A 72,089-nucleotide genomic window follows, 5' to 3' on the forward strand; every position below is an offset into this window, starting at 1 on the left:
ATAAACCAATCAAGTAAATAATAGAATAGGCAATGTTTAAATAATGAAACCTTTGGGAAATTCTTTTAGGCAAATTGGCTCAAATTCCACTTGAAACACAAACACAATCCAATTTACTTTCTCTCCTTTCCCTGAAAGGATCTTTCTAACTTCAAGAGCCTCCTTGCTTCATCTTTTTATGGTCTTTCCTTTCACTTAAAGTTTATGTGAAAATGAAGCAACTCTTTAAAGCTTTCTTAACTGGTAGCAAGATGGCAAATCTTGAAATATGCTACTATTCTCAAATCAATGTCATTGCACTGTTTCATTCTGTTTTCTCATTGCATAAATATTGGCCTTATGATTTTATGTAGGTATTCTGGTAAAAGGCTGCAAAGCATTTTCACCTCATTGCTCTGTGCCCTTCTCTGTCTTTTCTGCGTTTCCCATTTTGCCCTATAATTCCTACATTATGGCACCACTCTCTAAGTGGTGTAAACTCTCTAAGTTTTGGTGTAAACTATATTTTCTTTTGGTCTTCTTGACCCTACTAGTGCATTTACATTTGCTCGTAATTATTTTTCTTCCTCCTTCATTCTTTTCTATTAGTGCATATTAACTATGCAAAATAATGAGTTTAATTATAATACCTTCATAAATGCATATAATAGACACAGTTTTATCATATTTGCCCCTCATTAGCCTCTTGCCCCTCTGTCTCCCTTCCCTGATCCCTTTCATCCTCTCTAAGAGTCTCCTTTCTACATTCATACCATCTTTTCTCCCCCTATATTCCACATATTAGAGAAAGCATGCAATACTTGTCTTTTTGAGTCTGGCTTATTTCCCTTAACACGATGTTCTCCGGTTTCATTCATTTCCCTGCAAATGACATGATTTAATTTTTCTTTATGGATGAATAATAATGCATTGTGTATATATACTACGTTTTCTTCATTTATTCATCTATTGTCAGGCACCTAGTCTGACACCATAACTTAGCAATGTAAATAGTGCTGAGATAAACATTGATATGCAGGTGTTTCTATCACATGCTCACTTTGATTGCTTTGGGTATATAAGCAAGAGTGATATAATCTGGATTAGACAGTGCTTCTATTTTTGTTTTTTTGAGGAACCTCCATAAGACTTCCATAGTAGCTGTAGTAATTTACATTCCTACTACCAGTGTGTAAAGGCTCTTTTTTCAGTATCTTTGTCAGTATTTATTATTTTTGTATTCTTGATGATAGCCATGGAATGATGAAATCTCAACATAATTTGTTTTGCATTTTTCTGATAGGAAACATGTTGGACATTTTTTCATATAACTATTGGCCATTCGTTGATTGAGTTACTTGTTTTTCTGGTGTTCAATTTTTAAATTTTTTACATATTTAGGATATAAATTTTTTGTCAGATGAATAGCTGACAAAAATTTTTCCTACTCTGTAGACTGTCTCCTCACTTTAATGTTGTTTCCTTTGCAATATTGAAGCTTTTTAATTTGATGCTACCCATTTGTCAGTTCTTGCTTTTATTTCTTGGGCTGTTAGAGTTCTACAGAAAGTCATTCCTTATGCTTAGATCTTCAAGTGTTTCCCCTATGTTTTCCTCTAGTCCTTTCAAAATTTCAGGCCTTACCTCAGGGTCTTTGATGGTCCATTTTGCATTGATTTTTGTGCAGCGTGAGAGATAGGGGGTCTAGTTTTAATGTTTCACATGTGAATATCCAGTTTTCCCAGCACCATTTGTTAAAGAAGCTGTCCTTTCTTCATTTCTTGTGTCCTCTGTCTCCATGCTCTGAACTGACTATCTTTAACATTAAGATTTTACCTACCTGTCTTTATTTTCTCATGACTATTTTAAATCCTCTATTTTTTCCATTTTCCATCACTCATAAGCTTTATTATATATATTGTTGTGTTTTTCACTTCCTTATGCACTGCTGCACTTGTTTTGAAATATAGAAGAGAAGCCAATAGGATGTTTGTAAATGTGTTTGCTGATGTAAAAATGAAAAGAGTTAAACGTTGCCAATGTTTCTGAAGTTCTTTTTGAATATGAGTCCTATTTGATTTGTATGACTCACTCCTTCAAGAATATTCATGCACAAAATAATATACAAGACTTCTGATCTAGAATTGATGGATATAAGATTATCTTTAGTTCTCGAATGAGACTCCTGTATTTTCCAGATTACATGTTCCATTTTGAATGGTTGCAATTTCCTGCATAGATAAGCATAGATAAGTTGTTTTAAAAGTTTTTTCAAAACAAAATGACTTTCCCTTGTTTCAACAGATGTGCAAATGAGTTCAAGTTTAGTGTTTCAAATGAACTGAGTTTCACACCTCTTTCAATTTTCATTATGTTATTCTCTTCTTCCAATTGCAGAAAAATGTCCAAACCCTAAATTTACAGTTCTTCTGAAATAGGAATTGCCTCAGATTTTGAGTAAGTAATTTAAGTTTGGGGATTAGAAGTGATAGAATTCCATGATTAATGCTACATTAATAGAAATTTATTTCTTTAAGAAGCATAGAGAAGTATTAGTAAAAGACTAGCAAGAAAATAGAAAAAAACCAAGGCTCTATATTTGCTTATGTTTTTGGAGAGAAAATTACATATGATGACTAAACTAAAAGAATGAAGGGGATTTAGACAAATGAATCTAAGCTTACATTAGGAAAAATCTAATTTTTTAGAGTGACATCAAACTCTATTGGTATGGTGACTGTTTTCCCAAAATGTTAATCTGATGATTCAATTACAACTTATTATCTGGAAAAAATGGCTCTGCTCCTTTTAAGTGACCCAGAATAATACAATTTTTTCTTCAACAAAGCATAATGAGAGTTGAGAAGTTATGCTCAGAAAATGAGAACAAACCCCTGCTTCTCATTATGTTCCACATACAGATTTGAATTTTACAGGGCAGTGATTCATACTTGATGTTGTCTTACAATAGACTGTGATTTGGTACAATGAACTAAGTATTAACACATTCCTTTCCTAGATGTGGTGATTAAAAGTAGAAATGTGACAAAATCCAATATTAACTGGTTTAATCCAATAAGAAATTTAATATATTTGCATCTGATAATGCACTCTGAAGTGCTTAATATAATTTTAAAATAATGCTACACTATTCAAGAAGAGTTTTATTTAACCAAAGGGAAATTTTATATCCCAAACCACCAGGAGATAGTTAAAAGTAGATGTTGAGATGACTAGACTTGGCTTATTTTTTTATTTATCTAGCTCATTCTCCACATTTGTGAACTTTGAATCCATTTGAAAAGGAGAGGAGAGAATGTAATGGCTAAAACACTGCCGGGGTTCAAATTTCTTCTCAGTAAGAAGTGTGATAGCCTGGGTAGACACATCCCTTAAACGGGTATCATAGTCATTCCTACTGGAGATGGCTTAGTGGAGACCAGTGATCAGTAAACATAGCGTCATTTATTAAAATGACAGTGACAAAAGAGCCAAAAAGTTAATGTGGAGAAACCTGTCGTTTTTTTTTTTTTTCCCCCAAAGTAACTAAGCTCTAAGGTTAACAAGTTACTGGTGACGGAAATCAGTTGAGTCAAAGGCATAAATATGTAATCATATACCTACTTTTTATAAGCTGCACATATGAAGATTTTTTTAAATTGTATTCACCCCCCTACCCATACCACTTTTCATAGATAAGCCAATCTGTTGAATGTCTTTAGGAAAGGATTCATACTATGTCAATAACAGAGTTTAAATGGTTTCCAAATAAAAGAGAAGATTCAAGCAGCTAAATCAGTTTGGGTTATCCTACTGCCCTTTTATTTAATCTTCCAGACTTGTGACCTGAGAACTTTGTGGCTAGAATTGATGAATAGGTACACTTTATGGAAACAGTAGATTTGCTCTTATAGGGTGCCAACAAGTAGCCACCAAATCAAATTCTGTGGAGAAATCCCTTTTTGAAAATGCCCATTAACAGCATGACAGCATCAAGAGGAGAAAAATGAATGTATGAAAATAGTTGACAGAGGGGCTCTAAGCAGTACCTTAGGTGAGTCTGAGTTGATAAAGAGAACAGGCTTTAGAGTTAAATAGAATGAGACTCAGACCCTGGCCCACTTAAGGTCCCAAAGTCTCAGTTTCCTCCTCTGTAAGATGTAGGTGTTTTTTTTTGTTTTTTCACTTGATGTCTGAGGAATAAAGTAGATCAAATTTATAAAAAGAAGAATATTAGATATTTGGCACACTTTGTTGAACCTGACATTGATAATTTGGATGATGCTAGTGAACATGGTCTGAATGACTGCATTTTATTTTTTCCTTTATACATGGTTTTCTGCTTAGGTCAAAGGAAATGTTTTGGGCATCTGTACATGAAGGAAATTGAATCCCAGGAATAAGAATTGGCAATTATTTAGTGCTAATTATGCATCAGGTGATTTGCATACTCAGAATAGTTTAATTCTGACAATAATCTTATCAGGAAATTTTATTATCCCCATTTTTTCAGATGAAACAGAACCTCAGAAAGAGTAAATAACTTTAAGTTCACACAGCCTTAAAATTATTAAGTAGCAGTGTAGGAAACTGTACCCAAGACTTCTGGCTTAGAAGCCTGTGTTCTTTCCACTACATCTGAGTCCATTCAGATTCACAGCACTTAAAAAATAACCAGGCTTTGTGTCTGTGTGGCCTTCAGGCGGTATGATATCACTGGCAAGTAACTACTGCAAACTTGGGCCAAATTGCTCACATGAAAGACTTTTCTTCTTTAGCTGTGCCTAAACAAGCCATGAGACGTAGAAAATAAGGCAATCATTAAGTGAATCCAAATTACAGGAACATATTTATCACACAATCCCAAATTCCAGCTTATATCTGAAAACACATCTCTGCCCTGGTTTCTTCCAGCCCTCTTTATACTCTAAACTGCCCCAATATTTGTGTGTACACATAGCTTCAGTACCCTCCCAATGCTGCTGCTAGCTTAGGCTTGCACGGTCTGTCATTGCTGCGTCATTGATATAGTGCACAATATTGCAAACAGCAATCCATGCTGACTTGGTCAACCAGCCTGTGCCAGAGAATAGTGGTGGGATACCACAGGCTTAGGTTCAATGACATGGATTCTAGAACATAGGAGGCTCACAGGAAATGTGGTCTAAATTGACATTAAAAACACTTGAGTTTTCTACCATGTAATTGATAAAGTATAATACATCAATTAATAAAAATGTTCACAGGAAGTGAGATGAATGGGCAGACATATTCTTTGAAGTGAGGCAAATAGGGATTTTTATGGAAAAGGAACCCATTAGTTGCAGTAGAAAGAATACCTCTTTTACAAACACCAGTGTCCTTCTTAAATGTGGCAAATGGCATTTGCTTTATTGCTTTTTGTATTTAGGTTTTCCGTATTGCCAAGGGGATGAAGCCCAGGCTTCCTTTAACTTGGTGTCTCCAATCTGCAGATACTACATATCAATTTCTTCTTCTGTGAATTCTATCCATCCCAGCCATTCCATCATTCTATGCTCTGCCTCTTAAATGCTCTTCCTGTTCCCTTGGCTGTTATTTGATGTCTGATGTTATGAGCAATGTTTAAAAGCCAGCTAACCTGTCATTGCTGTGCTATATACTCTCTGAGGGCAGGGGCAATGTTTCTTTTTTTAATAATTCATCTTCGGGGTCTGAAAAGTAATAGGCATTCAATAGATTTTGATAAAATCTATGTCTAAAAGGGAAAGAAAGAAAGTATGTTTAATCTCCTACCTGCTGGGTAAGCCCTTTACAATGAGCTACATGCCCAGCCCTAAGTGTTACTTTGTTTAACAATCCTTTCCCAGCGCCCTGCTCCCACCCTTTTCACAGATTTGCACAACAGCCCATTATTCCATATATAGCATGGTAATGACCTAATTCCCACTAGACTGCAGGTTTCTCAAAGCAAGGGCCTCATTTATTCTTTCATACACATCAGTTAGCATAGTGCCTGGCACACAATAGGTGCTCGGTCAATATTTATTATGTGACTTAATGCCCTCAGAAAGAATGAAAGGTGTCTAGGACTTGATGTTTCACTTTTTACACTGGCTATGTATGTAAGAGTCATCAAATTAGAGGTAATCATTAATTTTGAAGGGACTTGAGAGAACTGCGTCATGGATTGTGTAACAATCCCTGCCATGGAGTGTGATAGGGGAGAACCCACAGATAAAGAATGGCCACTGATAGCATGGCTGGGGCTGAGACACAATGGTGTCTAAGCTTCAGGACTTGGATGGTTTCTTCTGTCCTGGTACCCAGATGAGAGATGCCAATGATACATTCTATAGGATTAAGCTTATGTATGGAAGGGTCTGTTTTCATCTGGGCAAATGAGAAATGTATGTAAGTATAACTTAGTGATGATGGCTAATCTGTAGGCAGAATGTTACAATGAGCCTTCGGCAAGCTTTTGAAATATGTTTATGACTGGGCCTTTTCATTTTGCCAGTGGTCCTCAGGACCACTTTATTGTCTCAAAATGACTGAGGACAGCAAGGAGCTTTGGTTTATATGAGCAATTTCTATCAGTATTCAATAAATTATGAATTACATCAGAAATTTTTTAAACAATTTATCAATTAATATCAAAATAACTGCAGTAAACCTACGACATATTAAATAAATAACAGCTTTCTCCAAAAAAAAAATGTTTTTTCCAAAGGAAATAATTTAGTGAGAAAAGTGGCAATGTTTTACATTTCTCTTAAATCTATTTAATGTCTCAATGAATAGAAGACAACTGGATTCTCATATCACTTCTGTATTCAATCTGTTGCAATTTGTTGTTTTGTTTGAGGTAAATGAGGAAATTCCAGTTTCACACAGAGATATAGTTGGAAAATAAAGTATTTTAATAACTTTTTCAAATAGTTCTGAAGGTTATTCTTCTTCAGTGTTACACCAAAACTCAACAAGTGTTAGTTTCTTAAGCCTTATGATTGTAATAGGAAATATGATACCACATCAATTAGCTTTTCATACTGTGTTGCATCAAAATTCACTGGTCTATTTTGTACTTTGAATGGATCTTTAACCCATGCATTATTTTATAACATCATACATTATCAGTCATTTAGAAAAGAATGGTTCAGTGTGTTATGCAAATCTTCCAAATGTTGATATATTTCATTGTACAATGTCTAAAACCACATTAATTGAAATGATTACGGTCTTATTAGAAAAGTCTTTAAGTATTGGAAACTCACTGTGACAGATACAAATTCTCTAAATGCTGTTCAGGTTTTTTTCAATGCAAATAAATATTGCAATAAATATTTGTATTGAGTATAAATATTGTTTACTTTGAAGTGATAGGCTTACTTCATTTGAAAACAAATGCTGAGCAATATAAAGATCCAAATAACCTTAGTTTGTCAGCTGTTCTTCTGAGGAAAGCTATACTTTATGAAAGAAGCAGCTAGTTTAGCATACAGCTCAATTACCTTAGCATTTTAGTTCAGGACAAACACTGGAAGTATTTTTGTATACCACAGAAGGGCTTTATGTGTGTTTCCCATTTTGCCACACAGAATATTAAAAAGACATAGTAATGGCTGAAATGTAATTAAATGAAAGATATTTTTATTGCTTCCCCAAAGACATTCCTAAGTGGAACTGCCATTTGTGTTGGTAAAAAATAAAATAACTCTTAGAACAACTAAGTGTCATTGCCTTGATCACACTAAGGTGCTAGTAGTTATTCACATCATTGTTTTTGTATCATTAGTGCAAATACCATAACAGGAAAAAAAAGTCAAATTAACATCCTAGAATTAATATGAAAATAGCTTTGGCCTTGCAGACCTCCCCTGAAAGCAACATCTCAGGACCCCCAGGGTCTATGGACCACACTTTGACAAGTACTGCCTTAAGACATAGGCTTAAACTAGAAGTTCCCCTCCACAGACCTATATTGCATTCTTAATTTTATAATCAGTGTGGACTTTTCCTAATTAACTGAATATTAAGAATTTTGTAGTTTAAAAGTAAATTTGAGTGTAAGTAAATAAATATTTGTCAAACACTTGATCTACCTGATCCTCACAAAACAATTGTAAGTCAGTTATAAAACATCTGTAAGTCACTCACAATTTGTTCTATTTTTATATTTAAAAAACACTGATGCTCAAAGTTATGCCCTATAGCAAGTAATTGTCAGAGTCTAGAATTAAATATAAGTCTGTCTGACTAAATAATACATTTTCTGTCTAATATGGAACATTGCCCAAGTGTCTCAAAACACAGATTGAAATATAGATCTGCAATGCGACTGGTTTCATCAATGGCATATCTTTTGAGAAAACAAGGTTTATTGACACATAAAAATCCTGATATTCAAAAACATGGATGTTTTTAGGAATTTTCATAAAAGATATCCTTTGCCAAATTCCTACATGAACTTCAGACATTAATGAGCTGAATTAGTGAGAAGTCACTTTAATGCCATTAGAACTCAGTTTCTTCCTAGTGGAAACTTAATGCAATACCCCAGCCTCTGGTTTATTTAAACTCTCAATCAATTCTGTAAAATTTATGGGACATAGACACTGTTGCCCCATTGTACTGAGGAGGGAACTGAGCTCAGAGAACATACTAGATTCCTCTGCTCCATCTTCAGGCAGTTCCCTCTTCACCTGCTTTCCCCTCAGCATCCTGTAATGCAGACCAGGTGACTCACAGAAGAAAAATAAAAAAAACACTACCCCAAAAACACTTTTCTCCCGTTTCTCTCTTTCCCCTCATGGCCAAATGAGCTCGTAGTCCTACCTTCTCTGTGTTGCCTGGATCCATCACATGCCACCATCATTTGGATTAAGATCATTGAGACATTTTGTCAAAACAAAAAATACCAAAAACACTGTCACTTGTCAATCTGGTCATCTTGTCCATCTTGTCCATCTTGTCTACATTCCACTCTGGTCACCCTGATTGCCAGCCTCATCCCCTCTTAACTTTCTGGTTTTCATCTCTTTCTTTCCAAAGCTCGTCTTCCTCTCTCCATGTTTACAATATTGTTGTCCTACAGTGTTCCATCCTGTCCATTCCTAGGCTCCTCTACCTGGCTGCCTTCCTCCTCTCCCTGGCTTTGGAAAACATCTGAATGCTGATGACTCCTGATGTATCCTTCCAGCTCTGCTTCTCCCTCCAGGACTCCCCTTTTGGCTGCCCACACAGCAGCTGCACTCTGATATCACACAGGCATCCCCAACTCAATACAGAAGTCATTACATTTCTCTTAAATCTGCCCTGTCTCTGTGTTGTTTCTCTTGGCTACCAGCACCTTCTCCTGCCTTGTTGCCCCAGCCAGAAAACTGGGAGTCAGTCTAGACTCCTCCTCCTCTCTATTCCCCTCCACATTCCATCAAGCACTAAGTCTTGTCTATTCAATTTCCTAAACAGCTCTGGAAGTGTCTCAGACTCCCAAATGGCACTTCTGCTGCCTTCTTTCCCTAAGACCTAATTTTTTTTTTCTCCAGAAATAATTATGTCTCTCGTCTTCACAGTTATCAAAGAAAACTTTCTAAAACACATATATGATGACACTTAAGAACCTTAAGATCTGTCCTTGCTTGAAACCTTTAAAAGTTTAGGAAAGTTCTGTCTCCCTGGGCCTTGGAGCCTGCTGCAGCCTGGCCTTGCTTACCTCACCAGCAATCCAGCCACACCTATCTTCTCCAGGTTCCCAAGACACACCATGTATTTTGACCCTTTCCTAACCTCTTCTCTTACTTCTTTGTTTGTGGAATGCCCTTCCCCTTTCCCTCCCCAGTCCTTGTCTGCCTGACCTTGGCTTCTTTGTCCTTCAGAGCTCTACAATGAAGTCCTTACCCTGAGCACCTCCTAAAGGGGAATTAGCTGTTGCTTTTGTCAGGTTCCCTCAGGATCAGGTACAGATTTATTACAGTGCTAATCACATTTTCTTTCTTTCTTTTTTTTAATACTAGGGCTTGAATTTAGGGCCTATACTTGGAGCCATTCCTCCAGCTCTTTTCCCCCACTTCCCCCCAGACAGGGCCTTCCTAACTGTTTGCCCCAGCTGGCTTCAAACCCTGATCTTCTTGATGTCTGCCTCCTCAGTAGCTAGGATTACAGGCATGAGCCACCCATGTTGGCTAATCACATTGTCATTTATACCTGCCTCCCATTTATATCTGCCAGGCTGTGAGTTCCTTAAAGGTGGATGCTATGTCTTAGCTTTAAATCTTAGCACCTGAGACATATCTGGCACATAGTACATAGTAAGAGTTTAATAAGTGCTGGTTAATGAATGCCTGCATGACATGCCCTGGGTCATATGTCGCAAGTGCAGAGGTCACATCTCTAAATTTTTTTCCCCACCTCATCTTCTCATATGCAAAAAATCAGCTGCACAGTGATCTCAAATGTCCCTTTTAGCAAAAGTGCTATGGCTTTTACAAAGCAACTTCGTGGCATATAAATGGTTTCATAAATCCACATATGACAACATTCTCATCTAGTGCCACAAAGCTTCATTGGACTGCCATCCAGTGAGGAGGTATTTAAACGTATTTAATGAAAAGATCGCAGTTCTTAACATGATCTCAGTAAGGTTGATTTCCACCTTATTTATCTTCATTTTGGTGATTCAATGAGAAGGCAAGTTGTTTGCATGTGACCAATGTTGACACTGTTATCTTAATAAATAAATACTTTACACTATAGTCTTAGAACTCAGCACTCTAGAAACCAAAGTCTTAAAACCAGGTTTGCTGGAAACCAGGCTCACAACTGAGAAAATGAGATCAGTAAATCACTGGGCACTTTTTTTTTTTTCCTTCCTCATCTTCCTATGCTCTGGCCAGTTTGCTAATTAGGCAGCTTCTTATCATAATTACCTAGTCAGCCCTAATGGCTTCACACACACGGCTCAGTCTCACTGGTCCTGTAGGGCCGCTTTTCAATTGTTAAAACAGCTGCTGAGTTTCAAACCGGAGGAGGCTTGCCTTGCGCCGAGGGGGAAGCGGTCCCGGAGCGAAGTCTGTGGTAGGCAGGCGCTCGGGTGAAAAGTGGGACATGAATGCACAGTTTGCACATTCTGCTTCCCGCCTCCAACCTCCAGCCTTCTGGATTCAACACGTCTCCCTACCCCGCCTCCAAATCAGCCCCGGAATTGTCCTCTATTGTGCACCCCCGTCTCCTGGACACTGTGATGGTCCCGCGTGCGCGTCTCGCCGGGTTTTTGCAGCTTTGCCAAGGTCCCACTAGGCCTCCTTCTTCTTCCCCGCCGGTGGCGGGGAGATAGAGACAGCAATGTGTCCCCGGCGATGCCGCCGGCGAGGGTCCTGTTTGAGGAGCCCCGGGTCTCTGGGCGGTGTGTGTGTGTGTGTGTGTGTGTGTGTGTGTGTGTGTGTGTGTGAAAGAGAGATAGAGAGACAGAGAGAGAGAGCGAGAGAGAGAGAGAGAGAGAGAGAGAGAGAGAGAGAGAGAGAGGAGTGTGTGTGTGTGTGTGTGTGTGTGTGTGTCTGTGTGTCTGTGTGCGCACGCTGGCGCGCAGCGGGAGGGAGAGAAAGAGGGACGGAGGGGGGGGCAGCGGGCAGAGGAGGGAAGGGGCGGGCGGGCAGCGGTGGGGCGGGAGGGGAAGAGGCTCCCGGCTTGAGCAGTGACACTGGGGAGCGAACTCACACTCCCGGCTCAGAGCCGCGAGAGCGCAGACCAAACTGAGCCGCGCACCAGCCGCTGCCGCCGCTGCCGCCCCGTGCGCCTGCTCTGCCCGCGCGGCGCTCCAGCCCGGCCCGTGTCGCTAGCCTAAGCCCGGGGAGCCTGCGCCAGCTCCACTCGGCGCCGAAGCAACCTCCCGCCGCCCGGCGCACGCACGGTCCCCCCTGTTTAAAAGGACCTCCCGCTGCCTCCCCTCTCGGCCCCGGGATCCCCCAGCCCGGCGCTGCCCCCCTCCGCTCCACTTCGCATCAACTTCAGCGGCCGCTAGCCGCCTGCCTTTGAAGTTTGCTGTGCCGACCGCAAAGTTGGGACATTTGGGCGGATTGCATTTTTCTCCTTTATCTGCCTCTGTCTCACCCTTCCCGTCCCCTCGAGTCCTGGATACTGGTGCTCGGCATCTTGGCCCGAGCCAGGGACGTGAACTGCTTCGCACAGCACACCTCGAGGAGAGCTCTTTCCTCTTCCCCCTAGGAAAAACAAACCGATTTTTTTTTAAGGTAAGTAGTCAGAGGAAAGACATCCTCCGACTCCCCGACGCCGCAGCCTGCCAGCCTGGGACTTGGCACAACGGCGTTCCTACCCTAGGGCTCATCCGCGATTTGGGGTGGAGACGCAGGTCCCCAAACTAGGAAGGGGACAGCAAGGTCACCGAGGGCGCTGCATCCAGGGTAGCTGAGAGCATGAGGGGAGTGGAAGTCTCCCTCGGTTTCTCAGGCTGACTCGTGACTGGGTGGCCTCAGTGGTGTTAGGAGGTGGAGGCAGTGCATCGCCCGGGAAATGGGGGAGCCCGGTACCCGGGGGTGCGGCGGAGACCGTGCAGCCTCAGGGCTTTTCTCCTTTACTCCGCTTGGGCGCGTACTTTGCCCTCCTCCAGGGTGGGCTGTTGCCTCCCTCTCGGGATTCATGCCCTCCGGCGGCCGCCAAACAAAGTCTGAGGGACAGGGGTCTTATGCGGGGGCGAGAAACGAGGGATCCACGCAGCGTGCGGGGCTCATGCGCAGTGAAATCCAACGCGGGTTCCCGGCGTAGGGCGCGGAGCGCACAGCGGTGGCCGGGATCTCGCACGGCCTCCCCTGGCGACCCTTCGCCGCCCCCGCTCATTTGTCCTGCGTGTGATAGACGAGAGTCGGTGGAGAAACTTTCTTGAGCAGGGTGGCCAGGGACCGGCTCATACTTTCGCCAGGAGCGTCACCGAGGAGACACCCCTCCTGCCCCAGCCTGGTGACCAGGTGCCGTGACCTCTCCCCGTCTGTGCCTGAGTCGGGGTTCATTTTGGCCTGCGCCACCTTTCTTGTTGAGCTAAGAGACTGTACGTTCCCGACACTCCGGAGGCCCAAGCGTCGTTTCAAGTCCCGGCTGTTCTTTGGGGGCACCTTGCAAACTGCCGAATTTGGGGTGAGGCGGCGTTTCATTGTGCGCCCTTCGTTCCCACTCCTCCCCGCACCCCGCCCCAGGCCGAGGTGTTACAATCACCCGCAGTCCCCAGCACCAGCTCCGCGGGGGTCGCCGAGGCGCTCGGAGTTTGCGGTGGGCATCTCTGTGCGGGTGTTTAGCTGTCCCTCCCGCCAGGTTGCGGTTCCCCTCAGGCCCCCATTCAGGGCGCTGTCCATCCCCTGCTCTGGGAATGCGTAGCTCCCTGAAACCAAGCCCTTGAGCGGGAAATGAACCTGAGCGAACGTCTCTGGTTTTGATTTTTGCAGAGTTCTTTTAGCAACTTAGTTGGGTTGGCAAATTTGTTTACTTCTCATCTCTTCAGTCCGTTAAATCACAAGGAAGAATTTATTTTTTCTTTTAGTTGCTGACCTCCCCAAACACACTACCGCCTCTTTCCCCCTCTACCCCTCCTCCTCCTGCCTCGCTTCCTGAACCCTTTTTCTTTTCCGAAAGAGGGAATCTCCGCACCTCCCCTTCTCCTCCTCCCACCCGGTCCCTGAGCGCCTGTGAGAACCTTGGGAGTCAGCAATGGAAATAAATAGGACTCCGCTCCATTCTCCGCCCCCTTCAAACTAGGAAAATCCTCCCTGGGCTTCGCAGAAATGGAGATAAAACATCCCTCCCTCTGGCCGGGAGCGGTTGTTGAGGATTTGATGGGATTGAATTGTTTTATTATCCTGAAAGAAGTGATGAATGGATGCAACAGGGAATAGTTATATAGATCAGAGTGTACTGAGGGCGATCGTATTTATTATTATTCATTTCTGTTTATTAAGACTGATAATAAGGTCGTAACCCTAGCTAAGGGCTGTGTTTACACTTGGTTTGATTTTATGTCAGTCTTTTATTACAGTGGTTTCAGAAAGTGAAAACATCACAACCGTATTAATTCTTTACACTCTTGCTGCATCTGGGATTAATCAGATGTCAAAAACATACTGTCATTTTACCAAAGTTTCAATCCATGGACTTTTAGAAGGTTGCAGTCTTGAGAGATGTCATTTACTTCACACTTCTTTAAAGTTTAAAAAACGTGGCAACATAATTAATTATGGTCCCAAATCCCATTTTCAATCTAAACCTATATTCATCATTATATTAAAATATCCAATCATTTTTCTCTAAAAGTGACTCTTAGGAGTTTAAACTCTTTGCCAGGGGAGGAGTGAGAGGGGTACAGCTGAAAGTGAGGTGCCCAGAAGTTAAGAAAAATTAGTGCTATTTGCAGTTTCTTCTTCCTGTAAAGAAAGACATTGCAAGTTCCTTCTCTGCACAGTTCTTAACTTTACTGAATGTCCTTAATCTGTAACACACTTAAGCATAACAGCTTGCAGCTTTGTCTGTATTATTGTTTTCATTTTTGTGTCAGGATGTTTTATTCATTAAACCTTTATGTCAAAGACTTAGGCTCAGCATGGCAGTAACACTCTGTTTTAATTAGTAACTATCATAAAAAGAAGCTAGAACTCTGTAATGGGCCTAAATTGCTATGAATTATGTGTGGTTTAAATTACGCATTTATTTGAACAGAAATGAAACCATGAATATAAAACATCTTTTAATCACTTGCAGATACAGCTTTTATCTCTGAAGATGTAGCAAAATATATAATTGAAAACTATCCCCCCAAGTTTATTTATCCAGGCTCTTATTTAACATTCATGTGGTAAAGTATGATTGTTACAGAGAAAAGACTAATGTCATGAGTTTGCCAATACCAGGCGAGGGTCAGGCTTCAGATAACTTAATGTAGAGACTTTTTCAGTTGGCGTCATGGTCTGGCCATTCAGATTTTAGCTTTCTCACTTAGATTTATCCACCAGATTCTACATGCGGTGAGAGAAAAACATATTTTAAAACTTAAATTATTTGCAATGAAAGCAAGAAAGGAAGAAATAAAGAGCATCTGTACTTGTTCTCTTTTGTTGATTTCTATATCCATTTTTATTTAGCCAATCAAGAGGTGATAATTTTGACTCTAAAAACCAAATGTGTTTTTATTAGCATCATTATTAGAACAAAATGTATTTTTATATTGATACGATGGGTAAACAGATACTGGAAATGGAATGATCTTGTCTGAATTATCAGAGAGCATAGGAGCAGTGTGTGAATTTCACATAATTTGCAGTCTAATTATTTTAATCTCCCTTCTTTAGTTCCCAGTGAGAAGGAAGTTGATTCTAGTGACCATGCAGTGTTGTCTTCCACTTTTTATTTTAGTTTTTTTTCTTCTTTTTTACTCCCTGTCTTGTCAGGTCTTGCTTTGGAGAGCCATGCACTCAGGAAACAGCCTGTAAAGGACTGAAATTTGCTAGAGTCATTTGCCATCACTAGGAAGAAAGTGCATTCTATAGTCACTTGTATTGGGTCACAGACAAGCATAACCCACAATCGCTCAACTAACTCAGTAACTTTGAAATAATTTCTAGAACCTCAAAACATTTATTTTGGAATGGTTATTCAGAAGAACATAATTTATTCTCCTGTTGGTTCACTTATTTAGTAGAACCCACAGTGCAGTTCAATAGTTAAAAACTAAACTATACCAAATATTTGCTTTCAAAACTGATTTAAAAATCAGACTCCTCCAGAATTTAAGTATTCTCTTTTTAAAAATACTTGGCATTTCATTACAAATTGAAAATGAAATGACCCTTAGGATGTATGTAGTCATTCTTCCACGTTAATTTCCACCTGGGAAAAAAGTAAATACTTCACTGCTATTGTTAAAAATAATCCCAGAGTATGACATGGAAAAACACAACTCCTAACATTTTATTGTATCATATTTATGTGGACCATAAATTCAGTTAGATTTCTTGAAAGAAAAAAAAAAACACTGTTTCAGTGTGAGTCTCTGTTTTCGATTGATGTATCTCTTGACACTTCCAAGATGACACCTGGCATTTGCTATTCCAAAACCAAAGATGCCCAAGCCAGTGCCAAAAGCAGGTATGTTCTTGGCTGCTCCCTTCCTAAACACAAAATCTAAAGATTCAAGTTCCACATCCTCCCTCTTCTTTTTGGTAATTTACTAAAAACTGCAAACCAACAAAAACCCTGAATTTTAGACTTTTGAAATATTTGGAAAACATGAAATATACATGGCAATATGAATTCTCCTCCCCAAATAAAAAAATGTATTACTTGTTTTGCATTTTAAAAATTAAGGGTAGAGAATTTGATCAGTGTGTAATTAAAGCAAACTATGAGTATGTGTATGCAAATTTTCCCCCTTTGGGATGAAGAAACAGATCTGACCACAGATCAACTGAGTTACAATGTCAGGTTTTTTCAAGGAGCTCACTGAGCTAGATTTGATTTAAACTTCACTTAACAGTTTACAGACCTCAAATTTGTAAGACAAGCATAGAACTTTCCAAGATTATATGTCATTATTCTTTCAATAATTTCCAGATTCTTTGGAAATGAATTTATGCAGTAAGTTGTTAAGTCATACTTGGTTTTCATTTGTGAATTTTTTTTCCTGTAGAAAATTGGAAAATGACAGATAATGAACATTTCATATATTTTTCTGAAATATTTTAGTCTTACTTGTGAAAACTCTGAAGCAAATCTTTTCTTAAAAAATAAAGATAATGGCCCAGTATAGCTAACTGATCAAATGTTTCTTTTAGTTCTTCTGAAATAATTTGTTGCCTTTTAATGGTCATGAGAAAAGAAAAAGATTTTTAGAAAAAAATCAGGTTACATAAGCTTGGAAGGAACTCAAACCATGATTAGAAATCGATTCATTTGAGCAAAAATGCCTCTGTAGAACGGAGACTTACACATCATAACCAAATTACAAAAATCAAGTTAAGCAATGTGCATGCATTCCAGCTTTCTAACTGGAATGATTTCAGCTAATATCACAAATAGTGGTGACTGGCTGAAGTAAATGGAGACTGTACAAGTTTCTGTCAGTGTTTCTTCTCTCTAAGAGGAAATCTAGGTAAACACTCTCTTCTTCCAGCTGTGTGTTCAGAGAACATACATTCTACAATCTAAAGACACAGCCAAAAATATGGACTGTATTCAAATGTGTGTTTAATCAACAACAAAGTCACTATCTCCATATCTTCTTTTCTGAAGCAATGTTCTTATCTACACAGCTGTAGATAAAATGAGACTGATTTTCTTCTAAAATAAGTAGTAAAATCTGAACTTGTAGTGAGAAAGACCCGTAAAATGTAGTATCTTGCTTTTGAATTCACTATGATTATTTTTTTCAATTATTACATAGAAACTAGGAAGATGTTATCATAGGCAAAGACTGACAATACCATATTCAGACATCCAGCAGTGACAATGAAGGGGCAGGATTATAGCATCTACTGACAAAAATTATGTTTAAGAGGGAAAACCTAACGTAAAAGGGCCTGATTTGTTAGGATTGGTTTCTCCAGTTTAGATGTGACAAGTGTTAAGGGCCTACTGGAATGTGGATGGTTACAATGAATAGCACATTGTAGTGAAACATAATCCATAGTGATCCGTATACACCTTGGAGATGGCTTTGATGACTCTCTTGAGTTCAAGCCATATGTACATTAAGCCTATACAAACTGCCAAGTGGAACATTACACATTTTATTCCAGCAATAAAATGCATTCCTTATTGAATCATCAGTCATACCAAAAACCCTGAAACAAATATAAATCTATGTTATCCATTTTGGGTTATCTCCTTTAAAAAACATGTTTAAAATCCAAAATAGTTACATTTTTACTAGTACAGTTATCGTAGCATGTGTGTATGTTTGTACATGCATATTTCATAATGTATATCTAAATTCTGTGTGCATGTTGATAGCACTTCATAAATGTCATTACTTAAATAAGAACATTCACTAAAATTCATTGATAGTGTCAAAAGCTTCAAATTTTGATTGATTCAGAAGTAAATGGATCATATAATTGAAGAGGTATTTGTTGTCACAGTTGTGACCATGATCAGAAACAACAATGCTAGCTAAAATACCTGCACACCTCAGCAAAGTCAGCAATCATTTTTTATCGCTTTGCCTCCTGTGATCTCCAATATATCCATTCTATTGGTGATCATTTGAAGTTTGTGAGAATGTACTATGAATATTTATCACTTTTATGGAAAAACAAAGCTACCTTTTAAAGAGGAGATAAAATTATCTAACATTATTAGCTGATAATGGTAGCTAATAGCAGTTACCTAATAATGTTATTATATAATAGTTTATTTGGTAATTATTTATTAGGTAATTTTTTAAGGGAAATTGATTAAACTTTTCAGTTTTTTAATTATTATTTAAGGAAAAACAGAAACAACTTGATTTGAGGGTAAAAAGTTATCAGTTTGCTTTATTAAGGGAAAACAGAAACAACTTGATTTGAGGGTAAAAAGTTATCAGTTTGCTTTATTAAGTCTTGAAATCACCTCTTGAATGCAGATCTCTTTTCCTTTCTTCAGCCTTTCTCTTAATGATGACCAGCCATTGAAGTCTGAGTGTAAAATGCTGTAGGAGCCATGATTTGTTGACTCTGATCTCTTCTTGGTCTCTGTTGTCTGTCTCTTTCTCTCTCGCTGTCTCACTTTCTGTTTCTTAATAGACAAACCTTGGAAACAAGTTTTTTCAGAAAAGGAACTATAAAGACACATTTTCTTTAGTAAGTTGAACCTACTAAGAAAATTAGGGATTAGGAAAATGTGTTATTAGTTTATTAGAGACACATAAACCATGATGTTGAAATGTGTTCCTACTAGGTACGAAAATCAAAAGTCAATCCCTTCAGAAAGTAATAGTCTTCAGCAGCTGTTATTGCACTATCCCATTAATTATGTGGCATTCTTGAGAATTCAGAACTGAAAATCAGTCAGTTATGGGATTTTTTAATAAATGATTTTTAAAAACTGAATGAAACTACATTTCAATGAAATAATTGAGTTAGTATAGACATATATGAAAGGATATTCTAAATATTCTAAAAGTTAAAGCCCTTTATAATAAAAAAAAAGCTGAGACCGTGAAAGTATTTAGACAGACTCACATAGTAATACTTCAGTCACCAAATTCAATCTATAATTTTTTTAAAATCTCAAACTTAAAGTTTGTTCATGGTGAAAAGACAGTGACAACCACTAGGCAGTTTTGAGATCTCTTTTATTTCTGGCAGTCTGTATCTTGACCCCCAGGCCTTACCAGCTTCAGGCTTTTCCTTAGTGCTTCCTTTGAAAAAAAATATAACAGTAAAAAAAGGGAAAACCCACATCTAACTGTATGCATTACTTCTTTGGGTGGAAAGGGATGACATAACTGTGGGTCTGCTTCCCATATAGGATCAGTATTTGTGGTTTGTCATCTCTCTAGTTGTAGGTTTTTATGCTTGTATTATTGTATCATAATTTGCTATAAACTCTTCATTAAACGTAACAATGGGGTCTGTTTGCATTGTCTGCCTTTTGAAAGTGTCCTTATCTCTAATCATCTCTTAATCCAGAAATAATAATGCAAAACATCCCAGGAGCTGATCCTGATCCTCAGCACTGTAATCTCAACGCGTGTATCTTAAATCCTTTGCTACATATACTGCCCACAAAGCTTGAGCACACCCACTTTAGAGCCGCTTTTATGTATTAAGTAATATTGATGTCCTCAGATACAGTGTATAGGGACTAACAAACAAACAAACAAACAAATCAAGTGTTCTCTACTGTCTATGTGATCATTTTTAAAAATCCAAGACCTTGAACATTTTTTGGCACTTCTACACAGAATCTAATTGGATAGGGACCTACATTTTACCTGACAGTTAAGTAAAGATAGAGTAATCTGATGCTGAAACTCCTTTCATATCTCTGTTTTAAAAGTAAGTCAGGGATGGGAGAGTGATAAAAGTGGTAAAGCACCTGCCTAGCAAGTGTGAGGCCCTGAGTTCAACTCCTACTTGAAAAAAAAAAAAGTAAGTTGAAACATCTGTCTTTTAAGTAAAATTTTGTTAGCTGGGGATATAGCTCAGTGGTAGAGAACTTTCCTAGCACGCACAGGGCTCTGGGCTCTATTCTAATACCTGAAAAAAGTTATTTTTTTTTTTGCAAATAATTTGATTTGAAACTGCCTTATACTATTTGTAAGTGAATAAAATTTGTTTTATTTTAAAAGGTTTTGCATATTCATCATTTCATTTCATCTCACAATAATTTTCAGAATAATGATCTCTCATTGTAGATGAGGAAACCAAGACTGAAAGAGATTAAGAGACTCACTGAAAGTACAAAAACCAATAATGGTTTAATCAGGAATTCTTTGCTCAGATCTTCTAACTCTAAGTCTTTTTTTTTTTTAAATTTCGCTCTGACAGACTTTTGATCCCCCAACTTGAATAAATAAATTAAAATAGGTATCTATAAGGCAGTTCAATCCTGAACTGATAGGAAAACAAAATGTGAGAAGAGATCACCTGAGATATGGAGTCATGCTGGGAGAAAGAGGGGATGGAGAAAGAAGGAAGTCCTTCCTGCTGGGTTCCCGAAATGAATAGTGTCAGGTGTCAGTGTCCTTGGAGAATGCTAGCTCACCTTTCCAAAGATGTTGTTTTGGGGCCCGGGATTTTGTGGAAGGCCTCAAGATGTTTGCTATTAAATTCCGTCTTTTCACAGAGTCCAGACATCCATGTACTTGAGTGCCCCCTTTTTTCTTTTTTTCTAGAAATAAGAATAATTTAGAATTTAGCCATTTTAACTCTTTAAGATCCCTGGTACATCTAGTCATCTATCTATAAATTATATTATCTTTATTGTAGTTATTTTTAAATTATTATAATAGATCTCAATATTTTGGGAGTTTCCAAATAAAATGCATGAGAATCATAGGATTAGAAAAGACAAAGCCACGTATAACCTGGCTACTCAAAATAGTCCACGAACTATCAGCATCTTTGTGTCCTAAGAGCTTATTAGAAATGAATAATCTCAGAACCCATCCCAGACCTATTGCACCACACTTTGCATTTGGATGGGAAGATGAGTTTTTGTGTGCATATTAAGGTTTGAGAAACACTGGTCTATACCATTCCTGTTCTTAGGTCAGAATGCATCTCAGTCAAAACAAAACACATTTTCAGAGGCAAGAGGCGCTACTAGTAAATGCACTCTGCTTATTCTTCCCAGGACATTTTTGTGTTCTTAAGTAGAGAGAAGACGCATCTTTATACTATGCACTGAGCCATCCAACGCATACCATCCACCACGGCAACCATGCCAGTGAAGGTAATAGATGTCCATTCCAAAACTTTAAAGATATACTTCCAAACTTTTTAAGTTTCACACAAGAACTTATTATAAGTTTAGCAGTCATTACATTGTCAAAAAAATCCATACCTTATTTCTTACTTAGTTCTTTGTATTATTACTCAGTGCAACAATTCCATGCTTCAGCAATGTCAATTTTAATATTTTCATTTATTCATTATATACCCACAAAAATATTATGAGCATTTCCTTGATGCTGGGCTCTGTGTAGAGAGAAGTAAGATCACCTTTCTACCCTTAAAGATCCATATGTACAAACAGAATTTAAGATGGTTGCCAGTAGAAATATGAGTATAGAAAAGTACACAACTTTTCTGTTGTTACAGATGCTCAAGTCTTAAAGAACAGTTAGGAGTTTGCCACCTAGAGAAGTGGCCTGTGCCAGGGTACATGCTGAGAATTGGAAGCAGAGTGTGAGGAGGCTGTGGGAATGAACTTGGCAAAGTGAGAAGTTGGAGGGAATAAAACTTCATATTCCATCAACTTCTTCCTCTAGTTAATGTAGAACCATCTGACCTTCCTCACCCTTCCCCCCTCACCTCCACAGAAGATTGGAACATTTTTGTTTATTAAAGATAACAATGTGAGTACTATAGAAAATGAATGAAGGAGATATTGGAAATAAGTGTGAGAGCAAGTAGGTGAGATGCAATAAGTGGATAATTTGAGGCATTGGCAACTTGGATAAAGATGAGAGAACAAATTTGAGAGAGTATGCAGAGGTGGATTGGCAGGATTCAATGAATAATAGGACATGGATGACATTCAGTTCCCTTGTTGGTAACTGGAAGGACTGTGCTGCTGCAGTAAGTGTAGCCCGAAAATCAGTGTAGCTGATTTTCTCCTGGTGTGTCAGTCCTTCAGGTGTCTCATGAGGAACTGCTATTATATTTCAGTCATCAAACATGGAAATTGAGTAGGTCCATACTCTACACACAGTCATAATGGCATGGAAATGTTCTGGCAGAGGAAGGAATGGGTTCAGAGTTAAATTCAAACCTGACTACCAGATCTACTTCTACCAGATCTGGCTGGTAGAGGTCAAAACTATGCCGTTGTATATTGTTGAGGGTAGGTGCTCAGAAATCAGAAAGAATGAACAGTGCAGGTACAAGCAGCCACCCCTAACATCCTTGCACACTTTAGAACTTTTCAGGATTTTTTTGATGGGAGATATTTTATATTGCCTTGCTCTCTGCTATTAGCTTCTCAAAAGCAGTATAATTCAGCAAGTATTTATTCAGTGCCTACTTTGTGCAAGGAAACAAAATAGCCACGTAGGGAATATAAAGATGAGTAAAAAGTAATTTCTGTTCATAAACTTATCTCATGTAAGCCTCATGAACAGACAAGAAAAAATATAAAAAGTACTTATAATTAAGTTAGGAAAGGATCATAAGATCCTTTTGTCACAGGAGAACTGTGATTCTGCCTTATCAGTCTCTAGGGCTCACCAGGACACTTAATAAACACAAGCTGACTTACTGACAGTGCACAGAGAAAGCTCAGAGAAGAAACCATCTAAATAAACACCACCCTGCAGCAATCCTAGGAAGGGTCTCCCCAGAGACTTTATAGCACTGTTTGGTATCTGACTCTGGCAAGTCAGGAGGCTCCTTGCTCTGTTGGAACAGCTCCTACATTTTAAATATTCCTTTCAGTGTAGGCCTTGTCGGGTAAGTTTTCATGTCACTGGGCTCCAACCTCCCCCCACTATTGCCCAGCTGGACTAACTGAGTGAGGGCCTCTAATCCCTCTTCCATCTGACAATGGACCTTAGAGCAGCTGCTATCCACTCTGGCTTTAGCAGCACCCAGTTACTCCTTATCTGACATGTCTACTGAAGCCTCAGTGAGCCAGAGCCTGTCTTCTGGTCCCTGTGACCCTACAGTGAGTCTCTCTTGGGTCCCTTCTAGTTTGAATTGTCTGGGCTCTGCACAACTTACTCTTCATTGAGTTCCTGTTGAGATGTTCTTCCTTCTCTGGCCTTTCAGCCTAGCAGGGCCTCGTTCTTTCTTACCTTTCCCTCAACCCCATGGTTGTCTCACTTTCTGTACGATGCCCACTGCTCTTTAGCCGGGCATATTAATTACATTTCATTCTTGCTTGCTCGTTGTCTCTCTTACCCACCAGTGTGAGCTGGGCAAGCACAAGAGCTTCACTCCTCTCTTTTCCTGCTGCATCCCAGGCCCTCAGTGTTTGTCAAATTGCCCAGTGAACTCTCCAGTTCTAATGTGCCTGCCCCTTTAACACAGTTTCTGCCTTGTGGGTGGGTACCCTTTCTATTACATCACTAGAAACTGGTTTATAAAAGATGTCTTTGATCAAAACATTGTGGAAGATGCAGCCCATGTGTTTAGCAGACAAGCTGGAGAATCACCAAAGCAATATTGAAAGCCAGGTTTGTCATAAGAACAGGACTATTTTTGAACTTAATAATTTAAACACCCTGTTTGGTTAATGTGAGTAGAACTAGAAAAGCCTTTTGAATATTTAAGGCTTCTGAGAAGATGATAAGTATTAACCAAGATAGATGGAAAGGAGATAAAAATTCAAGGTTGTTACTGATGGATGAGTGAAGACTTGGGTAGTTTTTTAAGAATCTTTTTTTCCTGCTATAGTACTCAGTTTTAGTCTTTCAGTTCTTGCTGTTATTAACAAACAAAACCAATAACATCTCAATTCAGAAAGTAGTTACTATTACATTTAGCTCCTCTGTCCATCACACTTTAGTGAGCACTTAACATGTGTATTTCAAAATCTATAAAAAGATGGCTGGTTTTTCCCCTGTAGGATATCACACCTCACAGCACAGTGTCCATCCAGTGATCTGTCCAGTCACTTTACTCTCTCTAGCCAATGTTTGCCTGTAAGACTCTAAATGGAGTTGATTGGAGTACCATCTGCTTTTTCCACGCTCATGCCTGCAACTTGCACCACATTCTCACTTTATCCCATGGCTTGCAGGATGCTACTTTCGTAAAAAGTGCCTAGAGACACAAGTTAAAGGACATCTGGCAGGTGTGGATTTGTGGGAAGACTAATAGGTTTTATTTAGCAGATGTGTTTGGACATAGCTTAGGAATAGGTGCAATCACACACCCCAAATTGTTGGGGGTTTTTTGTCAAATTTTCTCCATAACTTCTGCATCTACCTTTCTTATTCTGCTTCCTGCTCACTTGTCATAAACAATCCCTTACTAGAACTAAAACATAATGTAAACTTCTTCCTTCTTTGGTTACTTTTGACAAATTAGTGCACCTCAAATATTCTGCATCCATTCACTTGAAATGTAAGTTAAAAGAAACAACTTCATGTGTGCACACTAGTGTGTGTACGTGTACTTATTGCCTTCCCCCAGTATGTCTTATCAACCTTCCCATATCTTATTTCCAATCGTGACAATTGAAATCAGAACTTTTATACTTTTAATCCATACATCTTTCTACTTTACACTTTGGCCTTTTCTCCTTTCTGTTTCTCATCACATAGAGAATGCCTTCCTCTTTCCTCCATTTTGATACATTTTTTGATATAAGAATTAGCTTTAAAACCTGCACCTAAGATGGGTAACTATTCATAAATTATTTGATGACAATTCTGCCTAATTTCATTTCTCTGACTTCTTCCCTTTCTTCCTTGCATATTATCATTTTATTGTGTGTATTTTCCTGTAATTATGTGCTAGTCTTGATTCCTTTCCCTCCCACTTCCTATCTCTGCCTCACCTGCCCACTCTGGGATCCAATCTGTCAAACATAACTCAAATCTCTCCATTATTCTTCATCTCTCTTACAAAGTTTAATCGACCTCCTTTTTGCTGCGTTCAACTGCAATAGCCTCCGTGTTATCTTTGACTTTTACAAATATGATGGGTTTTTTTTCCTTCTATAATTATCCTTTCCCTGAAAATCCATCTTCTACACAATAGAATGATTATTAGATCAAGGCCTTGACCTGCTTAGAGGGCTTTCTGTCATACTCAGAATCCAAACCCCTACACATGGTTGCAAAGCTCCATGGGATCTATGTTGCCTCCTACTCTTCCCTAATCCACTTTGTTGCAAACTGATAGCCTTTTCTTCCATCAATATCCTAAAGCTTGGTGCCACCTCAGGACCTTTGCACCATCTTTTTCTCTGTCTGGAATGCTCTTTCCCCTGACATTTGCTTCACCAGCTTCCTCTTTTTATTTAAATTTCAGTGTAAATGTCATTTCCTTCACAAAACTCTCTCTAAATATTCAACCTACAGTTACCATCACCACAAGTTCTTTAACAGAAATCTATTAAAATTTTCATTGCTATTCATTCTGTGTAGCAATGAATACCAGCCAATACTGTCTTCTTATTTATGTATGTGTTTATGTGCTGCCTTTCATTATCCCTAGAACATATACTTCATGATATCATCATTGTCCCTAGAAGAATGCCTGATATGGGTCAAGGATTCTTTACATGAATGTCAAATAAAAAAAAGTAATAAGCAAGTATACTGGCATTATTGGACTCTGTTGCTTGATTATGTAAATTTTACTTTCATAAGTAGATTATAAATTTCTAGGGTATTTCTTTTCTTCATAGATTACCTTTTCCAGTTTGGAATATTGATTTGGCAGTTGGCAAGTTGGTTATTGTCAACTTGGTTATTATCGTGATTTTTACCTCATTTGATTGTATTTAGGTTTTGGTACAGTATGGACTTGATGAGTATCTTACTGAAAAGTTTACTTCTTGGCCAAAGTAAATGTTAAAACAAAAGTTTAGGGTGTTGCATACAGCAGGAACTAAGTATTCAATAATTGTGATGATTCGTGTCTGCCCTTCCAGGCTGATATATGCCATTGGCATACAGCCATGCTCTGTCTGTTAGGTTTCTGGAGAGCATGAGGTGTGCAGGTTGTAATCTGCTTTGGAAAACCTTACCTGGGAAGTCGTTTTCATTTTGCTGTGAATCAACAGGAAATGAGACTTAGTTGCCAAACAAAAGCAAAAAGACCAACCACGCATAGTATCCCTCCCACTTTCAGGGTCTTATATTGTCCAGGAAGCATTAGCTTCCCCTAGGATGGTGGAAATTATTCTAGCCATCTCAATTGCATGTATGGAAGACATTCAGTATTTGAGTCCAGTTTAATTTTGCATCATCTTCCATGTTGTGTTTGAACTGATCATTCATTGAATTTGTTTTAGGAGATCCACTCCTTTTATTGAACTGAGTCTGGTTTCCTGAGTCTTGTATGCTTATCTGTGGTACTTTTATTTTGGCCACTTCTATTGTTCATTATGCTTTTTGTTGGCATGAATGATGGTGAAATACAGGGGTTACTAACTTTAAAACATGATCCTCTTTCAAGGACTTCTTACTCTATGGGCTCAGCCATTTAAAATTAGAATCCCCTGACTCTGTCCCTATTAGGAGCTATGCATGGTGAGGATCAGAGTGGGTGAATGACAGAATGGAAACTTTATTTGAACCCTTGGCATGTTTCAATTTTATGTTGCTTTTTTTATATTAATTCAATTTCCTTTGCGAATGAAAGTTGGCAGTCCTTGAGGGAAGTGCTTGGGGTTGCAATCGTTGTAGTTGAAGTGCATGGAAGGTTTCTAATCCATAGGTTACTGACGTAATGAACTCTAGAGCCCTTTCTAGTCATGCCACTGGGTGGTGGCAGCCTTCGTTGAGAGAGCAGGAGAGCATGGATCCTGTGCACCATGCTGGCTCTACTTTGCTGGGTTCGGTAGGAGCTGGCATATCTCCACTGCTTTTTAAGGTCGTTGAGAATGAGGGGTCATCTCCAAGGGGCTGTAGACCTCACTGAAGGCAGACAGGATCCTGCACTTGCTTCTTCCCACTTTAGTCTCTACTTACCAAATATGGAAACACAAGCTACAGTTGACTATTTTTCCCTCATATCTTCAACCATAGCAGAGGATATTTTTGGATTTTTATAACCAATTTCAGTCAACATTTTCATTCTTTGCAAAAGATAATACAATAAAACAGCTTCCAGAAATTCAATTTTTTTTTTTTTATTGTTGCATTTCTACCTAGAGGGAATCCCTACATCCAAACTAACACATGGTGGGGCTCTAATGTTCCAGTGCACAGCCTCCTCCACTGGCTGCCCAGCAGGTCAGGGCAGACACAGGGCCATTCCTCAGACCAAGACTGCATTTTTTCTTTGCAGCTAGATCAAATGCTTCACATTTACTATCAGAAGTGGCATGAATGTTTCAAACAGAAAAGTGCTTCACATTTACTATCAGAAGTGGCATGAATGTTTCAAACAGAAACAAATGCCCTCAAGTTTAAAAATAGAACTTAAAAAGACTAAATATTTGCATTTAAAGAAGAAAGAAAATACCAGAAATTTCTGTGGCAGACCATTCCTTGAAATTATCCTCACTAAATTATAATCATGCACTTTCTACTCTTTATTAAACATTAAATTTCATTTATTCCAGGGTGCATTTGCTTCAAGTAATTCAGAATACCCATCCTTCTTTTTGGTCACTGTAAATTTATTTCAAGTTTGTGGCCTATACATAATTGGGTGCATTGGGTTATATTTAAGTGACTCTTGATACTATTTTTTTTTTCAATTGTAATATCATATAGCCAATTAATGCTGATGAATTTGATCTTAAGTTTTATAACATTTAATGTCTATACTTGTTTGATGACATTTTTAACAAATGCGCTCGTTTCTGTAAAGAGCTTGCAGACTCTGGTTTTTGGAGGTATGGAGGAATTTTCTCAGATCGTATTACCTCAGGTAGGTAGAGTTGTCTACTGTTTTGAGGAATCTACAGTGACAGGAAAGGTCCCAATGCCATCACTTATATTATAGCATACACTCTATTCAGAGAGCCTTTGATAGTTATATGAAAACCTAAAAGAACTTTATATTTACCAGATTTGCAAATTCCTTCCAGTGGTGAGATAATATAAGTAAACTGCAGTCTGTAACATTAAAAGCAATCTTTCTAGTGGTTTGAAGTAGTTCTATACCTTTAAGATTTTAAATTAGGATTTGTGGTTAAGACCACTGAATATATTTTTTAAAGTAGGAAAAAATTATTTAGATTTATTTACTTATTATCAGTGTTTATACAGTTGCAAATAATAAACCATTGTGTTCACTAAATAAACCAGTGGTTTAAATAAGATTGCTAAATGAACTAGTTGATTTTTGGAAATTGCAGATAAATTTTTCAAACTGGCAGCAGTGGAGCTACTGTAGACACTTGGAGTGAGGTCATTTGTTTCCAGGTAGATTGTGGTTTTTTGTGGTGAGAGAGGTAGCCTGGGTGTTTGCTTGATACAGTGGTAAGTTATGCAAGTGCACTTTTAAGTTTTTACTTTGTTTACCATGTCACCATTTTACAATTCATAAACATTTCTGCAGGTTTGGAGGAAAGCAATATGCCAGGTCAGTTTGGCTTTTTTCTTTCTTTCTTTCTTTTTTGCAAGTACTGGGTTTGAACTCAGGTCCTTACTCTTGCTAGGCAGGTGCTTTAACACTTAAGCCAGTCCTTCATCCTATAACTATTTATTTTAACTACACTAAAGGCTTGAGAGAATAAGAAGTTCAAATTCATGCTAAAAACTTATCTCTCAGATTAATTAGTACATTTTCAGTCACCATTATCTGCTCTACTTCCCATCTTTGTAGAACAATACAAACAATTCATACCTATTCACTGGCATTTTCTTTAAAACTGATCTTCAGGTCATCCTTTGCAGTACAGACTCCTGAGTCCAGCAGAGGAGGTGAAGGAATGGAGAAGAAGAAGCAGCTCCACATCACAGTCCTAAAACATGCTGCAATCCTCTGAACTGTAATGTTTACTTGTTCACCAGAGAGGCAGCAGAAAATATCCCATTTTTATATTGGGATATTAATCTTTACTTCCACGTCATTAATCTTTACTTCCATGTCATTAATCTTTACTTCCACGTCAACTAATTAGACTCATTTGTTTCTAAGTATTTTTATCTGAAAAATATTTGTATGTGCATATTCCATATAATTAAGTATAAAGTTATTTATTTTACAGTACTCAAACTCTTTCTACCTTTCTCAGTGTAGAATGTATGATTCTCCTTTGGGGAAATTATATTTCAAAAAAAATTTGTCCTTTTAACTTGGGGCACATTGGCCTTCCAAAGAATGAAACTATTTCATATCACCAATAATCTGTTTTTCCAAAGATTGAGGCACATCAAATCATTAAGACTTTTTTCTTTCCTCCCTTCAGTTTTGGCAAAATTTGAAGGGATGTGCCAAATATGATGAAGGCCTTGAACAACAAGAGCCATGTCAGAGTTTTAGATGAGCACCTGTGTGCCTGATTTGTCAGACTTCCAATGCAAACAGTGACTAGCATAACACTATGTAGCATTTCTGGGTTGTGAATAAGTATGCAGCCAAGTTGATGATTTGCCTAGCAAAATAACAATATTTGTAATCATTCTAGCTATTCTCTATTTCTGTTTAAACTTCAGCCTCTACCAGAGAAAAATGTCAAGATTTGTTGCTGTTTGGACACATTTCCTACATATCCACTAGATGGCTGTGAAAAATGAAATAGTGCTGAAAGTGATATTCTGATTAATGTTATTTAATTTAAACTTTAAATCTAGATAAGCTCTAGATATGTAGAAGTAACAAAAAAGACATGAGAAGAAAAAAATATATCATTAGAGGGCACTTTTGAAAACTTAGAAGAAAGTCTATTCTCAGAGACTGATAACCAGGGCTAATTCTTAAGAGGAATAAATTGTCAGTTGTTTATTTAAAGTGACTAATTATTAAACTGAATGTCTGAGAGAGGACATTTATTGGTAGGGAAAAAAGTCTGTAAGATCTTAAAACCTCCATTTAAATAATCTCTAAATAAAGTTTGATGTTTTGATCAGTGAATACAAGTTGTAAAAATATACACAGAGTATCTGTGATTTTTCACTAGCTATATTTGGTGCTGCTTTTAAATACATTTTGTTTTAAAAATCCTATATATATCCGATCAAATTAAACAAATGATTAATGTTCTCTAATATGAGTACTTTTTTCCTCAGTTATAGTTGAATGTTATTAGACAACATTTTGAAAACCATAAGATGACAGGATATAAATTCCTGTGTTTGTGGGTCATGCTAATTTTAAACACTTTTCTGAAAAATATACTTTTCCCATAATTGGCATGAGAAATAAGATGTTTAAAATTGTTTCAGAAATAAAAAGTGTGACCTGGAAGAATTTCAGTTGGGGAAATATGATGTTTTTGACAAAGAAAACAAAATGGGGATAAAGGGAAGTTGGATAACAGGTACCAAGTAGATAGAAAGAGTAAGTTGCAATGTACCACAACAGTACGGTGACTAGTTATAATAATTTATCATATATTTTATAAGAACTAGATTAGAAGGTTCAAAGATTCCAACACAAAAAAATAATAAATGTGCAAGAAAATGAAAATGCTAACGACTCTGCTAATTATTTACTGTACCCATATTTATAGTAATTATGTGTTAATTATTTTTTTAATTTAAAAAAGATAAAGTTGTTACTTATTGCTGGTAATCTAAATAAAAATATCTATTGAGCTGATAAAATGAATGAAAGTCAGTAAAATAATTTCATAAGTAGAAGCTTAGTGTGACGAACTGGGTCCCCCTGGCTCACACCTGTAATCCTAGCTACTTGGAAGGCTGAGATCATGAGGATCCAGCTCAAAGTCACCTAGGGCAAGCACTTCATGAGACCCCAGGCAAAATGGGCTGGAGATGCAGCTCAAGTGGTACAGTGCCTATTTTGCTAGCACAAAGCCCTTAGTTCATACCCCAGTTCCACCAAAAAAAAACCAAAACAACAAAAACCTGTGAAGCGTTTAAGATTTTGCTGTATTTACAGCTAATGCTGATGACTAGGCTGCCATGGTTTCATGGGTGCCAAAAGAAGGAACTAGACTCTTGGGTTGGAGACAAAAGATTTTATTACTGAGAGCAGTAACGGTGGGTACAATACCATCATTCTCTCCCACTGGTAACCTGAGCGTAATTCCCACAAAATGATACAAAGAGGTAACAAACAGTGTAGTGGGTCCCATTGCAGGAGAGGAGCCCTGAGCTCAGGGAGCCCAAACCTTTCACAGGGATCCACAGGCCTTATCCTCCAAAGTCACGAGAAAAGATGAGCATCAATAATCCAAAAATAGGAAATTTGAAATGGCCCAAAACCCAAAATTTCCAAGCACCAACATGATTCTACATGTCAAAAATTCCACACCATAAAACTTTGATTCTTGAACTGAATTATTCAAAAACATTATATTAAATTACCTTCAGGCCACGTGCATAAGGTTTATAAGAAATGTAAATGGATTTTCAGTTTAAACTCGAGCTACATACCCAGGATATCTCATTATGTGTGTACAAATACTCCAAAATGAAAAAAAAAATCCCAAATTCAAAACACTTCCAGTCCCAGGCATTCCAAATAAAGACTACTCACCTTACAGATACCCTTGAAAAGATACCTTTGTTCCAAAAAAGCAGTCAGTGTTTCTGTTCCAAGATATAAAAAAACAGACAGAATTGCCTTCCAGTCCTCACTCTGCATAATCCTGTCATCTGAAATTGTTTACTAGCATTAAATTGTTAGGTAACTGATGTGGGAATGTATATGAATCAGATTTGCCATACTTTTAAAGTCACTTTGGATGAATTACTCAAATTTTTCAGATCATGTAGTATTTTCTATGTGACCTTACCTGTCTAAACCTCTTAACTCATTTTTCTTTGGGGGGGCAGTACTAGAGTTTGAACTCAGGGCCTTGTGCTTGCTAGCTGGTGCTCTGTTGCCTGAGATACACCCCTAACCCTTTTTGTGTTGTTTATATTTGACAAAGCATCGTGAGTTTTTTTGCCAGGGCCAGCCTAGACGAAGTTCCTCTTACTTATGCTTCCCTTGTATCTGGGATGACAGGCATACCCTACTATGCCTAACTCTTTTTTTGTTGTTGATGAAAGGAAGCCATGCTCTTTTGCCTGGGCTGGGCTCAAGCCTCAGTCTCCTGATCTCTATCTCTGGATTAGCTGAGATTATAGGTATAAACTACCATGCCCAGCCTGTTGACTTTTCTTTTAAGATGAAAAAAACCAATCATGCCTACAATCACAGGGCTACTAATAGCATTAGATGAGATAATACATGCAATTCATTTAAAAGTGTGCCAAAAAGCTCATGTTGGTACACAACAAAATTTGTTAATATTATTAATTCAGCTAATCAAAGTTCTTCACAGGAGCAGTTAAGGGTGCTGGGGAAATTCCTACCCATCATGACTAGCTATTTATCCAATTGTGGAGCTGGCCTAAATATCCTGGGCTCAGTGGTGCTGCCCTTACGTGGCTCTAGGAAAAATCCGCCCGAGCATCTCACACGCAAGTGCTCCCAGAGCGTGTTTGCTCTGTACCCTAATAAGATCAGAAAACCAAATTCTAACCATTTCTTTCTTTCGGGGGCAGTACTTGCTGGGCAGGTGCTTTCACACTTGAGTCGTGCCTGAGCCCTTTTGGCTTTAGTTTATTTTTCGGATAGCATTTCATGCTTTTGCTCAGCCGACCTCAGCCCATGATCCTCTTACCTCCACCTTCTACCTAGCTGGAATTACAGATGTTCACCACCTCATCCAGCTTGTTTTTGAGATAGGCTCTCTATCATTTGTTTGCCAGGCTTGTCTTGAACTGTGATCCTCCCATCTCCACTTCCTGAGTATCTGGGACTATGAACTGCATCACCACACTCAAATTCTAACCATGTTTAAGAACTTAAAAAATCGTCTCACCTATTCTACTCTCCAGAGGTGAAGTTTTGGAGATGATACTACAAAGAGAAATAAACTAAATATGTTTTGTTGTACTAAAATAATAAATATTTATAAACACGTATTATTAAATGTTTAGGAAATGTCAAATGCTATTCAGATTTTCATCTCTATTAGTTCAGGTAGAAGGGGAGAAGAGAGAGGAAAGCAGGTGGTGAGCTGAGCTCCCATCCAGTTCAGTCCACCTGGCCCTTGTTTGTTTAGAACAAATTAACTGAGTTTTAATTTTGATCCATACAGCCATCTCTTGTTGATATAACCCTTCTCTACTATTAGTAATGTACACCAACTTCCCTTGTATTTCCATTACAATCACCTGAATATCTGAGGGAGAGATTGTTTAAAGAAATTTAAGGAGGCCTAGTCTCCTGTACTGCTTACTGGCTGGGAAGAAGAGTTTCGTGTTCAATCACAGAATCATTGTCCATTTGTAGAGTTAAGGGATCACCTATCTGAACCCCTCAGAAAACTGAAGTCCACAGAGATCATCTGATTTGCCTAAGATCTTACATCTAGTTAGGAGCATAAACTAAATGTCAAATGTCTTAGTTCTCAGTCAAGTTTTCTTTCAATTACAATGCAATTAAGAGGCAGAGATGGGGAAATAATAAATTATTATAGCTTTTTGAGAGACACTACACATGATGAAAGTTTGGGCTCTGCAGTCAGATCCAACTGAATTTGTGTCTTTTTTTTTTTTCCTGTGAGAAAAAAATATACCAAATTATCAGAGGAAGTAAAGACTTTCACTAGCATTGACATATAAGAGACTTTCCTACCTCGGGGCTTCCTAAGGGGAAACTGAGGCCTTGACAATATCGCTACATAAGTGGGCAGTACTGCGTGATCCACAGTTATTTATAAGATCTTTGATGAAAGTCAGTGATAAATGCCAAAGTGTAACTCAATGAAAATACTCTGCGGGAGATTAAGGCCAAAGTTTTAAATAATTTTCCAGACGTTGTCTGGTTTGTTCTGCAAGTGGGAACCCAAACCCAGTTTCTAATGTTGTAGAACTTTATATGTACATGTTGTGTTGAAGAGGCTGGGAGTCCGTAACAATCAGACAACAATAAATAACTCACTTTAAGATTTGGGACAAATTGCTTTACCTATGAGGGAGCCGAACTTTATAATCTCTAAAAAAAATCTCAGATTTATGAAAATATCATCTTGAAATAAACATATAGCATATAAAATTCTTAGTCAAAATTTAAGGAAGAATTTTTTAAACTGTGATGGCAATTTTCTGTCTTTCAAGGGGCCTCTGTGACTTAAGTTGGAAGTAGTAGTGATAATAAGCGATTAGTAAACCGACTGCTGAGCAATAATTCCAAACAGCTAGTGTTATAACATTGAAAGGACCGACCCTCAATGACCAGGTCAAGCTCTGAGACACTGACAGGACATTATCAGTAATGATCATATAGGTGTCTGTCGTATGATGTGGGGATTTTCTCTGTAAATAAATACCAAGGGAAGTTAATGCAACAAAATTCCTTTCATTTCAAAGTCTCTTTAATATCTGAAGTTCTGGCAAATTCATTTTCAACATCATAAAATGTTTGAAGAAAAAAAAACACATACAGAATGCTCAAGATTATGTGCTTACATCCAAGATTTGTACTACATCTCTCAAGTTTCTGTCAAAACCAAAAGTGTTACTTAAACTTTTAAGAAGCTTCCAACCTGCTTAAGTATCTGCCTGCAGAGCTGACTTCAGTCATCATTTCTGTGCCCAGGATGGTGCTACTTCTCTGGTGCCTGCTGTGGCTGCTGTTACCACTCAGCTCCAGGACCCAGAAGCTACCCACTCGAGATGAGGAACTTTTCCAGATACAGATCCGGGACAAGGCATTTTTTCATGATTCATCGGTCATTCCAGATGGAGCTGAAATTAGCAGTTATCTCTTTAGAGATACACCTAAAAGGTACTCTCCATGTTATATGTTACTATCAATAAGCTCAAATAAGGTGACTCTGAAAAAGAAAGTAACCTCTCAAATGTAATTTCAAGAATTTAACAATCATTCTATGAAAAGCACTATGTATTTGCTCTAAGTAAGAAAAAAAACATGGCAATGTAACCTCTAGCCATGAACTGAGGCCATTTAATTCTTACTGTGATCTCCTTTTGGGTGAAGAGGCAATCCTAGCATTGCTTACATTTTGGAATGATTATTTTCATACTTTTAGGACAGTAGGAATTTTGTAAGAAGGATTTGGATTAAAGTGAAATTACATGACTATGTATGATTCTTCAAGGGCTTACATTAAGTTTTATAAGAATAATATTTATCAAATATGATCAGAGTCTGAAAGAATCAAATCAGTGACAAAAACAAACACTGTTTATTTTCTTATTCCAACATTACCCAGTTGGGTTCACAGAACATTTTTTAATGTTTTGGTCTTTAAAAGTTGCATATACATGTCATATAGATAATCTATATTATAAGCTAATTATACTTAAAGTTACTTATTTCATCACACTCTAATCTCTCTCTACCTTGCATAGTTAAACTTTGGATAATTATGTTTCAAAACCAATTTTTTCTTTTAATGCATTCCACTTTCCAACGATTGAGGTGTGGCAGATCCTTAGGTCATCCGTTCCAGTTGATGGGCAGTAGCAATGGAAGGTGGTACTCCAAACCCCTCTGCTTAATGACCCTGTACTGTTTTTGCTCTATTTCCTATTGTGACTGAGGTGAAGTCTTATGTAGATATCATTTCAGTAATGACTGAGTGAAATGATTTGTTTGAATGAATTCAATGGGCTAGGAACTGAGTTTATAAAAAGAATTATGAACTTTTAAATTTTAAATGATACTCATAACAGTGGAAGCACAAAGTGTGGGAATGGTTATGAGGAACTTGCTATCCCAGTCCTTGCTTGCAAAAGCTCAATGTGTGAAAATAGGAAAGGATAACCAGGCAGTAGAACACTCAGTTAATCTTCAATATTAACTGACTTCTCACTGAACCCAGTTTGCTTTTCATATTATTTTGTCCATCAAAATTTTTGAATGACTCAGATCAAATCAAAATTCTCTTTAGGAATTACTTTCATTTCCCAAATGTGCTTTGCATTATTCTTTAAACATACATTCCACATTATATAATCATATCACTTAATCAAATAGTTTATCTTCTTTGGTGTTCCAGTCTCGTAAAAACTAATAAATTTTATTTCTAAGAGTGGTACTAAAAATTACATTATCCGTGCTCTTAGGCAGGCATGGTGCCATATGCCTGGAGTCTCAGCATTCAGGAGGATGAGGCAGCCTAGACTACACAGGGAGACCCTATCTCGACAAACAAAACTTACATTTTTTTTCTTCTTTCTTTCTTTTTTTTGTTTGTTTGTTTTTGTGGTAGTAGGGTTTGAACTCAGGGCTTTGAGCTTGCCAAGCAAGAGCTAATGCTTAAGCCATATCTTCTGAATTTTTGCTCCACTTATTTTGGAGATAGGATCTTGCTCTTTTGTCCTCATTGTACTGGATCACAATCCTCCTATTTTACACTTCCCAACAAACCTGAGATAACAGGACCGCACCACCACACCCAGCTATTTTCCTTTGAGGTGGAGTCTCATGAAGCTTTTTTGCCCAGACTGGCCTAAACCTATGGTCTTCCCTGTCTCAGCCTCCCAACGCAGCTTGGGATGACAGGCACATGCCATGGTGCCCAGTAATTGGTTGAGATGGTGTCTCACTAGATTTTTGCCAGAGCTGACCTCAAACCATGATCTTCCCAATACCAGCTTCCCAAGTTGCTAAGATTATAGGCATGAACCACCAGCACCCAGCTTGTTTCTTTAAGATAGCATGTTTTAAGGTTGGGAATGCGGCTCAAGTGGTAGAGTGCTAAGTTCAAACTACTAAAAACTGAGATAAAATAAAATGCCATTTTGATTATGAGACATCACACAATAGTCAATACTTCCTCCTTCTATCTTTCCCTTGTTATTTCTTTCCTTTGCTCGTTGTTGGCCATCTGTTGTTATCCACAACTGAGTGAAATGTTTACTTACACTAGTTAGATAAAGAGTTGTAGCCATAATAGAACCATAATTTGGGGAGCGGGGATTCGTGATGATAAGCACACATGACCATTGTTGATAGTCCACACAGGATGAAGTTTCAGATAATGTTTGGTAGTAGGAATAAAAAAGAGAAAATTCATTAATTATTCTTTTGCTTATCCACAACTTGAAAGGTTAAATGATTTTTGGACATTCATTTTTCCACCTCACCAAACAGTAACTGTCAGCACACGTGGATCACGTCCTACCAACTCTGATTGCCATTCTCTTCAACATATGCTTCGTGCATGGTAGACAATAAATGCTTGTCAAATTGTTAAATGTATTCAAGTTATCATTTATCCCTAATCCTAAATGCTTCCATATGAAAATGTTGAATAAGAGGCTTCTGACTGCTTTACATGCACAATGATTACCTTGTGGGTGCAGGCATCATTTTACTTTGTTAGTGGCCTACGCCCCACATTTAAGTTACTAAGACCCAGTTGCTTACTTGGGAAAACAAACTACCTACTTGCTTGAAAGGAGAACAGAAGTTAGCAGATGAGCTTGTCCATTGTTTTCTGCTTTGACATTACCTTCCCACTCTATTCACGTAGAACCCTCAAACAGACAAGGCATTTTGAATACTATTTTACTTACATAATTCCAAATAAATTATGTTGTTGCATCTCTTTCTTGTAGCACAGATAGGTTCTGAGTGTTTATGTGGTTAATGTTGCCCCATTCAACCTAGCCAAGGGAAGAAAAGCGTCTGCTCTCCCGAGCAGACTGAATTAAGAGTTAAGACTTTTGACAATTCTCTTTAAGGATGGTTGTGGCACATAAAACTTTCCACGGAGTAAAGAGTTCAGTTATCCAGTTATTTTTTGCAAGTGATTATCGGCTATTATGAAAAGGCTGCTTTTTTGTAGGGTGTTTTATTTTGTCCTCTCATTGTCCTTTCCCCCACCATCTCCAAATTCATTTTTGAATGGTAAAAGGAAAAAATTCTTCATGTTTTCTATTAGATAGAAACAAACTCTAGATGTACATATCTTCAGGCTAGGCTAATACGATGGATATTAGGATTCATTAGTTCAGATCATTAGGAATTCATACATTTGAAAATGTCTATCAAGTGCCTACCATACGAAGAGATCTGTAGTAAGTGCTGGGAATATAATGAAATGGAAAGGAATCCTGGTGTGCCCTTGTGGGGAAAATGACATCAATCAAACACTCATACACATACATAATCACAAATTGCAGTAAGAGAGTCTAAGCCATAATGAGTCAGAAAAGGCTTCTCTGAAGAAGTGACATTTAAATATGAGTAGGGGTGAAGTGGTGAACTACAGACAGAGAAAACCACATGCCAAAACTGAAAGATATGGTGCAGTTTGGGAAACTAGAGAACTCATGTGGCTAAATCACACAAAGCCACAGTGACAGGGACAGAGCCTGGTGAAAGAGGCAGGGCTCCTTATTGAGGAACTTCAGATAATGTGAACTTTTTTTTTTCTTTTATTCATATGTGCATACAATATTTGGGTCATTTCTTCCCCCTTCCCCCCCGCCCCCTACTTCTTCCCCTTACCCCCTCGCTACCAGGCAGAAACTATTTTGCCCTTATCTCTAATTTTGTTGAAGAGAGAGTATAAGCAATAATAAGAAGGACCAGGGTTTTTGCTAGTTGAGATAAGGATAGCTATACAGGGAGTTGACTAGCATTGATTTCCTGTGCATGTGTGTTACCTTCTAGGTTAATCCTTCTTGATCTAACCTTTTCTCTAGTTCCTGGTCCCCTTCACCTAATGGCCTCAGTTGCTTTAAAGAATCTGCTTTAGTTTCTCTGTGTTGAGGGCAACAAATAAATGCTATCTAGTTTTTTAGGTGTCTTACCTATCCTCATACCTCCCTTGTGTGCTCTTGCTTTATCATGTGATCAAAGTCCAATCCCCTTGTTGTGTTTGCCCTTGATCTAATGTCCGCATAGGAGGAAGAACATACAATTTTTTGTCTTTTGGGCCAGGCTAACCTCGCTCAGAATGATGTTCTCCAGTTCCATCCGTTTACTTGTGAATGATAAGATTTCATTCTTCTTCATGGCTGCATAAAATTCCATTGTGTATAAATACCACACTTTCTTGGCTGTTTCCATAATTTGGCTGTTGTGAATAGTGCTGCAATAAACATGGGGGTGCAGGTGCCTCTAGAGTAACCTGTGTCACATTCTTTTAGGTATATCCCCAAGAGTGGTTTGCTGGATCATATGGTAGATCTATGTTTAGATTTTTAAGAAGCCTCCAAATTATTTTCCAGAGTGGTTGTACTAGTTTGCATTCCCACCAGCAGTGTATAAGGGTTCCTTTTTCCCCTGCATCCTCGCCAACACCTGTTGTTAGTGGAGTTGCTAATGATGGCTATTCTAACAGAGGTAAGGTGGAATCTTAGTGTGGTTTTAATTTGCATTTCCTTTATGGTTAGAGATGGTGAGCATTTTTTCATGTGTGTTTTGGCCATGTGAATTTCTCCTTTTGAGAAAGTTCTGTTTAGTTCACTTGCCCATTTCTTTATTGGTTCATTAGTTTTGGGAGAATTTAGTTTTTTGAGTTCCCTATATATTCTGGTTATCAGTCCTTTGTCTGATGTGTAGCTGGCAAATATTTTCTCCCACTCTGTGGGTGGTCTCTTCAGTTTAGAGATCATTTGTTTTGTTGAACAGAAGCATTTTAGTTTTATGAAGTCTCATTTATCTATGCTATCTCTTAGTTGCTGAGCTGCTGGGGTTCCATTGAGAAAGTCCTTGCCTATACCTATTAGTTCCAAAGTATTTCTACTCTTTCCTGTACCAACTTTAGGGTTTGGGGGTTTCATATTAAGATCCTTGATCCCTTTTGAGTTAATACAATGCAAACATTTAAGGGCTTTCCCCCCAAGGCTAAAATCTGAAGGTGTCAAGAAGCCCTATGCTAAGGTAGCATAATCGATTTTCAGTACTTTGGGCAGTATTAGTGCTTGAACTTAGGACCTCATGCTTGGTATGTAGGTATTCTACCACTTAAGCCACAAACCCAGTCTTTTTTTGCTTTGGTTATGGGTCTCTCATCTTAACAGTGGTTATGCTTTTTGAGTAGCTGGAATCATACCACCATGCCCAGCTTGTTTATTGAGATGGGGTCTCACTAACTTTTTGCCTGGACTAGCCTTTAACCATGATCCTCCTCACCTCTGCCTCCTGAATTGGTAGGATTATAAGCACGAGCTACCACACCCAGCCCAGTATAGTAAATCTATACTTCTTAAAGAGCGCAATGTAAAAAGTGACTTGGATGTAGTAAAATGATCTGGGGGTGGATATGTGGGGAAAAGCAATTCATTAGTCACTCAAATGAATTTTATCAAGAATTATTTAGTCTTTAAGTCTACATCAATGACCCAAATGGCTCACCCTCTTGAAATTCTGTCTTAACATCAGCTTACTTAATTCAACAGGAAATCATAGGGATAAATTAAAAATAGAGAAATGTGTCTTTCCAGTGACCGACACAGGGAACTTTACTTTTAAAAAAAATGTTTCTCAAGTGATTATTAGAATCTCTTATCCAAAAAGGCATGGAAGAGCAAAGCTGTAAACAGCAGTCACTAATATGAAAACAAGAAGATGGTGTTATCTTGCCAGACCTGCATGCATGTTAGAACTAGGTTGCTATGCAAATGACCTTTGTCTGATTGCCTTTGGGGGATTGGATAAAGTTATTACCAAACATATGGAAAACACAGCACATATAGAGCTGTTTACCTGGAAATTCTTGACTGTGACTTACATTGTAGTGGCAGGCCTGTCTGTGTTCAATAACAGACATGGGTAAGAGTTGATTTTTAACACAAAATAATTCTGTTTCAATGCCTTTTTGCTATTTCTTACCATATTTGTTGAAGGTAAATCTGTTTGCAGAACTTTGGAACTATGGATTTCCACAGTTGTTTTGTGTCAAACAGTCAGTTTTATTGTATTAAGTGAATAAAAATGAAAAACAAATGATTTTTCCAATAGGTGTTGATTGTCAGTGTTAGAATGATCATAGTCTAAATTGGTTCACCTCCTCCTAGGTATTTCTTTGTGGTTGAAGAAGATAATACTCCATTATCAGTCACAGTGACTCCCTGTGATGCACCTTTGGAGTGGAAACTGAGTCTCCAAGAGCTGCCTGAGGAGACTAGTGCAGAAGGCTCAGGTAAGGAGCAGGATGGGTATGGCCCCAGACTTCTGAAAGATTGAAAGACTTAGGAAACATACAACCTGCAAGTAAGAAAAAAAAAAAAAAAACAGCATGGCTTCACAGGTGAAGTGGAGACTCTGGGACAAAGAGATGGCATGAGGTGACATTTATCTTGGTAAAACAAAAGTTAGAGGAGATAGGAAGGGTATGAAGGTGAGGGATTTGGACCAGCTTCTATGGCTGTCATTTGCAATCTTGTTAACCATTCGTATTACCTGGGGGACTTTAAAAACTTCTGGTACCTGGATTTTGCCCTCCGAGTTTCTGATTTAATGGCTGAGAGGTCTGACCTGGGCACTGGATTTCTAAACGCTCTCCCTAGGTGACGCTAATACTTGGCCACGGGTAACATCTTGATTTCTAGGGAATAAAGGGCAAAGACAAACTAAGGAGCTGAGAGGCATTGAGTAAGAGTCAAAGGCTAAGATGAACAGAAACTTGGTAGGAGGAATGGGCTAGGCACTTAAAGAAGATGCAGAAAATAAAAAGCAGTAACAAGATACAAGTAAATGAGAAGAGTCTGTATGCAGACCATAAAGAGATGCTGTTCCTTTTAAGGGCAACATAGCTTAAGGGTACAACTTTGGCAACTGATGTCACAGCAAAGGATGCTTGTATTCTGTAGTACCAAGAAAATATTGGAAGGGCATATGGAGAGTGATGAGACTTAGAATAGTAAATAAACTCTAATATTTATTTAGCCATTTGATAATTGTGTTCATCCCATGGTTTGGGAACCTGCAGAGATAAGCTGGAGGTGTTTGTTCCCACTTAGATTATCCAGTTCTTCTCTAGGTCCTAGAAATGCATCTATACAAATATTTGTGTGATATGATGTTAACAGTAAGAAAAGATGGGAAAATTTGTTTGCAATACTTCCTCTGTATTATTTCTGTGCACATATTCTAGACATTGAAGCTTAGGTACCCTTACTAGTGCGTTATAGTCTGAATTTTAATCAGATTGGGCAGGACTGGTAACAATTAGTGAAATAGCTGACCAACAGAATACTCAAAAAGTAGAGGCTTATACATATGTACATGAAAATAAAAGTTTAGCTCAGAGAAAAATGAGTGAAAATAGCATCAAATGGACAAAAATGTGTAAGGGAAAAGATTGGTTGGAAAGAAACCAAAGTAGTACTAAAGGACTGCCTCTGCATAGTGAATTCATGGGTGATTTTTTTATCTTGTTATTTTTCCTGTGTCACAGCTTTCTGTAATGAACATGTCTTGTCTTAAAAATGGAGAAAATGTAAACTCAAAAACCCAGTGTAAGGGTGATAAACAACAGTGACGAGCAGCCTGTGCTTCTCTCGTACCTTCCAGGTGACCCCGAACCACTAGAGCAGCAGAAGCAGCAGATCATTAATGAGGAAGGCACAGAGCTCTTCTCCTATAGGGGCAATGACGTTGAGTATTTCGTGTCTTCTAGTTCTCCATCTGGCTTATATCAGTTGGAGCTTCTTTCAACGGAGAAAGACACACATTTCAAAGTATATGCCACCACCACTCCAGAGTCTGATCAGCCATACCCTGAATTACCCTATGACCCCAGAGTAGATGTGACTTCCCTGGGACGCACCACTATTACTTTGGCCTGGAAGCCAAGCCCCACAGCCTCTTTGCTCAAACAACCCATCCAGTACTGCGTGGTCATCAACAAGGAGCACAATTTCAAAAGTCTCTGCGCAGTGGAAGCAAAACTGAGTGCGGACGATGCTTTCATGATGGCACCAAAACCTGGTCTGGATTTCAGCCCCTTTGACTTTGCCCATTTTGGATTTCCTTCAGATAATTTGGGTAAAGAACGCAGCTTCTTAGCAAAGCCTTCTCCAAAACTGGGGCGTCATGTCTACTCGAGGCCCAAGGTTGACATTCAGAAAATCTGCATAGGAAATAAGAATATCTTCACTGTCTCAGATCTGAAACCTGACACACAATACTACTTTGATGTCTTTGTGGTAAACACCAACAGCAACATGAGCACTGCTTATGTAGGCACCTTTGCCAGGACCAAAGAAGAAGCAAAACAGAAGACAGTAGAGCTCAAAGATGGGAAAGTTACAGATGTATTTGTTAAAAGGAAGGGAGTAAAGTTTCTACGGTTTGCTCCAGTCTCTTCTCACCAAAAAGTCACCTTCTTTATTCACTCTTGTTTGGATGCTGTCCAAATTCAAGTGAGAAGAGATGGGAAACTTTTTCTGTCTCACAGTGTGGAAGGCATTCGGCAGTTTCAGGTAAGAGGAAAACCTAAAGCAAAATATCTCATTCGACTGAAAGGAAACAAGAAAGGAGCATCCATGTTGAAAATACTGGCTACCACCAGGCCTAGTAAGCAGTCATTTCCCTCTCTTCCCGAAGACACAAGAATCAAAGCTTTTGACAAACTTCGTACCTGTTCTTCAGCCACAGTGGCTTGGCTAGGTACCCAGGAAAGGAACAAGTTTTGCATCTATAAAAAAGAAGTAGATGATAACTACAACGAAGACCAGAAGAAAAGAGAGCAAAACCAATGCCTAGGCCCAGATACAAGGAAGAAATCAGAAAAGGTTCTTTGTAAATATTTCCACAGTCAAAACCTGCAGAAAGCAGTGACCACAGAAACCATTAAAGGTCTTCAGCCAGGCAAATCTTACCTATTGGATGTTTATGTTATAGGACATGGAGGACACTCTGTGAAGTATCAGAGCAAAGTTGTGAAAACCAGAAAGTTCTGTTAGTTGCCTCATTTAGAAATACATTACATGGAACTCCAGGAAGGATATAAAATCATTTTACCCACAAACTGACTATTCCCACAGCTGAGAGAAGTTGGAACCTGTACTTGTACTATGGAAGGAAAGATATCAACGTGTTATATTGATGTTTATATAAAGTAACTTGGAGGAGACTTGTTCTAGTGTATCCCTGTGATACCTAGCTGCGTCTGTCTGAAGCCAGCTGATGTCAAAGATGGAGGACATCTTAAGGAACTACCATCCCTTGCTTGTACCACTGCATGAACTGCTTCTAAATTATTTTATTATCTAAAAATTTAAAATATGTCATTCATTGCACACACCTATGAATGCAAATCATTCCTCTCTATAGATGCTAGGATATATATATATATATATACACATAAATTATTTTATAAAGTCTTGTTTTAAATGTCAGTGTATCTATGATTGTAAACTATTCAATTCTTTTCCTGTTAAAATACAGATCTAAGTATTATTAAGTGGACCGCTCTCTAGTCAGTTATATCGCTATTGTAAATTCTTATTTGTTGAGTAAGATGTTTAAATACTGTATGTATTTCATGTACAAAGCTGACATATGTTATACTCATGTACATAAAATTAAAGATATTAGATTATATACTGCTCATTTTCCCAAGCAGCTACTTTGGTGTATTCAATTTCTAATCCATTCCTAAAACCGTACCATTCTGTAATTTAGCACCAAAATTCACTCTTTTTAATAGTTATGAGGGAGTGCTTCATCTGTCTACAGTTACTGTGGTATTTGAAACAGTTATTAAAACGTGTACTTGGGCATTGAGCAGGAATCAGCCATTGTGAGAGGTGAGAAAGCTATGAGACTTCTTTCAGAGGAATAGTACACCAAGCACCTTGATCAACAAATCATCCTAATGTATGTCACATTTTAAACATTTATTTTAAGTTGCAAAATTGAGATATTACACATATTTTCCATCCGCTTGAATATTAGCAGAATAGTTATTTTAGATTCTAGCTGAAGCAACTGAACAAACACCAATTAGGACTTTAGTAACAAGGCAACTCTGAATTTTGCTACTTTATAAAATCAACAATCTACTACTTTGAACTTTGCTTTTTTATGGATTTTTTTTTTTAAAAAGTAATTTGCAACATACAATTTAGACAAATAATAACTAAAACCATTCATCAGAATCTGCACAATGGGAAGTTTGGGGTAGCCTCCACAGTTTCTATTCATAAATCATGAAGTGTCATGAGCACACAAGAAAAGTCTGAAATTCGCTGTCACCTAAGACAGTATGACTTCAGGCAAATCTGTCACTTATAATCTCTCTTTCCTAGCTATAAAATTAGGTGGTGTTGCTTTGGATAAAGATAGCATTGTTTGCTACTTTCTATCATCAGAAGCTGTCTTTTGTAGAATTCCATGACTCTCAGTTATAAAGTCTTGTGACTACAAGTGGAGACAGGCATAATTTCTTCACCTGTGTCCTTGCAGGGTGGCACTACCTACAGTATGCTACCCATTCATGAGTAACACTACTATGGAGAATGGAGTTGCTATGGCTGAGGTGAAGCAGTTGATGGTCCTCAGGAAATGTGCTCTTCTCACTGAGGAGAAAATACCCCCCTTAAAAGCATATGATCCAATAACTCTGCATTAAGTTATTCAAGCAAAATTGACCATAACTGTACAAAATAGGAATGACACCTAAAAGAATTTTTTTAAATGTGAAGAATGTGTTTACCCAATGGTCATGTTAGCAACAACCTTGGAGGAAGAGACAATAAATTAACAATATTCCAGAGATACCGTATGCTCAGTTACAAATGTGGGCTTTAGAAAGAGCATTAACTTTCTCACGTTACTTTCATATGTATGATTGCAGAGAAATGTGTTAAGTAGGACTGTAGTCAATCAAAAAGTTATTGCTGCTTTTGAAGGCAACGGGCTTAACCTCAGATATTGCTTGGTGCCTAGGAAACTGGGAGCCAGGCCAAGTCAATTTAACCAAGCTTTTACTTTTCAGCCAGCTGTGATGGTGGTTTCTACAAATTCTGGTAAATACAAGAATTCTCTCATGGTCCCAGTGAAATTTGCCTTTTAAAAATTATCAGAAAATGAAATGCACCTTATGAAACTTTATCATTCATAAAGAAAAGGGGAAAATCTCTCAAAATCAAGCTCTCTAATATATTTAGATTTTAGAACAATTAAGGCAAACTAGGGACAAGAAAGAAAACTTGTTCTTAATTAACAAAAGAACTAGAAACTAGCTAATTTGAAAATACAAACTTATCTACATTAAGCTCCAGGAGAGCTATATTGAGAGCAGGGCATTTACCATCCCAGGTAAGTCAGTTGAGTCTATGAGGGCAATTAGTTCACATTTAGTTCACTATCTTTACTTTTCAAATAAAAAACAAGAAATTAAAGACCAGAGAAATAAGAACAAAGTAAAAAGCTCTCATAGTTAGAACAGCTAAGTAATGGCATTGTCCAGACTCCAAAATCCTAGCCAGAATATAATTTTCCAATTCTTGGTGTAAAAAGAAACACCATTGCACATCACTTTCAATAGAAGCAGCCTATTTGTGTTACTCATGATTTAAAAGCAATTTATTCTTCAAGACCATTTCAGACTTTCTTAAGAACTCTGTGATTATCTATAACTAGCCACTTTAAACTTGTAAGAAAAAAATTATGGTAATTTTGTCAATTTCAGGAACAGAAGATTTCTGATATGTATTTGCACACACAAAGTTGAGGTGTAATTCCATTAGCCTATTTCTTTAATAATAAGCCCTGTTATTTTGGACTATAAAAATAAGGATTATTTTCTTGGTTAAGTTAATTTATAATCAATATCTAGATTAATTTTTAAACATGCATTCGTGTTAGTGCTGAGAAAAAGTATATATTCTGAGTTTTTGTTACTCAGAATACATTTGAAAAAATGATAATTTTGGCATCACGAATAGTCAAATGAAACCTCAATAAAAAAAAAGTCATACAGCTGAATTTTAGAGTATGAAAAAGTTTAGGAATTCTTAATGTTTTCGGGGAAGTGTTTTCACCCCTGATGAACCCACACATAAACACACTTTGGTACACAATTCAAGGTATCTGATGGGCCTAAAACCAATCCAGGATCCCTTCCAATACTTTACCAGCCCCTTTTAGAAATCATCTAGTTCTACTTTCTCACTTTACATAGGAGGAAATTGGGACCCAATTAAGACAAGAACTGGTTCCTTTACTCCCATTTACCATTCACTGGGGGCTCGGTTTTAAGCATGTCTTCACTCTAAAAAGCATGCAACAATTTACCCAGAGGATACTTCTCTATGGGCTGGCTGGCTGAAAAGCAAACAAAGATCTACCATTTAACTTGGAGAATAAGGTCATTTGGAGCATCTCCAGCCATTTCCTTCCCCACTTTGATACGGTGTGACAGAGATAAAGTCAACTAGGAACTTGCCTTTTGCTTCTCTCCCCAGGACCAAGCAGAGTGACCACTGCCAGGCATCAGCTGTCCTCCATTTGTAGCTGTCCGAAGGATCTGTGAGGCATCAGGGCCCACTCATCATTGTGTTTTCCCCAGAGAGTTCAGTGGTACAGTGTCTGGACCTTTGTTGTTGTTTTGAAAGTGGGGCATGAGAAAGAAGAGAGCAGAAAGAGGAAGCAGAGTGCAGAAGGAAATACAGTTTTATCTACTTTCTTTTTTTTAAAAGCCTTAGAGATGAGGAAAAGCTGGGGGATCTAATATAGCTGAATTTATTAAAGGTTTGGATTCTGTCTTACATGCAATTCATACTGGAAATTTTGACCTGAATCACCATCCTCTATTAAAATTGAATTCCATTGACAGACATTTTTCATTTCCTAGGAGTAGTTGATCATGCATATGGACAGGATTTCCTTTACTTCTCTTTACATTCCTCTTTCCCAACCTGGAAGAAGCAATCTTAGTATTCAAAATTTACATGGCTTTTCAGATCCACCCCTATATCTCTTTCAAAGGTATTTATAAATATTCTTTCCAAGTACTAAAGAAATAAGACTATTGATCTCCAGTACAGAAAAATAACTGTTTCAAGATTGAAGAGTTCAACACCTTGGGCATAGTGGCACAGTTATATTGTCATTATTTAGATCCCAATAGATATAAGATGGGACCAGCTATCCCATAGTGTTGGGGGAAGGACCCTGAATCCTAGCAAAAGATCCATTAGAAATGAAAACTAACAGTCAAGTACCAAAATCTATCACTGTACTAAACACAGAGGAGTACTTTCAGGAAAGAGGAAGGTTTTCTTGAACCTTGTCAGAAATGTAATGTAGACTCTGAGTCAAAGATTGACACAATCACCTCCAAGGATAAAGCCATGCCCCAAAACTCTGCAAAACTAGAGCTATTTTTTAATGAAAACGACGGTGCAAAACAGGTCTATGCAGATCAGGTCTGATTATGGATAATGAAATCCAGATGGGGCAGTTTAGAAAACACAACCATCTTACAAATAAGAGATATAATGAATGTGCTGTTTTAATTTTGAGATTGTTATAAAACTGGTATGTTTAAGAGGCAGTTTCAAAATGTTGCCACTCTCTTTTCCCATAAATACCTGCCAAGACTGATATCCAAATTACCCTGATTTGTAAGAAAGCAAATATTCATTTCTTATCTATATTTACCTTTTGGTATTATAGTCCTTCCATCTGTATAAATAGGGTAGCACAGAGTAATACAAACAATTGATTCAAGATATAGTTGACAAACTCCAAAATTTTAAATCTGACAGTGTTTTACTTCTGAGAAAAATGGTTTATAATAAACAGAACCAGGTACATTTGTCCTTAGCTGGCACAGGGGTTTGACTGTTCTGTGTCATCATTTTCTAAAATGTTCTATGACCTGCTTAATAGGACTTAACATAATAGCTATGTTCACAACACAGGCTGGAGAAGTTCCACATTGCCAGATAAACAAGCGGTTTTTCAAAGCAGCATCCTACCCCACGAACCACACGTAAATGTCTCGCAGGCTTCTGTGTTTGTCTGGGCCCATTTGTGTTCCTCTGCAAATCCTTGTAACTGAAATAATTAGATTGTTGCTTAACCTATTTCATAGTTATAACAATAGACACAGATTGCTATAAGAGCAATTTGGTAAGAGTGGCATAGTGAAGAATATAGTCATTTTATACATGAATCCTTAGCAGCATTTAATTCTTCCTTCTTTTTCTAGATGTAATAAGAATTTTAAATAAAAGAGACAAAGAAGTCCACATACATTTATTAAATAACCAAATGAAATTGAACAAGTTTTGTTATGCTGAAATGTCATTTTTAAAAACATGTTTTTAAAGAAATAAGACTCTTTCAGTTGACCATTTGTAAATGGTAGTATTGAATATCTTTTTCCTACTGAATAATGCTTGTCATTCCTCTTCAAATAAAGAGGCCAAGTTGTAAATTACGGCTTGTTGAATTTTGCCTCCTTCCAACAATTTGTGATTACTGATTCTCTTGGGTTATCCCTGGTCGATCTTCAGGTATGGAAAATGATAGCAGAGATATGAAAGCAGGGTAAGAATCACAACACTTACATTCAAAATGTATTTTGTGCAAGTCTCATTGGCTAATGGCAGAGAGTTGTGCTTCAAGTACAGCTGTGTGCTGAGCAAATTTGACTGCTCCAAATACCAAACACCAGTTTCTTTGCCAGCTTCATGGGCAGGCATTCCAGGAGGCCTGAGTTGAAATGTGCAGATAAATGTTCAGTTCTAGAGATTTTGGTGCCAAAGCATACAGAATACTTATGTTCTCCATGGAAATCCTGGAGGAACAGAACTGCTTTTAATATCTCTGAGGACTTATAACAGTTCTTAGACTACTTATTACCTTTCATAAAACTCACTTCTACTCTTAAAGTCTCTTGGTGGCTTACCTATATTAAAAAGAGGAAAAGAATATATTTTGATTCCACTGAGTTTTCTCTTGTCTATTGAAGTTATGCAGGCTTATAAGAGAAAGGACAGCGTGGAAATAGGGTAGAAATGGGACTTCAGATATTATTTTTTAACTTCTGTAGACTTAGGCTTTCTTATTTCTAAAATGAGAAGGGTGATGATCTCTAAATTTCCATTTGGGAAAAGCAAGAAAACTAACAGCTTTAAGCATACACTGAGTGCCAAGCATTTGAAATACCGTCACTTAATCCTCATAACAGCATTCAAATGAAGACATTATTATACTCTCATTGGACAGTTGAGAGAATCAAAGGAAAAAGCAATTACATAATGTGCTCAAGGTCACAAAGTAATAACAAAGTGGAGCTGGAATTTATTCTCACATCTAGCTCCAAGATGCATGCATCTCTCTATGTCCACCTCTACAGTTGTGTGCTTATTAGTGAACCAGAATTGCACTAGAATAGAATACATGAGGAGTACATTGATAAAAATGAAAATTCAAGTACATTCAAGCTTGGCCTGGACATTTAGAAACAAATTATCTTCATGAATAAAGACAAAGAGTTAGAGACAGAAGAAAAATAATTGACAAAGCATTGTTAAGTTCCTCTTAGTGTGTAGAATTTTCCCATCTTATACTATATCTTATATTACCACAGAAACTTTGCTTGGTATTTCCTATCTTAGTATATAGGATTTGCTGTAAGGCTTACATATGATGTAATGTGTCTGTAATATGATGTTAATAAACCTTTATTTAATGCTTTTGTGTGTTAGCATATAAAGAGTTGCACATGGTTGTCTGTTTTTGTTCCAGTCTTGCCTTTGCACATATTTGCCTTCTTTTTTAGAATTTTTATTATTAATTATACTCAGGAGTTCTACTGTGATATGTCCATGCATGCATAGATGTACTTTGATCTAATTTATCCCACCAAACTCTGAATGGAGAGTTACATCCTCAACTGAGGCATTAGATCTTTGATCCACATGACCACCTAATGAGGTAGATACTGTGATTTTCTACATATTAATGAAGGAACAAAGCCTTAGAGAAAGTAAGTAATCTTCCCAATTTCCTATTGCTGGTAAGATGTGCTGCTCTGAGTCAAATCCTATAATTAGTCATAGAGCCAGTGTTGGAAGAGATGATTATCATTCACTGCCTTTGGGAAAGATCCTGGGACTGCTTTCTGTGGAATTCCCTGGCATGAATCTACGTTTAATTTTTGTCAGACTTGTGCTCATTCTATGTAGGACTTGCTGCAATAGCACATCAGATGCCTGCAGTTAATACTCTGATTCGCTTTATTACACATTTTTTCCTTTATAAATTCTTCCTTACATACTCAGCTTTTAAGAAGCTTGCACACTGATTCATCTCTACCAGACCTCTTCACTGCTTCCCACAGTGGCCTCTGCCAGTACATAGTAGCTGTAGTGTTTTTGGTTAAGCTTTCCTAGACAATGCTCAGGATTGATGAGGCCCTGTTACCCTTCTTGCAAATTTAAATATATTTTAGAACTCAAATTTACATATATATTTTTTAGTTGCAATAGTAACTTTTGTTTTATATAAACATGATAACAATACATAACATGGACTTTGAAACTTCACTGTACCTCCTTTTCACAAAGAAATCTACTTTTTAACAATTCTACTTAAATTCTAATACTTTTTCCTCCTCTGTACAAAAAAAATCATTATCTTTCATTTTTATCTATATAGAATCATACTAAATTCACAGTTTTGAGACCAGCTTTTCTTCATTTTACCTGATATGTCAACCCACATGGAATTATAGCTTGACTTCATTTTTTTTTTTTAAGTCAGTTCTTCCCCTGACATTCTGCTCCAATGCGTGAGGTATGGGTCATCTAAGTACATGGTGGTGTCTATGTCAGTTTCTCATTAAAAATCCTTGAAGTCAGTGCCACCATTCAGTACCTCTTCTGTGCTCACTCCTGCATGTGACCTTCCTCTTTCAACAAGTAAAACACTTTCAGAAATTATCTCTATCTTTAGCTCATTAGTATCTTAGGGGGGCTACCCTTGACAATTTGGGATATTGCTTTGGGGTTAAGGCACACATAATTCTAAGAATCAGATAAATATACTTAAATGTAAGTTCAAAGAAAATGTCTCTAAAGCCTAGTTTAAGTGATTTTTATATTAACATTTATACTGAATACTGTATGAAATGAACCCATGTTTCTGCTTCACAATAATCAAGTTGACATTTGGCAAGTAAAATTGACATTCTATGTAGAAATTTTCCCTGAATGCATGTGACACAGAGGTTGGGTTAAAAGCAGGTCATCCCCTGGGCCTCTTCTTTTCTATTCCCCCCAAGTCTCTTCCCCACCATACTTGATATGCTAAGAGCAATAAGCCAAGTATTTTCTTTTTTCAGTTTTATTTTACTGTGGTAAAAATACCAACATGAGATTCACATATTTTTAACAGATTTTCATGTATACAAAACATTATTATTAACTATAAGAACAATGGTGTACAACAGGTACAACTTACCCATCTTGCTTAACTGAAACTTCAGGAAAATTGGTTAGTAACTCCTCATTTTCTTTCCCCATGCTATGAATTTTATATTTTAGATGTCTCAGATAAAATTTGCCTTTCTCTGACTGGCTTTTTTCATGTAGCATTACATGCTCCAGGTTAATCAATGTTGCTGCATACCACAGAAGCTACCTCTTTTTTAAGGTTGTATGGTACTTCATGTGCATGTGTCATATTTTGTCTATCCGTTCATCTATCCGTGGACATTTATGGTGGTCCCATATCCCAGCTATCATGAATAATGTTGCAGTGAAAAGCAGAGTGCTAATATCTTTTCAAGACACTGGTTTCAATTCATTGGATAAATAGTTAGAAGTGGATTGTTGGATTACATGGTAATTTTGTTTTTTAATTTTTTAAGTAATTTCCATGCTGTTTCCATAGTGGCTGCACCATTTTGCATTCCCATCAACAGATGCTGGGATGCCAGTTTCCTCATATCCTCGCCAAAACTTTCTGTCTTTTTGCTATTGTTGTTGCTGTTGTTGTTTTGATGAGCACCATCCTAACTAGTGTGAGGTGATACCTCCCCATGGGCTTGAGTTGCATTTTCCTGGTAACTAGTGATTCTGAGCATCTTTTCAAATGCTCTCGGACACTTCTATGTCTTCTTTGGAGAAGTGTCTACTCAGTCCCTTAGACCATTTTTAATCTGAATAGTAGTTCTTTACTACCATGTTTTAGGAGTTTCTTATCTATTTTAGAGTGCACATCCTTGTCAGATGTATGGCTTGCAGATACTTTCTCCTATACACTCCAGAGGTTGCCTTTTGGCTCTTTGCTATGTAAATGCCTCTTAGTTTGTAACTATCACACTTGTTTATTTTTGGTTATGTTGCCTGTGCTTTTGATGCTATATTTATTTCCTCCTGAAGTAAGTCTTTCTTCTACATAGCCACAATCAGATATTCTGAAGGGTTAAGAGTTTCCTGTTTGGGTTGGGGGTAGTGGGAAAGACTCTTACCTTTTCACTCATGTCTGCCATACAATCTGTCATATGTGAAAATGTCTAACACCTTCAAGTTGCCTTGAAGCTTTCTCCTCTTGCAGTGCTTTGCAATTTTCAGGCAGAATACAGTGTGTGACAGGCACAAAAGAGGGCAGAGGTGCAGGTTTCAGAATCTCACTTTCCTGAAGGTTAAATATCATGGCATTTGTCTGTCAAGAGTTGAGTAAAATGCCTTAAAGCTTCCATTTCATGCTTATTCCAAATTCTGGTTAAATGAAGTGACTATAAAAAAAGTAAAATGAAATTATTCCTGAGGGATCAATAGAGGACTAAAGCAAGTCTTGAATGATCTATTTAAAAAGTATATAGTAAGAAAGATTACTGCATCTGCATTTTGGGCAAGATAAAATATACAGTTAATGCTAGCATCAGGTTCATTGTATAAGTCCTGACGTTATGTGTATTTACCAAAAATTACGTTTATTTAACATAAGTACACAAAGGATATAAAATTATTCATAAAAACTGTATGTAGAGTATAATAACCGTAACATATTTAGCTTGGATTTATGCTCTCATGTTCCAGAATGAGAATGGCTTTTAATTTTTCTTTTTCATACTGCTTTTCGCCAATTTTCTTGTAAAAGCTTTTCTTGCCTCATAAAATTAGTTGGGAAGCATCCCTTCTCTTTGTAAGAAACAATGTGCATAATATAGAAGTTATTGTCTTCTTAATAGCTGATAAAATATAGCTGTGAGATACCTTGTTCTATTGTCCTTTGAGATATTATGATTACTTATCCTATTATTGATTGATTCCATTCTATTCTGGCTTTCTATTTTTTCCTGAGTCAAAGTTTTAATTCATATTTTCTTTTAAAATTTGCCATTTGATTTAATTTTCAAATGTTACTCCCACATCCTCATTATTATGCTATGGTCTTTCCATATTTTACCTCATTATGGTTTGTTTCTTTTAGTATTTTAAACAATGTCTTATTTTCTTGAAATCTTTCTAAGGGCTTGTCTGTTTTATGATTTGTAAATTGTGAGGTTCAAACACTGTATATTATCTTTTTCTTTTTGGTCTATTTGATAGTTCAGTCTCTGAGAGACATGTATTAAAATCTCCAAGTGTAGATTTGTAAAATATTCCATTTAATGCTTTTAATTTTTATTTTATGTATTATGATGCTGTTTTGTTATCTATTCAAGGCTCTATAACTTTCTAATGACTGTCCCTTATGTCATTAAGAAACAGTACTATACTTGTCATTTTCTTAATTGGTTTGTTGTCTAATATTATTTCTATTCTAACTTTCTTTAGGTTAGTATTTCTTTAGGTTAGTATAACTCTTTCCATCCCCAGAAAAATGTGTTTCAATTGAGTAATATAATGGTAAAATATAAAAGAGACTATTAAATCAGTAATAAAATTTATTGATTATAAAGGCTAAGTAGTTATTCAAGTTCAGCTTCAAATTTTAACCTCTTCTTCATGATCACAGTTAAAAGAGAAACATGGCCAGTTACACAGATTTTATGGCCAGGGAGAGAAAGTATTATATCAATATCGTAAAGAAATTCAGTTTTTTTTCTAGCAGTATGTTCCACATAAAATTGGATGTGAGAATGTTCTGGCAGTGACTAAGCATCCTTTTATTTGCTAGTGTTTATTCACATGACCTGACTAGCAAGATGCCTCCTGTTTATCCCTTCTTATTTGTGCAAAACTGGGCAACAATATTTCAGGGAGCAATCTTCCTTGCTAGGAATGGTTTTCTTTAGAAGTGTTATCAGAGTTATTACATTCCCCTAGTTGAATCTCTATGCTTTCTGTAAAAATGTCTGCATTTCTCACTTGGAACTCCTCATTGGGGGTAGAGAGATGAGTTTATAGAAAATGACTTCCATAGCCTTCCTATTATGAGTGCAGTGAGGGATTTAATATGGTTGTTTCTTCTAATCCCTCAATAAAACGCCGGAGGCATGACCTTCAAAGACAAGGTCCATGTAGCCCATATGTCAAGACCAAGATGATATGGTGCCCACATGCACTTAATGAGCTGACTTGCTAGAGCTCTAGAGTATCCTTCAAGGGAGTCAGTGTTCCACAAAACATGACCTTCATTTAGTCTGATTATGATTATAATTTTCTTAAGCCAAGACTCTGATAAAAGTAGAATAGCACCATTTGCAATTAAATTTTCTAGTGATGTTCTGAAATAGTTTTGAGTAGTAGATTCAAATTACCCTGTATAACTTAGAAATAAAACATAAGGATATAAAGCACCTGCCTAGCAAGCATGAAGTTCCAAGTTCAAACCCCTGTACTGCAAGAAAAAAAGAAGAACCAAAAATGCATCAGGATGATGTGGTCATCTTTTCATGGGATTGAAGAATCTAAGTGAGAATGTATATATTTCAGAATGGAGAAAAATAACTTATATACAGAGTATTGAACCACAAAAAATATGAGTTTAAAAAAGAAGGTGTCCATTTCACATGATTGCTTAGAAAAGCAAGTTTCTAACATGCATATGACACACATTTTTAAAGCTCATTGAACTTCACATTACAAAGAGTAGATGTATATTAATGTATAGAAATTTTTCAGTCCTTTGGGAAGGTCAGAGGACCCCTGAATAGATTTGATATTTTGGCCATAGACTCTAACATATATATATATGACACAGCCTCACTGAAAGGCACAAGGGAGAAATTTGCTGACCTAAACAACTTTGTAAATAAATGGCATTTTTAGAACTAAGGGTAATAGAAACTGTATATGAATATTGCAGATTATGTGATAAAGTTGTTTCCAATGAAGTAAAAGTTAGCAATTCTGATACTGCTTCGCACGTGTAGCGAAATTATACAATCAAGTCAATGGGTTGCAGATACCAGAAGGGAGGTTTCTTACTATTGGAGTAGGAGTTGACACAGATATAGGAGGAGGCTAGAATGTTCCTTGTAATAATTGATTACAGTCAGAGATACCAGTGTGTTATGTTTAAATTGATATAAATACACATGACTATCTATAGAAATATTCATCAGTATATGTATAACACAGGGGTTAGTACACACACACACACACACACACACACACACACATACACACACAGATATATTTCTGTTCTGTGTCAGTTAAGAGGCCTGGAAGAGCACATCTAGGCCTCTAGAGGACCATAATGGCAATGAGCACAGCTTTTGCATTCTAATACTGTTCTTCAAAAAGAATTCAGGTTCCTTGGAGCAAAGGCTAATTCTAATAATGAGAAAAGAAATATAGAAGATAAGCCTGGATCATCTTACACTACCACAAAGTAAGCTAATGCTGAAAAAAATAATAATAATTAAAAGCTCCACCATGATGTGAGTATGTCAAAGGGACACAGGAATCTGGTAGAGCATAACTCTCCACTCCTCAGCACAGACTGCATGGTAACCACCGTGCAAAGAGGCGAGCATGGAAAAGGAGAGAAAAGAATTATTTTATAGTGGAAAAGCCTACAAACCCTGCATCAGTGATAAAAGTCAACATCAACAGTGCCCACTCATCCTGACAGCAAGTACCTAAAAGTAATGGGAAATCGTACTTTAACTCTGTGGTCTTCCTAGGCTCCAAAAAATCTATTACCCCATTCTAATCATGCAAAAAAGACCAGATCAATTATAATCTAAGATCCTAATACAAAATGCTGACAAATCTTTCAAGGTCATCAAAAATAAGGATAGTCTGAGAAATTCTCATCATCAAGAAGAGCACAAGACATATAACTACCAAATGCAGGTGGCATCCTCAATAGAATCATGGAATAGAAAAATGACATTAAGAAAAAACTGAGAAAAATCTCAGTGAAGTATAGGCTTTGGTTAATAATAATGTTCATTATTGCAATAAATTACCATACTAATATATGATGTTAATGATAGGAGAAACTGGAGATGGGGTATATGGAAACTCCATGCACTATCTCTATATTTTTCTGTAAGTCTGTAATATTTCTGTAATATTTTAAAACTTAAAGTTTAAAAATAAGCTTCAGAAAATGCAAGTTACCTTATGAACTTACAAAAATCTCAAAAACCATGCATTCCATGTCTAGTATTGTCTAGCATGTCTATTTTCCTAGTGAATTCACCAGAATATTCTAGATACAAATATACACATAAGCATCTAGATAAGGTTACTGGATGTGAAGCAAATAGTGAGGACTTTTGTAAAAACCTGTAACTTTACTTTTAGAAGGGCTAATTTGCTCATTCATTCATTTAGCAAATATTTACTGAGTGTTCTCTGTGAAACAAGCACCATGCTAGGTATTGGGTACATACAGGGCAAAAACAGACATGGCCTTTGTCTTTCCAGAAAGTCCGGTATAATAAATACTAACCTATTCTTTCTGCCAACCAGGTGGAGGCAAGTGCCCACTGAGGTGACTCTTAGTTCTAACAGTAGTGATATGCAGCCATGTGATAGAAACCTGGAGATTCTCTGAGTCATCTATATGAGGAGGAAAGGGGATAGATGGCACCCGGTCTTTAGAATCAGTTTTAATCATTAGTATATGAATTTAAAATTAAATAAGAAAACACACTAAAATGAATTTCCAGGTCATAGTCTTGTTTTTCATTGATCAAAAGACCATACTCACTGACTCTGATGCTTATGTACTTGTTAAAATGTGGAAGTTCTCTCCCTCAGCTAATCTTTGCATCAGCCTAGCATGCAGGAGAAGCTGGGCCATGGGAACAGATCAGAGCTACAGACAGAACATGGCTACAGGGACTTGGCGTCTATGGCACTACAGAATCATCTGATGAGCAGCAACCAGAATGTTCCAAAACATTCAGGAAGGAAGTAGAGCCTTCTAATGAAATCAATATGTTTAATCCCATCTCTGTGACCACATGTGAGACCTGCATTTTTACCAAGAAAATGATATTTAAATTTACACACATTTAAAGACAGAGTCTTAGGTCAATGCTGGCTCCTCCATCTACTAACAAGGTCACCTTAGAAAAGTTGTTTAATTAAGGAAATCAAGGCTCAGCAAAGTTAAGAAAAACTGCCTTAACTGCTAAACTGCCACAGAACTGAGCCTCAAATTCAAGCTGAATTCCATCCATAGGATCTGTCAGCTTCCCAAAGCTGCCTTCCTGAGCAGAAAGTCCTGTGGGCCTGAGTTGTGTCTATTCTCAAGCTCAGTGGGCCAGTTGCTTGGCTTCAAGGAAAGAATGTCCAGAGTAAGTTCAGCTGTACCTTGCCACACTCCTTAGTGAAATAAAATGCTTATTTCCTTCCCTCACACATTTGTAGTGTGCAATAGAACACTCAAGTCACAGGTCAAACATATTGAAATACTTGTATAAAAAATAAAAGTTATAACAAAAACTTAATTATTTTCTAATCACAAATATTCTCTTTGGCTTTGGATTTTGCATTAGTTTACTATTTTGAACCCATCTGAGATTTGTTCTTGGTTGATTTTATCATTGATACAACAGTATTCCAAGTATCCATACATATATTTTAACTTATTAGTGAACTGATTAATGTTTCAGGTCATTTAACCATAACCTTCACACAAAAGGGAGCAGGAAAAGAAAGATATAAGCCCTTCTAAAGAAAGAAAAACTTTTAATCAAAATACTCTGTATAAAGTGACCTCTACAGAAAGAAAAACATAAAGTATAATATTATAGTCCTATAATACATTCAGAGAACACTTACTTTCATAAGTAGGAAAGGTGTACAAGAGCTTATGAGGTTCTGGGCTAGATGTCTTGGATCCAAGACTTGCTTTCTTGGGCCATGTGACTGGCAGTTCATAGGAAAGATTATTTACCTATTTCATCAGAGACCGCAAGTGTCTGCACACTTGTAGGAATTCAGACGCTATAGAGAAGATTGGGATCAGCATGTTTAACCAAATTAAGGGCTCTGTGTTTCCCCTCATGTGTTGTTGTTGATTGCTTGGAAAGCCAATATTTCCAGCCCATTTACTTCAAATTCATTCCACTCAAAGGTGTTATTTTGCATGGCCAGCACTCCTATGTTACCCCTGGCACAGCTGTTGATTTTGCTGTAATTAAAATCCTTGTGGGGAGAGCAGAAAGCTGCCTTTTACATCATTTTCTCATTAGTTTGGTTTTTCGTTCCTATTGAATCATTGTTTAGGCTTGTCACAGGGAAACTTTCATTAGTCTTTTGGCTGCAATGTTGTCTGCATTAGTCTTTTGGTTGCAAATGGAATTTGGAAGTCCAAACAAATATCTCTTCACCATTTTCTGTGGATAAAAGAAAGATGCTGCTAATCAAAACAACCCTTAAAGGGCATAATTTCAGCTATAATGAATATTTGGCTTACAAGTTAAGTAAAGACATTATTATTTTAAGAAATTTAATGCAATCTGTTGTGTTTTCTATTAGGTATACAATCCAACTGCCAGGAATTCAAGAAGGTAGAAACCCCCCTGTGTTGGTGTCTTTCCTTGTTGGTTATGAGTATTGATTGCCAACCCAAAGATACTTGGAGGACCCTTGCAATCCTTGTGATTTTTACTATTTTTGACATCAGCCATCTCTTCCCAAATTCGGCTTACAGGACATATTTGAATGTCTATAAAATACACATCTGTATGTCCACCTCTAAATTTTCCTCTTTCATAGAGACCTTCTAACTATGGCTGAATGTGTTATTGCTAAGTCAAACTGAAGAGAGTAAAGATAGCTGCTTGCTCTCATACTTCTGCTCTGGGCTGAACTTTATCACCAAGGTATTTACAGAAGTCTGGTACCAGGCTTCCATACAGATCATAGCAGGGAACCATAAATAAACTCAAGGCTCTGGCACCACTGCAGACAGCAGGATCAAAAGAGGAAATTGCATTGAAATGAAACCTGATTTTAGATAAAAAGAAAACCTCAGCCTTCGAGGATTTTTTTTTTCTTATTTTTTACTCAAGTTTCTTCTTCCACTGTGTTTTCCTACTTATAAACTAGGATTGAGTCCCTGAAAAACACAGCAATAACAGGGTCTTGGAAAGCACATGCATTTTGAAACTGTAAAAATTCAATGACTTCCCTTTGACTACATCACAAAATAATAATAGAGAAATCATCGCTTTGATAAAAGAAGAAAAAGTGCGTGTTAATAAATAGCCTATGCATCAGGAGCTGGCAAACCTGCCCTTTAAATGTATTATCAAAATATTACAGTTTACTATGAGCCAACTAAAAATGACTGCAATAGAGTGCAAATGTCCCTCTTTTGGGTCTGCTTAATGTTATGACTCCAGCTTCTGTGAATAATTTCTTTTACACATGCGTGTTCTGAGAAGCTTATGTAATGGTCGTGCTGTTTTGGTCTTTACTTATTAATAACATTCTGTGACCTCCTGCATTTGCAATATAGATAATGTGGGTGCTTTGCAACACGGTGTGTAAATCTGCAATGTTATGAAACAGACGGGCTCTCATAATGAGACAGGAACAATGTGACTTGTTATTTCCGAAAGGGAATGGAAACAACCTCGCCCCTCCACACCTAGTAATTTCTAGTAAGTCATCAAACCACAGAGATACAGAATATTACAGATAAGTAATGCTGGGAGAGTTCTGGTTGCTAACACCCTCACTTTAAAGAGATAGACTCAGCGCAGTGAAGCAGGTTGCTTAGGATCACACAGCAAGTCTCAGTTGTTCCTACATCCTACTCAAAGGCTCTGTCTCCTTTGTTTGGTTCCAACATTCACTAACACCACTTCAAAATTAGTCAGCAACCTTTGACATATGACAGGTATAATTGTTTTTCAAAACTATCTCCAATTATCAAAACATCTTGCAAATCTGAACTTCTGATTTAGTTGGTAAAAATGACAGCCAGGAGGGAATACTTCTATTCCTCTACATTTTCCCAACTTGCAATAACATTGATCATTAAAAATACTTACAAGGAGCTTTACTTTAGAAATAACGATTGGCAATAAAAATGCTAAAATGAGAGATGGGTCTGTAAATCAGTTTTCCTTCTAGCTGTGCTGAGCACAGAGCAGGCCTAATCAAAGCCCATTTTCTTTCATAAACAAGTGCTGACCACTTCTTACTGAGGTGTAGTAATCATTAATAACCACCATGTGAAGCTTATGAGGTACCTGTAGTTTGCAGGCCTCTGAATGGAACTAAAAACACTCTTTGCCAAAGCTGAAGGCAGTGAGGACTAATAAATTCCAGATTTGGTGCAGGAACAGAAACTTTGCATCCTTTAAAATAAGAACAAGGCACAAGCAACATAAGAGAAGGTGTCCTCATCAGATGCTGCTGCTGAGGGGTTTTGTCACTTAGGAAACAATGTGATGGCCTTCCAGGGCAGGTTGTCCCTAAGAGCAAGAATGAAGGTGGCAAAGGGCTGTCTGGGGTGGCCCTGAGTCTCCAGTTCTCTAAGTGGCAGGAGTGAGATTCATGAGATGAGCCCACGCAAGCTTCCCATTCCATTGAAAACAGGCATTGCAATCTAACCTGGAAGAAGTTGAGGGTGAGATGTTTTATTGCTTTTCTCTTGAACTGCAAAGCTTGGTTGTGAGAAAGGTAAAGCATTGGGGTGATAATTAATGCAACTGGGAGCAAGAGAAAGAGAAACAACAAGTTCAATATGGCAACCTTTTACAACTTCAACCTCATTATTCTATGGTCCTAATGACATCAGTGTTACCTAACAATATAAGTATTATGTGTTTGTTTCCTTCATCGCTGGATGCCCCATTCCTAGCATCCCTGGACATAAACGTGAGAGGGTAGACAGGATTGGAATGGGCCCTAAACTAGTAGTGGGTGTTTATCCTCCTCCCCAGGGGACTCCGGCCAGCTGATGACTGCACCAACTGTGAATGAAAACCACTCTGCTCTGCTATCTCAACTGTACAGTGAGGGCTTGGGTTGGATAATCCCTAATGTTCCTTCCAATAATAAGGTTGTTTTATCATGAAAATAACTCCATGCACTCTGTTTGGATGAGATCATTAAAGCTAATATTTGGTGAATAAGAAATGGCAGAACAAAAGGAAGCAACATTTTATGTATTCGACAGTATTTATATCAAGAAGATTTCAATATAGCTTAGCTTCAACAGAATTTTTAGCAAATTAGGCAGAATTTAAGAAATTAAAAATCTGATACCTTCTTGAGAAAATAAAAGGTTGATTATAAATTTTATCCAAAGATTCTATTATATGTCCAGCTATAAACAATAAAAGAGAGCTTGGACATTTAAAGTCCAGTTTTATGTTTATGTCCACATTTTATGTTTAGATTGCTCTTTGCACTCTTAATTCCAATAAAAAGGGTTAAGGATTTAAATATAGCATCTTTAATACTTTATTTTGTTGTTTTGGGGTTGTTAAGTTTTTTTTTTGCTGTACTGTGATTTGAACTCAGGGCATCGTGCTTGCTAGGCAGTTGCACTACCACTTGAGCCACATCTCTGGCCCTTTTTCACTTTAGTTGTTTCTCAGAAAGAGTCTCATATTTTTGCCTGGGTTCAGCCTTAGAAGGAGCTCCTCCAGCTGTGGGCTGGCTTTAGGCCACACTCTCTACCTCCTGAGTAACTGGGATTGCAGATGTGAGCCACCTCACCAACCCACAGACCCAGTTTGTAAAAAATAATTTAATAATATTATTCTTAACTTAGAAACATCACAATAGTAGACCCTATGTATTTATACAATGATTTACATTTTAGAGTTCTCTCACAACCCATTATCCCACTTAATTCTCATAGTAAACCTGCTAGTAGGAACTTTATCACTACTTTCTTGGGGGAGGGTTACTAAGGTTCAGAGATGTGAAATGACTTCTTGAAGGTCACACATCTGCCAGCAGCAGAATCAGGACTGACCCCACATGTCTACTGTCAAATCTCAGTCTGCCCATCCTGAAATTTTCACAGCATGCTGCTGTCAGTATACTATGAGCTCTACAAGGCAGGGAGCTCTGTCTCTTGCTCACTCCTCTGTTTCTATTGCCCAGGTGACTGCCTGGCTAGAAGACTTGTGCTGGGGGGATTATTCATTATCTTGTTATTATAAAAGTAACATATTTACCATAGGTTTTTTTTTTTTTTGTGGTGGGTTTTTATGAGATAGGATCTTGTGAACTATTTGCCTGGGCTGGTTTTGAACTGCAATCTTCCTGATCTCTGCTTCCTGAGTAGCTAGGATTACAGGCGTGAGCCACTGGCACCCAGGTGCCATAGATGCTTTCCAAAATGTAGGAGTTGAAAAAAAAAATACCAGTATGCAACTATTTAAATATAAACACTATTAGACTTCTGATAAATTTGCATTTAATTCTCTTCTCCCTCCATGCATGTTTTTTTCAGATTTTAGTTTTATGTTGTGTTTTATGATTATAACAGGATATATTAGGCATACATAAGTATGTTTACATGCATGCAACTTTATGCGGTTTTTAAATTCTTCCTAGCATTTCTTTGGGATTACTTTACCATTCTCACTCTATGTAGTTTAAATGAGCTTATTTTCCTCCCTCAGTGGTATTTAATAATAGCCACAATTGGTTTAAAAATCATTTAGAACAACAACAATAATAGCTAATAATAATGATGATTTATTAAGTGCTTACCATGTTCCAAGAACTCTGATAAACTCTAATATATTAATAGAGTTTGCATATATAATCTCACTTAATCTCCGCAATCCTATAGAACAGTAATTATTCTTATATCCATTTTTAAAACAAGGAACTGAGACATAGAAAATATAATAACTTCTACAAACCACATGACCAGTAAGTGGTAGAGTCAGGATATAAACCTAGGACTACAGAGTACATGCCAGGCAGTGTCGAAGAGCCTACATGAGGGTGAGGCCAATCCCAAATGCAGGAGAGCTGGGGCTGGACTTTGAAACAGCTCTGTCAGCTCTCTTACTCCAGATCCAGTTATGCCTTAAGACGTTTCCATTTATTGATTCACACATGTGTGAAATATTTGAGACTAGTCATGGCTTCATTATTTTAGTGGTAAAAGATCAGAAACAGCCCAAATGTTTACCGACAGTTTTACTAGAAGACTATTAAAAAAAAAAAAAGAATAAACTATTTGTACAGTGGATGGATGTGGCCATTATAAAGAATGAGTCAACTGTGTAATTTAGGAAATTTCTAGTACCATTTCCAAAGGGACCATTAGGCTTTTAAGGCTAGCTATCCTGGATTCAGGATGCTGGATTCTGCTGAGATCACTGTTTTAGTTTGAATCTAAAAATGTCCCCTGAAGACTCGGGTGTTAAAGGATTGGTTGCCAGCTGGTAGACTTTTAGAGGTGATTGGATCACAGGGCTCTCACTTCATCAGAGCATTAATGCACTGACAAGTTCATAACTGAATGGGCTATTAGAAGGTGTGGCTTCATCAGAGGAAGCAGGTCACTGGGTGATAGGTGTACATTGTCCCCCAACCTGTCCTCTCCATCTCTCTGCTATGAGGTTAGTAGCTTTGCTTCACCATGCGCTCCCCTCCATGATGTTTCAGCCTTGCCTAGGTTCACAGCAATGGAGCTAGAAGACTGGGGATTGAAACCTCTGACTGTATGAGCCAAAATAAATTTTCTTCCTTTATGTTGTTTTTCTCAGATAGTTTGTCACAGCAACAAAAAGTCTGACCAATATAATTACTGAATGTTTTTCTCTGGGAAACTAAAGAAGGCCCACCAATTTCAGATACACCTAATTATTATAAACTCTCTTGTCATTTTGACTATGAATGTTCTGGGCAGGCATTGGGATATTGACTCAACTGCAAGAAAACCATCAGAGACCCATTGCTTATTTTAGTCCACTGGCCAGTGTATATGCACCTGTATAAAAGATGCTTATGAAAGCTTCTACCAGTGCAGTTCTATTGTCTCCACAAATTTGATAATTCCCCTTTACATGCAGGCTTTCAGCAGTCCTCAGTTGGATGCCTTTTTTCCTCTAGATTATTGTTACTTTCCTTTTCGAGTATCTCTCACCATCACTATGACAGCAAGAATCCCAAAACTCTCTTTTCTCAGTCTAATGATGGAAAAATCCCTTAATTGTTTGACCTCTGTGGGATAATATTTTTGAAACTTCCTCTTTGGGTAATTCTGATTTAATTTTGTTGTATCTAAAAGCAAGAAATGGAAAACATTAAGCAGACTGCATTTTATATTTAGATCTCAGATCAAAATTCATTGTAAATAGCAGAATATGAGCTTCCACCTAAAGTTAAATCAGCCAAGGGGCTAGATTTATCACTCTGCTGAGACAGCAAGTAATAAGAGTTAAAGAGCAAATATTTGTGCAGACAGTAAGTATGCTTGTAAGGTGGTCCATGATGTGGTCATGCTTTGAAATCAAAGACATTTCCTGATCTCTGCAGAAACTTGCTTTAAAAATAGAAGCAAATTAAACTTTAAACCATAATAAAAGTAGAGACTCATTCAAAGCATAATAACCTAGAATTCCATGGTGATGACCTAACTGGCTGCTATACTCAACAAGCATCATTTACTGAAATTATTGCACTCATATCCACTCAAATAGGAAAATTCTCGGGAGATTCAAAGAGACCATCATTAATTTCCAAAGATAAATACAAATTCAGAGAAAAAACATGGGGGAAGTCACAAAGCACATTGCTTGAAGATAATTGTGGTGTACACAAAACCACTGTCTGGTCATACTAAATGACTTTCTGGAGGTTAGTGCTTCATTATTTTACCATAATAGAATACCTAAATTGGACACAATGTCCACACATCATTGGTAAGTAGTTTTAAAAGTATTGCTAAGACTATTCACAATATCCAAGTTATGGAAACAGCCAAGATGCCCCACTACTGACGAATGGAATAAGAAAATGTGGTATTTATGCACAATGGAATTTTACTCAGCCATGAAGAAGAATGAAATTTTTTCATTTGCAAATAAATGAATGGAACCGGAAAACATCATCTTAAGCGAAGTTAGCCAGGCTCAGAAGACCAAAAATCGCATGTTCTCCCTCACATGCAGATTATAGACCTAAAATAAATGCAGTAATATTACTGGACATGGGTCACACACTAAGGGGAGAATGCACATGGGAGGAACAGGGAAAGGGAAGGTAACCTAAAACTTGAATGAAATTGACGTGCTCACTGTAGAGGAATGAATATAGTAATCTTAAACTGACAGAGGCCACTTTGGGAAGGGGACTAGGAAGTAGTGAAGAGGTCTGGTGGAGATGAACCAATGTGTGTTGCAATATACAAGTACATGGAAACAATAGGAATCTCTTTATCCCAAACTAGCAAAAACGCTATGACTTTCTTATTATCTCTTATGTTTTCTCTCAACAAAATTGGAGAACATGAGGGGGCAGAAGCAGGGTGTAGCGTGGAGGAGGTGGCCCAAACAATGTATACACATGTTAATAAATGTAAAAATGATAAAATAAAAGGAAAAAAAATTTCTTATCAAAGATAAGTAGCAAGAGCAAAACTACTTAGCAATTGACCAGTTACTTTACATAGATTAATTCACATTCAGCACGTATTATTTTGTTCTTGTTTAATAATTGGGAAAATGAAGACAAATATTAGCTCTGTAGAGGAGAATGAAGAGCAGTAGCTTGAAAAAGAAATGTACCAGTATACAAAATAGAACAATGAAACCTCTTGCTATTGCTTTAAGTGGGGCAGGGAGAGGATCAAGTTGGGGGAGATGGTGGGTACAATCTAACCAATTACAATTTAAGCCTATTTGAAATTGTCACAATAAATCCCCCTGTACAATAAATATATCTTAATTTTAAATAAATAAATAAATAAAAATGAAAAAAAAGAACATTGCTAAGGATGTATCCAGTGTTACAATTGTTGGCAATATATTACTTGCCAACTACATACTCCTGGCAAGACTATAAAGAAGGGACATGGATAAGAATCAAAGTCCCTTTAGGGATTGGGGTTGAGTCCAACCCCAATTAACCCACAATTGGACAATAAATATATTTAATCATTTTTTTACTTATTCTCAGGAAGCTTTTTCTTAGTAGAAAATTAGCCTCTGGTGGCAAAGAAAAAATTATTTGAATTTTTTTATTTGTTATATGGAGAAATAAAACACATCTCTCTCTCTCTCTCTCTCTCTCTCTCTCTCTCTCTGTGGCAGGGCACACATTTCACTGGGATTCTTGTTAATGAACTTTGAAAAACTTTGGTACTTACCAACAACAACTTTAACTTCAATCTTCTGGAAAAGTAAAGTAAGTAAATGAAATTCTTAAACTAAAATAAGCAATGCTTCCAGAGGTTCCTCAACTTTTCCTGGCCTATGTTATTTCATGAGCCTTAATGACAATGAAGTCAACTCCTTCTGGGATTGATCAGCTTTCACCTTATAAATTGATACAGGGCCAGTCCACATACTTACAAATTTCACCTTCAATCCCTGTTGCAAGCCAATATGACCAAGTACTGCAGCAGAGCCAAGCATATACCCAGTGCTATCAACAAGTATAAGGAGCCTCCTTATAACATCCTGCTGAACAGATCCTGAATAATCTAAAACCCGGAGACCCTCTCTTCTGGAAGGGAATGCCCTCAAATCCTGATAGAGACCATATCAGGTACTGTTAACATTAATACTATTGTAAGACCCTAGGCATTGACTCTTACATGTTGTTTAACTAGAAAAAACACACCATCTTACCTAGACCATTGGACATTCATTTCATCAGGAGACCTTCAACCAAAGATTCTTAAGACTCTTCCAGACAGAAAACATCCAGAGCAAGACAGTTAACCAGAAATATTTGGATCAAGCTGATGGTAATACAAAATAGACAGCTGCTTCTTAAAATGATATAGCATGATTATTTTTATGATTGCTCTCCTCCTTATCCTTTCTTTATTGTTAATCTTTTATTATACTTTGGAAACTCCTGATGATTTCCCCAAAATGATTTATTAATACATTTTTATGAATGTATTTAATCATTTTCAGAAGGCCAACTTCTCATAGCCTTTCTCTACCACCAAAAGAGAATCTAATGGGTTCCAGGATTTGTCATTGCCCCACCTGATCCTGCTAACAAAAATTTATGAGTTATTCATTGATATCCATATTTCCTTTCACTGACCCCCTTAAAGATACATGAATTTTCCTCTTCAGCTTTAAGGTAATTGAACCCTGACTACAAATCAGTAATTACTTCTGTAAAGTTGTGTCAGTGGCATTGACTTCAGCATTGTCTAAATCCATTTTGTACTGTAGACAGAATGCCACAGGCTGGGTAACCTATAAGAGAATTTTTTCCTCAGAGTTCTGGAGGTTAAGTCCAAGGTGGTAGCATCTAGGGGCTGGTGAAGGTCTTTCTGCTGCATCCTCATAGCTAAGAGTAGAAAGGTAAGAGAGCAAGCTAATTCGGTGCTGTGTGAAACCTTTTATAAAGCATTTCGTCTCATTAGCAAAGAAAAGTAATCAACTCTGAAAGCCCCACCTCTTAATTAGCAACCCCTGCAATTTGGAGAGGATACATTTGAATCACAGCAAAGATTAAAAAGACATGCGGAATGGATCCTTTCTGGCTGCAGAAGTCACTCTGTTGATATCTTTCTAAGATTTTCCAGGCTGTTTTGGAAGAATTATTTAATTCTACTAAAAAACCTGCCAACTAGTACAAGGGACCATAACCAACTCACATGTATTATGTCAATCTGTGCCCTATTGTTTCTTGTGTGGATACCAGGCTTTTAATTGGTCAGCATCTTCTGTGTACAGGGTAATACCTAGACTCTTTCAAAGAAGGTTCTCTAGAAACCTTCAAGTGAACAAAAGAAGGAATTCTTAGGGAAACTCATAAAGAGACATCTGACCCTCACTGCATGTGTTAGTGCATGGGTTGTTATTCCAACAAGAATAGGCAGAATTTAATTAGATAAGCATGGATGAGATTTATCTGTAACCCAGGAATAAGTGTTCACATTTGTAAGTCATAACACTGCAAGTGAGTACTCTTGATGTTCCCCCAAAACTAATTTAAATCCATTAGCAAGGATTATTCTGGAAAAGCATATAGCCCTTAATTCATTTTGGTTAGATGAAGAACAGTATATTCAATAGCTCATGCTTTCTACTGCTACTGCATAAATATCGCTAGTCAGATAGAAAAGTGTATAAGCAGAATGCAGGTAAATTCCACCTGTCTCTCTAGAACAGACTGAGCTGTATTTAGGGTCCTGTTACCATGGCATGGATGCAGTAATTTAGTTTCTTGATCCAAGTCATTTGTAATGAATAACCAGCATTCTGTGCCTGGTAATGATCTGTATTACAGTTCCAACTGTGCATCCTAATTGTATCAGATGATTGCACAGGTTATTCTGCACACACACACACACACACACACACACACACACACAAAAGAACAAGCTTATTCTGTGAAAGATATGCACACAAAAGATTCTTCCTTATCCTTTTTAAGTTAACAGTTATGTTCACTTGGTTAACAAGGAATAACTAAAATTGTTTGAAATTAATTGTCTATCCTTCAAAAAAAAGTGTTTACTTTTAAAACTTTGTCCACAGCAAGAAATAACTTTGCATTGTAATTCAGTATACATATGAACATTTCTAAAACTGAAAAGGAATTCTGTGAACCAGTATTTACCCTTCAGATGTGTGATACTTGGTATTTTCTATTTTCTGTTTAAATTAAATTTCATTTACTTTGAAAATACTGCTGCAGTGTTAAATTAATGGCCCACTAATGGGTTGCAACTCAACATTTGTACTGCAGTATGTTATCTGATCAGTGATAGTTCATGTGATATCTCATGCATATTTAGTTGTGTAAAAATTTTTTTGTTGGTAAAAACTTTTTAGAACTTCCTCTCTGCTTCACACTGCCATTCATCCTGAGGACAGATCATACAATCAGGAAACACAACTCTTCTCAGTCATTTAAAGTCTAGAATGAGTTATTTCTTTCTTAGTAGGAAATCACCAAAGTTGCAGGAAATCTTACAAAACATCAAAGAGGAGCATTTGAATCTCATAATGAATTCATGTCACTTAGACCATGTCATGTTTGTAGCTTGGGCACCATTACCTCTCTTCACAGAATGTAGAACAGAGATGTTAAGTGTCCCTTTCTTGTTCCTTCAGGATATATGGAGGGAGGGCTTCCATAGGGGTCTAGGCTCTTCCATCCATGAGTCTGTTCTACTGCACTCTTCTGTATGGCACTGGGAAAACTCTGAGGTAGTTCTTTAGGCCCATAGTTCAGACAGGACACAAGTTTCATCTATGCTCAGACATTCAACATTTTAATGATTTTAGTGCCTTACCTCTTGAGACTTTTACTCAGGGGAAAGAATAGATCATTCTGAGGCACTCATCAAAGACTATGTCTCTTGCTTTACTTCCCCTTTTCTCAACTCACCACTGGGGATATTTTTGTTTCATCTTTGGTCATAAGTTTGCCTCCTATCATCATACAATCTTTCAAAAATACACTTGATGGCATGAACTTTGAGCTGTTTGTTTTTAGAACTCAGGGCTTTCACACTTAAAAAAAAATTCTCATTCAAGTTGTTACCTCAGGTCAGAGTTTTAAATGTGTATTTGAAATTTAAGAGCCAAGGCTTTTGTTTGTATGCTTTCTGTCTTGACATAAGTAAAATTTCCTGAAGCAATAGTTTTCTCAACCTTACTTCCTAAGACACAGAATGCATTACCTGAAATATATAATATGATGGTCAAATTTTACATACAGATCCACCAGTTTTGAAAGTTTTAGCCTTTGAGTGAGGCAGGCACCTTCAGAAGCAAATGCCTACACTTTTAGGGGTCATCCTTTCCTTTTGTTTCAGCTAAAACTCTTTCAAAACACCTACCAGTGACTAGATAAGGTTACCAAGTCACTCTGACTCATTCTTTTAGGCAACCTAGAATAAAGTTTGCTTATTATAATACTAAATTCTCTAACCAAAAGGGCTTGCATCTACCATCTTTCCTTTTCAACATGTGATTTTTGACTTTGAACTGAACATACTCCAAAACATACACCTTAAGCAGCATGTCCGGAAACATGCCTGCCTCTACATTTGTTTTCCTGGATGAATATGGGTTGTGAATATGAATAAAATTCTGAAACTTTCTTTGCTCAAGGACAG

At 37.4% G+C, this 72,089-nt stretch overlaps 1 protein-coding gene across 1 annotated transcript; it reads left to right on the top strand.

Annotated features, from left to right (window-relative positions):
- Window positions 1-11,673: 11,673 nt before the first annotated feature.
- Ndnf (neuron derived neurotrophic factor) lies at window positions 11,674-51,119 on the top strand. The gene is made up of 4 exons (XM_020152785.2): window positions 11,674-12,206; window positions 35,070-35,258; window positions 41,471-41,595; window positions 42,969-51,119. The coding sequence occupies exons 2-4, from the start codon at window positions 35,071-35,073 to the stop codon at window positions 44,360-44,362; spliced, it is 1,707 nt and encodes a 568-aa protein (XP_020008374.1). The 5' UTR covers window positions 11,674-12,206; window position 35,070; the 3' UTR covers window positions 44,363-51,119.
- Window positions 51,120-72,089: the final 20,970 nt, after the last annotated feature.

The sequence above is a fragment of the Castor canadensis genome, chromosome 9, assembly GCF_047511655.1.
Source record: "Castor canadensis chromosome 9, mCasCan1.hap1v2, whole genome shotgun sequence".
Lineage (NCBI taxonomy): Eukaryota > Metazoa > Chordata > Mammalia > Rodentia > Castoridae > Castor > Castor canadensis.

Coding starts and splice junctions, on each gene's coding strand:
- Ndnf (XM_020152785.2), top strand. CDS start 35,071: ATGGTGCTACTTCTCTGGTGCCTGCTGTGGCTGCTGTTACCACTCAGC. Junction 35,259..41,470: donor TTTAGAGATACACCTAAAAG/GTACTCTCCATG, acceptor ACCTCCTCCTAG/GTATTTCTTTGTGGTTGAAG. Junction 41,596..42,968: donor GACTAGTGCAGAAGGCTCAG/GTAAGGAGCAGG, acceptor CGTACCTTCCAG/GTGACCCCGAACCACTAGAG.